Source organism: Sciurus carolinensis, chromosome 3, assembly GCF_902686445.1.
Source record: "Sciurus carolinensis chromosome 3, mSciCar1.2, whole genome shotgun sequence".
Lineage (NCBI taxonomy): Eukaryota > Metazoa > Chordata > Mammalia > Rodentia > Sciuridae > Sciurus > Sciurus carolinensis.
Genome location: NC_062215.1, coordinates 53,836,310 through 53,908,398, shown reverse-complemented (window position 1 = coordinate 53,908,398; position 72,089 = coordinate 53,836,310). Strand labels below are relative to the sequence as shown.

Sequence of the window (72,089 nt, the reverse complement as noted above, 5' to 3'; positions counted from 1 at the left end):
CACTATTCTATGGGGCCATTATTGGTCAATATTTATGTTCATCAACTAACAAATCTAATAAGGCTGTGATATGGTAACTCTCATGCTGAGCCCCTACATCTTCAGTCTGAGGAACAGAGACATGAAGGGAGCCCTGAGAAGAGTCTTTTGTAAGAAGACAATTCTATTCTCTGTATCATGGTAACCCTTGAAATATGTACAAATTTTGTCCAGTATAAACATTGAGTTTGATATTTGAATACTATTGCAGATTTTTCTTTCCATGTTTCTGATCAAGTGAAATAATTTTACAGTAAATAAAAACTGAAACAGAGGTGTGTACTGATGTAAAATATGTTCTCAATGACCTGGTGGGAAGGTTTCCTGTTAGTTATTTCTAGCTGACAATGGAAGGCATAATTTAAATAATTTAATTTGAATTTCTGTCTGAAGCTCTTAAACTACTAATTTATCATGTGTTCCTTTTTGAAAACCAAAATTTGACTTTAAATGCTTGTTCTCCTAGGTCAAAGCTAAGATTCAAACAACTCAGGTCAGGTCAATGGTCGCTCTTTTAAATTGAACTTTTCATTCTTAAATAGAAAACTGTTTTTGAGCAAGTGTTCATATCATTCTCATAACTTTTTTCCTTTTTTTTTCCTTTTCATGTATGCATTTCCATTCCTTTTTACTTGATCTATATTTAAATGCAAATTATATTTGCTTTCTTATAGCAGCTTAGCTTGTACTTGCTGGAAACAAAGTCCTCTTAGGGCCCTAAGTGTTGTTTCCTCAAGTATTTCAAGGAGGCCAGAGTCTGCTATTAACCTCTCTCTCTAAGGATCACTGTTCCCTCCTTGGTGTTTCAAATTATCAATAAACTTTACATCCATGATATTATTTAACTCCTGTGATGATTCCATGAAGAAAGGGGAATCTTATTATGGTGTCAAAGATTGAAGAATGGGGAATCCGAATATGTCTGTGCTCCACTATGTGTCAGTATTGAACCTGTTTAAGACTGCAGACCTCAGAAATAGAATTTGTAGCTTACATTTTTTTGATGTGTGCTGCTTGTGTCATTGTCTAGATTTCCATTCTTGGTCATTAGCTTCCTTGTCCCCTGCAAGTGATGAAAACCAAATTTTTCATTTCAATTTTTCCTGTCACTGACCTCCACATCTCTGCAGCACATCCTAATTTTTATCCTGATGTTTCAATACATGTTTTCACTTGATGCTTTCTTATACACACAAAGTTGACCTCTTTTATCATCTCCCACATACGCTGTTTGTCCTACTTTTCATTTCTTGATCCACATCACCTTCCAAATAGTTGCCTAATAAATTTTATGTTCGTGTAATTATGGGTATATGCTCACAAAAAGGATTATTGTTCTCAGCCACATGGAAAAGAATAACACTGGACCATCACCTTTTACCCTGTACTGAGTCACAGGATAGGGATATTGCCAAATAGAGAGCAATGTGCTTGCTGTTGTTTCCTTAGATTGGCACCACCACGTTCCACTTAGCCTTCTAAAATCATCATTTTGAAGTGCTGGTGATGAGAGACAATAGTGTTCTTAATTTGTCCCATGTCTTACCATTACCTCCAGTTCTTACTCCTCAATATTTAGGGGACACCAATGAGGCTCTGTATGCCTGCCATTTTCTCTCCATTCTTTTCAAGAAAAACAGATGCCATCAGTACATAATTTGGCCTGTGTCTTTGAACAAGAAGAGTCAAGCATATGGATGAACATTTTTGAAAGTTTCAGGACAATTTTGGATTCTCTTTAATTTGTACACCTTAGTTACTAATTTCAGGAGTAATCCTGTGATGGGGAGAAATAAATTAATTCTCAGTGTCATATATATATATATATATGTCTCTAGTATTTTTGAGATACTTTCAAATCATATACAAAGATAATAATTTTTCTTCATAACTAGCTTTACTTATAATCATGGAAACAAAAATAAATCCTTAAACAATGTACTTTTCTATAATTTTATCCAACAAATGTTTTCATTATGGTAATATGCAGCTTGAAAAGAAAACTAAGGAAATATACTTGTTTAATAAACTTTATTAAAAAGTTCTTATTTTATAAGGTTATATGTGTGAAAATTAAAAAGTGTACCTTATGAGTTTTGCATAAATTTAAATAATTTCTCAGTCCCTATGGATCTTGTGGAGGAATGAACATTGGCCACCAGTACTCAGTCTCCTCTGGGTCCTGTGGGTGAATGCACATTGCCCACAAGTGCCCAGTCTCCACGGGATCTCTGGGTGATCTTCCCCTGCCCATTATTAATCACACTCCTCTGGGCCTGTGGGTGAGCACCCCTCACCCAGCAGTGCTCAGTCTCCTCGGGGTCATTGGGGTAAATGCTCTTCACTTATCAGTGTTCAGTCTCCTCTGGGTCCTGTGGGTGAGTGCCCCTTGCCGTCCAGTGCTTAGTCTCCTCTGGGCCTTATATCACCTGGCTCATTTAAGGCTTAACTCTGTTCGTGAGTGCCTTTCCCTCCTATGCTGGGCAGTCTTTGGCCTTAGAATACTGTCCATATCCACACTACTGAGGAAACTTGGAGAAATCTGTGTAGCTCTTCTTTCTAAAAACCTTGCTTGGCCATTGGTGTAGCTATAGAGACAGGCTTCTCAACAGAGCCTGCAACCACAAGACAATTGTTAGTGGATCTCAATTCAAACAGCACTGAGGACCTAGATCAATCACTTACTAATCACCATTTCCACACCTTTTGGCTCAAGTGGCTGTGCTCTCACACATGAATGAAACATGTTCAGGATTGCTCAGGTCCCTGTGACCAGTGGGTGATAGCCAAGTTTCCAACTCTTGTCAGGATCTTCTGTGACTTGCCACTAAGCATTACCTTTTCTCCAGGGAAGAGACACCTTGGGATCTTTGGATGAGGAACAATTCTCACCTTAATAGGACAGTGTGAAATGTGGCAAAGGACAATTTCCCACCATTATGGAGGACCTCCTGAGATCTGTGAAAAAGCACCACTGTCCATCATCACTGAGGCAATTGAGACATGGTTCTGAGGAATCTGCACAAGTTTCCAAGGACTCCTGAGTCCTGTGGGTGAGCTCCCCTCTCCCACCAGTGCTCAGTCTCCATGGTTCCTTTGTCCGGCAGTTCTCAGCCTTCTGTGGGTCCTGTGGGGTGCCCCTCACCCACCAGGGCTCAGACACCCCTGAGTGTTGAGGGCGAGCACCCCTAGTCCCCGCTTGGTGCTCAGTCATCCCTAGTTGCTGTGAATGAGTGCCTCTCCCCAGCTATGTTGGGTCTGCCTGGTTCCTGTGGGTGAGTGCCACTCACCCACCATTCCCCAGTGTCCTCGCTGTCCTTTGTGTGTGTACCTCACTCCCACCAGTTTTCCTGGAGCTTCTCTTTGTGAGGGCCCCTCCCCTATTGTTTATTCTGCACTACAGCCTGCAGGTAAGAGCACCTCACCCAGTAGTGCTCAGTCTCCTCTGGGGCCTGTGGATGGTGCCCCTCCCTCACCAGTGCTCAGTCTCCTCTGGGTGCTATTGCTCAGCACCTCTGTCCCTCCACTGCTCTGGATTCTCTGAGTTCTCTGGGTGAGTGCCCCTCACCCCAGTGCTTAGTCTCCTCAGAGCCCTATGCCACCGGCCCATTTAAAGAACTATGTGAGTGAGTGCCTTCCCTCCAATGCAAGGGCAACCTCTTTGACTTTAAAAGACTCTCCACATCAACATTACTGGGGAAATTTGGAGAAATCTGGATAGTTCCAATTTCCAAATCCCTTGCTTGGCCTTTGGTGCAGCCATTCAGACAGGCTTCTCAACAGAGCCTGAATCCACAAGGAAATTATTAGTGAATTTCAATTCTGAGAGCACTGAAGACCTTGATCCATTCCCTATTATCTATCTTTTCCACACCTTTGCTCATGTGGCTGTTGTTATGGATGATTGAAACATGCCCAGGATTTCTGAGGTCCCTGCGACCAGTGGATGACAACCAGATTTCCAGCTGTTGTTTGGATCTTCTATGACTTGTCACTGCAGACTATCTTTGTTCCACATAAAGACCCTCTGAGGCCTTTGGATCAGAAGCAATTCCCCCTTTCAGAGGACAGTGGGAAAAGTGGCAAAGAACAGTTTCCCACTATCATAGAGGTACCTGAGACATTGCACTGAGGGATATTCTCCAAAATACTCCATGTACTGAAACCTAAGTTTCACCCCTTCTTCTCCAGCATACAGTCTCTTTAGTGTTCTCCAGGTGAGCGTCCATTGCTCAGCAGTGCTCAGTGTCTTTAGGTTCCTGTGGGTAAGCACCCTTTGCCCACCAGTGCTCGGCTCCTCTGGGTCCTCTGGGTGTGTGCTCCTTTTCTCAGCAGTGCTCAGGTTCTTCGAGTCCTGAAGCCTCCCCCGAGACTGTCTTCATTGCATTTCGTCCTTGGTCATCTACTGGTGAGCACCACCCTCTCTCTAGTGTTACTTCTTCATAAGAATATGGTGGGTGTTTTTCCTCCAGTTCGCTGATCTTTGTTGTTCAGTATTTCCTTTCTCAACTGTCCCTTGTAGAGCTTGTTTTGTGGTTTCTTTTGGTCTCTTAAGATGCTAGAAGTTTGAATTTATTGGCTGCCTCTGGTGTGGCACATGAGTGCTCTAAACCTGTGGTAGTCCTTCATCTCCCCAGCTTATGATCATTCATGGAGATAATTGGCTGCCCTGCCTGAAGTATTCTTTATGCTAATTCAGTGAGTAGATCTGCAACTGCTGACAGACTTTCTGCAGGGTGCCTTTCCACACTACCAGAGCTGGCTGTCCTGAGGTTCAGAAGCCCTGAGGCAGAGATTTCCTGAACCCACCCCTCCCTGAGCTTCTTCCTGCACAGGCTCCCTCCTTCCCATGGTTCTCTGAGAAATACAGAGATCAGGGGCTCTGTCCTCCTCCCAGGCTCTCTTGTCATTGCTCAGCTCTCATTCTGTCCAATGATAGCCAGTCTCAACCTAATTGTCTGCCTCCTCTGTCACCTGGACTCTTACCCAGCATGGGGATTGAGTGTGTCTTCTTCTTCCCCATTTTTAGTCCCAGCATTTTGGGGTTATATTCATCATGCTGAGTTCTGTACCCAGTGGGAGGAGCAGCATTGAGGAGATGAATGGAACTCTAGATGTAGCGTGTGTGGGTAAAGGATCTGAGTGGGATGGGCCTTGGCCCTGCTTGGGTCCTGGGCCTCACCCAGTGGTGCATCATGCCCTGTAGTCCTCTATCCCCAGTGGCCTTCACCCTGCAATCTACCTGGGGTTCCAGTCAATGGTGGTCAGCAGGCTTTCTGAAGAGCACTTGTGCACTCATTAATAACTTCACTGGTACAGAGGATGTGTGACACCTGCTTTAAAATGAACTTAAAATGAATCTCTGTCAATTGTGGATTCCACACATCAAGTGACTCTCTCCGAATGCTTTAGTTTCTGCAGGACTCTGTGTCTGTAGCCAGCTGACAGTTGCCATGGAACCTCCGTGATGTCTGGTTCAATTGAGAAATTGCTGACAGTGTTTACTGGCTGATAGTTATAGTTCTGACAAGAATGCTGATTGATAAATTTCATTTATAAGTAAGAAAAATTAAGCAAGCAGAACATGTGTATAGTGTGCTACTTTGCAGAACAATTGTGTGTTCTTTGTGGAATGGATGCTAGTCTCAAGTACTGGAAGTGTAGTTTTGTAGCTATTCACAATGGAATAGTTAAATACATAATCATTCCTGCATAAATAACTTCTCTGTCCCTTCATTAAGTTGAGACAGTGCACAAAACAACAAACCAGCTCACAAATGTGGCAGTTGCCCATTTCAGTGTTGTAGATGCCTCCTGCAACTGGAGCTGTGCATGGTCAGGAAAGGACCTGGAGTAGAGCACCGTGTTTGCAATTGAACATGACTCAGGTCATGTCAGGTGTGTCCTGAGCATGGGTGATAGCCAGAATTGGTAGAGATTCACAAAAGAGCAGGGCACAGGAGCCTCAGTTTCTGAGTCTTTGCAGCTTAGGCAGGGATGACAGGTGGAAGAGCGAGCCCTGCTCAGGACAATGCATGGCGTGTACTCACATTCCCTTCCACATGTACACATGCAAATAGCACTGAGGAGGGTGCAGCAGATATGTCAGGGTTTGGGGCCACAACCAGTCTGTCCTGTAGCCCAACTGTGGAGGCTTATCCCACCTAGCTGCCTTCCCTGCTCCCCTCCAGCATCCAGGGCTGCTCTCCTCCCCAGATTCTTCCTGGCCCTCTGTCCTCTCCAAATTACTCTTCTCCTGGAGCCTCTCCCTGCATTCCTCTTGAATAAATCAAACCTGTTGTGTGAGCTGGGCTTGGGCTCTGCACAGGTCCTCTAAACCTGAAGTCAAGAGTTTAAGGAAATCATACTTTCCTTTATTCAGAGCAATCAGTGGGACTTTCAGTAGAACAAGAATGCACTGAAAACTAAGGGGTTAGGCAAACCCACCCACCCTTGTGAGACCTTAGGACATGGCACATAGGAACGCATATAAAAGTCAAGTGGGAAGGTCAGACCTCAACCTCCTGATTGGAGAAAACCTTTCTTAAAATGAAAATACCAAGTGCCAGTGAGGATGAGTTGAAATGGACATTTCCAAATACACTACATGCCCAATAAACCAGTAGGAAGAATTTAGATATCAAAACCCAGCCTCAAGCTGGCATTCCTCAGGTTTAGTGATGCAGATGGAGCAATCATAAGAAGCTCTGCTCCCTTGTCCACTTAAAAATTGTAAAGCACTTCAAAGGGGCAGGAGCAGGGTGTTTATCCAGTAAGGCAGGTTGTGCCCATGAAATGTGCAGAGCAATATGATATGGAAATTTTCTTTCAGACTAAAGAAAACACTTGTGTGATGAAGAGCAAAGGTGAAGGAGCCCAGAAGCTGGACAGAGTGCACAGGCCTGTGGTGCAGCTGCAGAGCAGGCCACGGGGAGCAAGCAGGAACAGACCCACCTGTTGAATGGATTCAGGCCGAGGATTCCCTGGCTTCTGCACATTACTGGTTCTGAAGTATTGACTGTGATGGTGTGTGCATTTATCCACAGGTATGTGTTCGTGGAATACTGTGTGTTCATTAGCTGGGTCTTCAGGGAATGTCTATATGTTTGCTAGATGCTAGACAGCAGTCCTTCCCACAGGGGGCTTTGCTTTGACCACTTGCCCAGTACCTAGAGAGCCCTGCTCTGCTGCCTGCCACTCCCTGTGCCACTCTCCCAGCAGCCCCAAGCAGAACATGACCACAGAGCCAGCACCATCACACTCCTGGTCGGGCTGGGCCCTCCCTGAGCTATAGGGCTGGAATCTGCCCAAGGACCCACCCAAGAGTTGGGGAACTGAGGCTCTTTTGGGGGGTTCTCAAGGCAGCAGTGGGAGACAGGTCTTGGAATTTGGAAGGGGAGAGGGGGAGAAGAGGAGCAAAGAGCAAGTGATGAGTGTTGGGGCAGGAGCTGCAGGGCAGTGGAAGGGGAGGCCACTTGTGTGGGCACCAACTTGAGGGCACCTACAATAGGCAAGAGCGGGAGAAGCTCCCAGCTCTATCCTGATGCTAATTCCAGGAAGGACAGTGTTTTTGTCTGTTGAGGGCACCTTTTCTGCCCTGAGGCCGTCAGGATGCTTGACACACCTGATGTCATGGACCATCTGCCTCATGTGTGTAAAGGGGCAATGATCACCTCAGTTTCCAAATGGCACAGGATGCTCAGGGGGTTGATGTGATTTTGCCAGTGGTACCCAAGCAACCAGGGGCAGAACAGGTACCAGAACCCAGGCACATCTGCCCTTGGGTGGTACACCAGCACCCTCCAGGTGAGTATGCAGGCAGGAGAAGATCAAGGAGGATCTGGGTCCTGTCCTGTTGCCTGCAAGGCTGTTCTGCCTGGGTGTTCAAGTGAACTGACAGGCACCATCTACCAAGCAGTTGTACCCATGTATTGGTGGGCTCATTCAGAGACTTGGACATACCAAGATTTAAGTTAAATGTAGGAACATATAGAAGCATTTGTGTGTAGAGCAGGATGGGACACAAGGCCAAAGGTCTTCTCAAGTCTAAAACCAAAGCTCACGCCACGTCTAAGACTTAGCTAGGACAAGGCCAAATGCCAAGATAAAGACAATACCAACCCCATCCTAGACTCATTGAAGCTAAGCTCAGCTTATAGCTGATAGGCAGCAGGGCCAGGCATGGTGGCGTTGGATACCAACTTCCTCCCCAGGCACATCTGAGATCATACTCAGCCCTGATGCTGGCTCTTGGCACATCACTGTATGGATGTGTGCAAAGCATACATGTATTTGTTCATTGGTGGTACTGAGTATGGAACCCAGGGGTACTCTACCAGACTTTTTTTCTCTTTAATTTCTACACAGGATCTCACTGAGTCATCCAGGCTGGCCTCAAATGTGATCCTCCTGCCTCATCCTCCCAGTAGCTGGCATTATGGCTGTGACCACTGCACCGGGCCCTTTGGATGTTTTAACCCAATGATCACACTCAGCGGAAGACTTGTGCACACTGGGATGAGTTCCCAGGTCTCTTCTGGAGTGACCTTCTGGCAGTTCCTGGGAGTCTCCTGAGTCTTTTGAGGACAGTGGGGACTGGGGTAGTTTTTTACGTTGGCTGGGCATGTGGCTGCAGATTGTGGTCCTGACCAGGCCTGATGGATCCAGTCCTTTGAAGAAAGGGATAGAATGATGGAAACTGTAACTAGAAAAAAGGATCTGACCAACATGACTTGAGGAGTGACACTGACCTGAGAGGTGCTTGTGACCCTGCAGGGAAGAAGTGGTTGTAATGAAAGATAAATAGAAATATATGCCATTCTCCAGATGCAAAGGCATGGAAAATCCAGACCGCAGATGTCCCTGGCCTCTGCAACTGTGGCCTTGCACAACCCTGCCGAGTGGAGTGTAGTGGATGTGAGGGCCATGTCCAGCCCTGGTTAGAGGTGCAGTGGAGGCACCCACCAAGTGCCTTCCAGGTGAACTTCAGCAGTGGAATGCACAAGGCTTTACTGCTTCTGCTGGTTTCCCTCTCCCTGCTCACAGACTGCAGAGATGCCAGCCTGGGTCGAGGCTAAGGTCTCTGTTCAACACCATGCAGCCCACGGGTTCCTCCTGCTCTGATCTTCTCCACATTCCCCAAGGTTTCCACAGCAATGTGTGCTGTTTTGTAACACAAAAAAGAGAGAATTTAATTGCATATAGAATTTTTATCCAAAGAAACTTAGTTTGAGTTAGCAACCAGGGTCACCTGGGTACTGGGTTGATGCCTCATTTACTCCACAGCTGGAGCCCCTGGGAGACTGCCCCTAAGCACAAATGGAAACCCACCTAGAACTGCAGGATCCACACATTAGAAGAGGGACATGAAGCAGAGAAGATGCCAGAGCCCTTAGCTCTACCTTTGGAGAATATGTCCAGGTTTGGGGACAGCACTGAGGTACAGGTAGCCCAAGGGTGAAAGAGGAGACTGTGGGGGCTCAGAGCAAAGTTCTCCATGCACACAGGGTAGTCAGGATGGGGAATGAGGTGAGAGGCAGGTCTGAGCACCTGCTGTGAGACCCATGTCCTCACAGTCATCCTCAGTGACCTTCATGGTAGAGAGCCCCAGAGCCCTGGAGAGAAGCAGAGCCCTGTGAAGTGAAAAGTGATCTTGGGAACATGTTCAGGACAGTGACTGCAGCCAAGGATCCTGGAGCCTGGGCCTGGGCAGGAGAGCAGATGCTGCCCATGGCCACTCTACCACTGCAAACCCACCCAGTGGTGCACCTGGTAGACCCCAGGCAGGTACTTCAGGATTCCAGGTAAAACCATAACCTATGACCCACTCTTTCTATGCCTGCTGTGTTGCTCAAATTTGCCTAAAAAAATGGTCTTTTGACCCTGACTCTTAACAGTCTGTCACTTCTCTGACGAGACCAGACCAGAACAAGGGACAGGAGAAGTCCATCCCTGCCACATGGGCCCAGAACACTTGGTGGGCAATCAGTGGTGTCTTCAGAAAAAGTTATTCAGGGATAGGGGAATTGTCAGATGAACCTGGCCAAGTGCCAACCCTCCCCAAAATAGGCCTTGCCCAGGCTTCGGAGCAGGGTTTCCATGCCCTCCACTAGGTGAAGCTGGAGGGCATCTTTGCGGGTTGGCTCTTTTCACTCACAAGCTCTGGGTGCCCTTGAGGGAATCTCAGTACCAGCGGGCAGTAAATTGCCAGATAACAGGGAGCCCCAAGTCCCTCAAAACTGTTGGAAGGACAAGATGGGGGACCGTGATGGTGCCCAATTAAAATGAGAATCTCCAGATTGCTTTGTTCTCAGTCCCTGGCATTTCCTGCCAATGTCCCAAGTCCCTGCAGGCAAACTGCCCATGCCCAGGATGGAAGCTTTGGCCAGCCATAGTCCTGTCCCAAGAAGGAGTGCAGTGCTGGAGGGAAATGACTGAGTTCCCAGCAGGCCCCCTGGTCTACATATCTGTGACTCCAGGCTTCAGTTCTTTAAATGGCAGTGCTTCTATGGGACGGACTGAGGCAGATGAGCTTCTTCCTCCGATTTGGCCAAATTGTGATTAAATTCATTTTTCCTTTTTATTTTGTCATGTCTTAGTTCTGATGCTGGCAAACACCCCAAACCTGTCAGCAGGGACTGCGGATACTTGGGCCACAGGAATACAAAAGGTCCTCCTCCCATTCCTGCTACCCTCCTGGAACTTCTAAGAGTCCCGCTGACCCTGTGCCCTTCACTGAGGCACTGTCCATGTCCCTTGCACAGCTGGTGACCGTGAGCAGCCTGTGGTTTCTAAACTTCCAGGCTCTCCTCAGTCACCCCCTGGATTCCCCACTTTCTTCCCTTCTCCCCCTGTGCCAGACCATCACAGCAATTCTCCTAAGGGCATGGGGGCACCCACCTGCCCAGACCACCCCAAGTAAGTTTCGGGGGTGGGTCACTGGGGCACAGTCAGGGCTGGAGGGAGAGTCCAGAGAAGAGGGCCTCTGCGTTGCACCCTGGAGCCCCACCCTATGGTTAATATCCCCCTCTTCAGTTCTGCATTGCAGGAGGCAGCAGCTGGAGTCCAGCCCCCTGGAGAAATGTGAGGGACACTGGGCAAAGTCTTTTGGTGGGAAACCCCTGGCATCTGGACTAGCAGAAGAGAGGGCTCATGGCTGATGGGTAGAGGGAGCCCACAGCTCTAGGGCGTGGGGATGCTGTGTTGTGTGATGGAGCTGCTGTCCTTGGGGCACCCAGGTGTGGCCTTGGCTGATGGGCAGTAGAAGGGCTGGGTCCTGATCCCTCAGCTCGGATGGTAGTGGCTCAGCAGGGCCCAGGATTGTTATCTCCAGGAGAGTTTGAGCCCCTCTTCCAGGTCCCAAGGCCCCCCTGGCCACTCGACATGGCACAGTAACCATGATCAACAGCTACAGGACACAAGGACACATGTTCATAGATATTTCCAAACAATGACTATAGAATGCACCACAACAAAACTTCAATAGTGTTGAAAGTGTGGTGTGGGCATGCAGTGTGATGTACGTGTGTGCTGTGTGTGAAGTGTGATGTGTGCATGCCATGTGTGTGCTGTGTTTATGAATGTTGGGTGCTGTGCATGTCATGTATTTCTTCTACAACACTGTACAGGATGGAGTGTTTTGTGGCAAGTGAGTTGTATTGTGTTGAGTGCGTGTGTTGGGTTGTGCATATGCACGTGGTGTGTGGGGGGAGTTTTATCCATCAATTCCAGGGTGACTGGCTTCACAGAGCCAGGCCCTCAGGATCACAGGGAGCAGAGCTGGTTCCACCCTGCTCTCTGGTGGCGAATGGCAGTCATGGCAATGACAATAACCCTGTTTCCACTGGACTGCTTGCAGCAGAATGGAACACTCCTGAAACTGACATATAAGTCAAGGCCCTAGTGTCCACCACAGAATTTCAGTGTCAAGATGTCTGTCAGCTGGTGGGGCTGGTGCCCAGCAGGAGCATGGCTTCCAATTACCTTATGGCGGACAGGTTGAGAGGCATTCGGTCCTCCCTGTGGCAGCCCCAGGAAAGCCTCCCACAGCCCACACATGCTCATATGAGCTCATGGACCCCCAGGAGCGGAATTGTGCACTGCTGGAAAGGCAACAGGGATAAAAATCCACAGAAACCAAGATGTGTGTTCAGTGTCCACGTTTCTAATGGATTTGATTCTGCAACTGCAGCCTCAAGTGCTCAGACACAGTAGAGAAGGCAGAAGTAGGAAGCCAGGGAGTGCTCTCCACTGGCCAGTGGCTCTGACAAAGGCCCTGGACAGATGAGGGCCATTCTCCACATCCTCCCCACCCTCATTCCATTACTCAAATCATCAAGCTTGAGATAAGGGGAGCCCCTTGTCGAGGTCACAGCAGGGTAGCACCTCCAGCCTGGGAGCTTCCTCTTCAACATCTGGGGTGATACCTGCTCAAGGGAAGCCTCTTGATCAGGATAGGTCTGGAGGGCTCTTTCTCTGGGGCTCCTGGACCAGGGTGCTCTCCAATGAAAGGAGTGCTATCTTTCTGGATGTTTTGTTTTTGGTGTCCCCCTGCACACCTCCAAAAATACCTCCAGTGCTATGATTGCCCAGGTGGTTTTGTAGAACATACACGCGTTCCAGACTCTCACCACCTAACACCCCCGACAGTACCCCCTCTGCTCTGAATCCTTCTCTCTGCCCTTTCCTGCTCTTTCCAAGGCCTGGAGTCATCCTGTGGTCTTGGCTGGGAGGGTGACGTGGCTGAGGAGGGAGGCCATGCCACTGCCCAGAGGAGAGGCTAAGTCCCCATCCAGGTGGCAGAGAAGGCTCTGGCTGAGACAGCAGAGCGTCAGCCACTGGGGTAGTCATGGGAACAGCAAGTGAAGCAGGAGAAACCAGAAACCCTGGCCATGTCACAGATCCCTGTGTCCTGCCACTTAGATCCAACTCATCCATGAAGAGGTAGACCTCACACTTTCCCCACAGGATGAGGACAGGAAACCAGACAGGCCCTGGCCTTGGCTTGGCAGACTGGATGCTGGTTATATCTGGGTTTCAGAGAAACATGAATAATTGTTTTAGTCTAGGTGCGTCTCATGCAGCATGAGGAGTGAATCTCAGCAGGGCTGCCTGGAGGAAGGAGTGTCCTCCAGGCCCACTTGTTAAAGGCCTGGTCTGGGTCCTTTCCCTGCATTGCTGAAGCAATTTTGATCCTCTTTGGGTTTTCCAACTTTTGTCAGCCTCAGAGATGGCAATTTCCTCCCTCCTGCTCTGGGACCAAGCCAACAAAACAGTGGGACATGTCTTCTCCAAAAAGGAGGGTCCTTGTAACCCCTAGGTGGTGTGTGAAGCCCCAGGGTGGTCACCAAAATTGTTAGGAATACCAAGGTGCTGCAAGAAATCAAACCTGTGATCAAAAGTGGGTGGGCAAGGCCAACTTTCCTTCTATCAGGACAGCTGCTAAGGAACCTGGCCAGAAAGCAGGGCTGGGCGAACATTCAGCAGGTTTATATCTCCACGCCAAGGCAGCGTCACCCTCACTCTCTTCAGATGAGTTCCAGGTTACAATGTATATGATTGGCTAATTTTAGAATTAGGATGGGCAAAAGGGAAGGGCTGCATTTGGATCCAATAATGACTGAATACTAGCTTGTGAAAAAGAGCCACCAGACTTTTCATTTCTTACACTCAGGACATTTTTCCAAGGAACACTCTGCCTCATCCTCCTGGGGCTGGGGACAGAGGCCACACAGACTCTTTGTCCAGATTGAAAGTGTCATTCATTGTGAATTTGCACAATAACTCTGGGGAGATGGAAGGCAAAGCTCTAAGCAAGAGAAGGCTGCCAGGCAGAACCACAGGGGTATCCATGGGGCTTGATGACAGCCCTCTAGATTTGAAGGGGGCTGACAATGTCTGGCAGGGTCGGGGTAGCTAGGGTTTTCCGGCTCCCTGTGGACTGGGTAATTTGAACAATTTTGGTGGACAAAGGGGCCTAAGACTGTACGAAGGTGTGCTGCACTGGGCCCTGGGGCTATTAGGATGGAGCATAGTGGTCTGGAGGATTAGGAGGAGGAGGGAAGTGATTGGGGGCTGAACTTAACTGGCTGCTCAAGAAGGGCACTGGCCATCTCCAGGTGGAATCTCAAGATTAGACTGAGACAACATATAAAAAATAATAAAGACCAGGCTATGTCTCCCTACTCAGGCAAGGGCACAGAGTGCATTGTGAGGGCCGGGGCAGCTGACATTCAAATGCACCTGCAGCCAGTGGGGCAAGAGTCAGCTTGGAAGGCTTTGCATTCTCTCAGTCACCCAGGGTTTCCACCCCATGTTCCATCGCCCTGCAGTGCCTGCCTTGCAGCTGCATGGGGTCCTCAGGCTGGTTTGACCCCATGCTGCAAGAAATCGGCCACTGCTCAAGTTATTCAGGAAGGTAAATATTACTTCTGCAGAAGGATGTGCTTTGGAATAGTCCAGGGGGCAAGCACCCTTCCATGGACAGGCTGCCTCTTTTTATCCCTAAGGCAACACCGCCCCTTGCTCTGATAAGACACACTTGAGAGCTACAATCTGTGTGATTGGCTCACTTTAAAATGGAGGCAGAAGAATGGAAGGGCTGTAGTTAAAATGTCTGCAGTTGGCTCTTACAGGAGGCTAGCTATACACTAGATTTTGAAAATGGACCACCAGACTTTCTGTTTCTCACAGTTTCACACTCACCCTACGTGTCTAATGATCCTTGCATGGTCTCAGTGTCCCTTTAAAATATAGTGCAACTTAGCAACCACTGGCAGGCGGTTGTCTTCGTGGGCATTGCCCCTACTTTTCACGTTTTTGAACCTCTATATGGGCAAAGATGATCCCCTTGGGGACCCTTGCTGGGGTCACTGCCAATGATACCATAGTGAGCACCAATGCCTCCTGGGGGTAAGTCCCTGTTCCCATTCCTCACTGGTGTAGTCTTCCTTGTCAGGCAGTGGGGGCTGGCCAATCTCAAACCCCATTCACAGATTTTTTTTTTTTACACCACTCACTCTTGGTCGTGGGGGAAGCCTGTTCCTGGATGGAAATGTGCTGGCTGGGTGTGCCAAGGAGGCATGGAGAGCATCCCCCTACAGGGGTGCCCTACCACTGAACTGCACCCCAGCCCTTTTTACTTTGAGGCAGGGTCCCCATAAATAGCACAGGCTGGCCTCACCTTGAAATCCTTCTTCTTCAGCATCCCAGGTGGCTGGGATCAGAAGCATGGCCAGGAGGGAGAGACTCCAGAGCAGCAGGCACTTCCTCATGCTAGAGCCCTGCTGGGTCAGAAGCCTGGGGGAGGGAGCTGCAAGCTGCCCTGTCTTCTTCCCTTGCTGGGACCACCAGACTCATTGCAGCTGAGCATATATGTGAAACCTGCAAGGCCCCATCCGCGAACAGCTTTCCACTGTTCCCTGCTGCAAGCAGGGAGGTGGGCCTCCCCGTGACCTCCGCGGGGTCTGAAGTCCATGGCCTGCACGCGCACCCAAAGGTTAGAAGAAGGAAAACTCTTTTGCGCCGCCAATTCTTCAAGAAGGAAACATTGCAGACCGGAGGATGGCTAAAAAAAGAGATCTCCATGGCCAGGGGATGGTTCTAGGAAACAGTGTGGGCCAGGTCTGCGATGACAAGGCAAGTTGGGGGTTTGGCTTTACTAATATTTATTTTATACAACTTAAAATGGAAAATAATAGACGTTTAACACACCGTCGTGTTTTTTTATTTTAAAAATATATTTTTTATTTGTTCTAATTAGTTCTATGACAGTAGAATGCACTTTGATACATCATACATAGGTGGAGTATAATCCTCATTCTGGTTGTACATGATGTAGAATCCCTCCGTCCATGTAGTTTTATATGTCCACAGGGTGATACTGTCTGATTCATTCTACCAACCTTCCTACCCGCATTCCCCACCCCTCCTCATTTTTGACAAACCTTTGAGCTAGAAGTCAGGGCAAGATGCTGAGGATTCTTCAACAAGCCAGCTACAGGTGCGGTGGCACAGGACTGTAACTCCCTCACCTATGGAGGCTGAGGCAGGAGGATCACACATTTGAGGGTAGCCTCAGCAACTTCCAGACTCTGTCCCAAAGTAAAATAAAAATAGGTCTGTAACTCAGGAGTCAAGTGCATCTGGGTTCAATTCTCAGTACTAATAAATAATTAATTAAATAAATTAAATAAAAATAAAGGGAAAAATCAGGTGCTGTGAGTCGGTGGCAGTGCTGCCAAACAAAGAGGATATCGAGTCCCACCAGTGGCTGCAGGATGCTGGTGGGCTCAGAAGAACCTCAGGGGCCCCTTTGACACTAGAGGCAGGAAGCCCAGAACTTTGAGCAGGCTGGGTGGACAGAGGTCCAATTTTGAAAGCCTCACCAGAACCTGGCAATGCTAAGGGGTTACCCTGGGCTGGAGGCCAGAGGGTGCCTGGACCCATTTCAGGGTTCTGGACTGAAAGCAGCAGCCCATAAGATACCCACACATGGACTGTCCCCAATCTCTGCCTGCTGGCAGAAGTATCAGACCAGTTACACCCAAGTGTGGTCTTGTGCTAGGGATGCTCCTGGGTACCAGGGGGCAGAAGGTGAGAATGGAATTTGGGCGATGAGGAATTCCTGGGGTGACAGAAGACACCTCCATGGCTGCTTGGCAGGAAGCAGTCCCCAGGGAGCCAGATGTGACAGGCATAGAATAGCAGTGCTGGCCCACAGGACTAGGGTTAGAGTGCTGGATTGGAATGACCTGTGGACAGCCTTAGGAATCTGGAGACACACTGGTTTGGGAGTTGGGGACGGCTGTGCTTGTGGGGGCTCTGCTTGTGGGCTTCTGCAGTGGCCTTGCCCACAGTGGATCTCTGCCTGGGGCTCATAGCTTGCAGTCCAGGTGGGGGTGGCCATGTGCACACAGAGCTGAGGAAGGAGTGTGGGGATGGAGCCACCATATGAGGGGGACCTGGCAGCAGCCTGTCCTTGGGGCTCATCTCTCTTCCAGACCTGTGATGGAAGGGACAGCCCACATCTCTCCAGTGCCCTTGGGGCTGTCTTGCATTATCTCAGGGTGGATCTGTCCTAATCTCCTTGAGTAATGATTGAGCACCACACTCTCCTCCTCTCCAGAACTCACTCTCACTCCTCTGATGAGTAGACTGAGAACTTTCTGAATTTTTAAGTTATGTCTCTCTTTTTTATTTTTCTTAAAACTCTATCACCTTTAATCCCTCTTCTCCCATTTTATGGGAAGCATTCAACAGCGCCAAGCCCCTCCCTCAGCACCAAGCTTAGAAATGTCTTCAGCCAATAAGCATCTCTTTGCTCCCAGGTCCTGCCTGCTGCTGCCAGACACTGGGGCAGAGCACTTAGATCAGTTCTTGGCTGTCCTGTACCAAGGGTGGCCTTTCCTCCTGTGTCCTGTCACAATCCTCACTCCCGTCTGAGACCTACCAGAGTGGCCTCACTGCCCATATTTCATGACTACATAGGTAGCCTGCAGCAGGCTGAGGCTTTCTCTAAGTCTTTTCTTCCTGGGCGTGTACCAGAATCACCCGTAAATGTGACAAAGCTGTATTGACTGACTCCACTTCAATCTGCTTCTCCTGTGCCCAGCTGTGTGCTTCCTTTAGAGTCTGGTTTGAGGAAGGGCTCTGCTAAGTCAGTTTAGAAGAACCCCCGTCCTCAATATCTGATCACCCTAATGATTGGATGCAGTCCCTTCCCACCCCCAGGATCCCCAGGTGATAGCTGGTCACCCTGGCCTGCCTTCAGTGTGACTCCTGCTAGGTCAGTTTAGGCAGAGTCCCCTCATTCCTGTTTGTTGTGCTAGTTAGTTTCTTGTTACTCTGACCAAAATGCCTGACAGGAACGATTTAGAAGTGGAAAGGTTTATTTCGTCTCACCATTTCAGAGGTTCAGTCCATAGTTGGCTGAGCCCATTGCTCTGGGCCCAAGGTGAGAACATCGCAGCAGAAGCACATGGCAGAGGAAAGCTGCTCAGCTCATGGCAGCCAGGAAGGAGAGAGATGGGGAGAGGGGTCAGGCCAAGGGGACAAGATGTAGTCCCCAAGGGCACACTTCCAGTGATCTCCTTCCTCAAGCCACACCCCTGCCTACAGTGACACCTAGTACCCATTCACATTATTAATCCATCCATCCATCATGATCTAATCACTTCACCTCTGAAGGTTGCAGGGGTGCCCAGAATTCCATCCAGTGCTTGACAAAGATCCTCTGGAGGATCTTTACAAAGGCTCATCCTAAAAGGAATTCCCGAATGTTTTGCTCCGGAGCATGGTGTTTTTTCTGCTGTTTTTTTCTGATAATATATTACTCACTTCAGTCTGAAAAGATTGCTTAAGGGGATGAGGGGAATACAACAAAATTTCCAGAAAATATTACCTACAATCTGAAAAACAATGGGTCTTTACCACTAACAAAGTCAAAAATAATTTTGCAAACATGCAATGAGTCCCTGAAAGCCTCTGGAGAAAATAGATATAGATCTGCCTTTGTCTCCAACAGGCTGGTTAAATTCTAACGATGGTTTTGTTTATGTGTGGTGGTAAGGTAAAAGAATAAGATTTCACAACATTCCTTTCTTCCTACAAAGAATAGGTCACCCCTACAATAAACGTTGGTACACAATAACCATTGTGACTGCTGCCCTCCTGTAGCCCTTAACTCAGCAATTTAGATATTGACCAGATGGACCTAGTAGAGATGGTCACGTGAGATTACTTGTCTATCGCTTTAACTGAGAGAATAGTAAGAATAGTCTTAGGTCACATAGAGTTTAGATATTAAGGAAATAAACATTGTATTAGCTCATTGAGGTAGTTAGATATTCTTAAAACAATTGTGATTAGGTAAGGATAATCTGTAAGGTTACTATTTTCTGCCTATGCTTTGGAAAACTTCTTTAATCTCATTAACCACAAGACTGCCATTATAGCCTGAAGAAAAATGTATATAAACCCAGCCTTCCCCAGAAGAAAGTGGAAATGATTGCACCAGATCTAGAGTCTGTGTCTTTCATTCTCCATCCATCGCCGACGCTGTCTCCCCGCACCCCATTTACCTGTGTGGAACCCATGGACTCCTGCTAGGGCTGCACCCCGGCAGAAGGTTCCTTCACTCTCTTCCACATGAGCTTCAGTGGACACCTCATGTCCATACTATGGTGGTCATTTTCCATCCATGGACTCCGCCTGCCTCTTGGCTATAAATTTACCTTGTCCACACCATATTGAGGGTAGAGCCCAATCTCTTTTGCCCACTGCAAACCCTGGTGGCAGTGGTCCCACTACCTGTCATATCCTCACTAATCTGCCTTGTGACACTTAAGTATCATTGACTCTCTGCTTTTCCCTCTATTCTCCTGTTTCTCTTGGTACCAAAGTCTGAATCCAGAGGTGCTCAACAGCTAAGCCACATCCCCAGCCTTGCTTATTTTTTATTTTGAACCAGGACCTTTCTAAGTTGCTGAGATTGGCCTTAAATTTCCAATCCTCCTGCCTCAGCCTCCAGAGTTACTGCACCATTGCACCTGGCTTTTTGTTTAGCACAGGTCTGTGTGTGGCAAGGTGGGCTTTCTCCAGTACACACTTCAGACCTCCTCAGGGCTCTACCCTTCACTCAGCTCCAAAAACACCTCCACATTTTACATATTTGTTACAGCCTGTCCTCTCCCAGTACCAGTTATCTTAGTTCATTCAGGCTTCCGCAACCAAAACCAAACTGGGCAACTCATAAGGAACAGAAGTTTATGTTCAGGGTTCTGGAGGCTGGCAGTCTAAGATCAAGGCACAGAAGATTTGAAGTCTGGTCTTCCTATTGTACCTCACCTGGTGGATGGAGCAGGGAGCTCACTGGGCTCCGTGTCTAAGGGACTTTTGAAGGGGTCCATTCTCCTGACATAGTCACCTCCCAATGGCCCCCTCCTGATGGCATAGCATTGGGGTTGAGGAGTTAATGTGAATTTGGGGGCAGGCAAACATTCAGACTATAAAAGCGCAGGAGAGGGGTTCAGATTGTGTGACAACACTCCAGGCCAAACAGCTGGGTTTGTGCTGGGAAAACTCTCTAGCCTTGGGATAACTGATCCTGTGATCCAGGTCAGAGACCAGTGCCTGCCCAGCACATCCATGGACCACATTGACCCCCTGCTTCTGGAGGCTACCTTCACCCTGCTGTGGTCTAGATAAGTGTTCACCAGAGGTCCATGTGTTGAAGGTTGGTCCCCATTTGGTGGCACTATAGGGAGGCAGTGGAACCCTCAGGAGATGGACCTGGTTTGAGGACCCCCAAAGTCTGGCCTTACTCTGTCTCTTTGTGTCCCATCTGCCATGAGGTGCACAGGCCTCCTCTGCCACACACTTCCCCCTTTATGTGCTGTGCTGCAGACTCAGGCCTATTAAGTGTATTTTTGAACTTACTTTTTAAACTAAAAGACACTGGAAAGAAAGTATTTTGCATCATGACTAGTGCATATAAATCCTGCCTAGTGCATATAAATCCTACCTGTATGTGGTGTGCTCCATAGTTTTATCCTGGTCAGTGTTACCTTCTTTTGTTCTATTTCTCATTTTAAAAAATCTATCCAAGAGTCACTATCTTTTCCAAATCCAGTTAGGAAAGTAATGCAAAAGCCCTAATGTGTGATGTTTCTTTATGAGATGACTGACAGAACTTTCTGCAAGGAGTCAAGTCACATCTCTAATAATAAAAGTCATGTTGGAGAATCAAATGATCAATTGAAGTGAACTTGGTGTGAGCCATCGCAAAAGGAGCCCTGCCACCCGTGGGCCCTGGAGACCCAAGGTCTCCATTGTCCATTCAGACTGTACATGTGGGCGCATATATCCATGTGTGGCCTGAGGGTGTGTGTGTGCGTGTGTGTGTGTGTGTGTGTGTGTGTGTGTGTGAGTGTGTGTGTGTGAGGAGTGTAGCCCCTGGGGGTCCACCAGTGTCATCTGAGGAGATCCTGTAGGGAGAACTAAGCCACACCCCTTCTGAGGAGGTCATACCTAGGTGAACTGAGGCCTGGTGCCCACTTGGGGACAGCAAATGCATGGGGAAGGGGTGGGAGCAAGGCTGCCCATGGGGAGTGGGAGCGACTGTAGAGGCTCCAGGGAGGTGGAGGGCACAGGCAGGGACAGAAGAGGAGCAGGTGTGGTCTGTGCTGGGTGCCACCTGGGCCTAGGTGAGAGGACATCTGCCAGGTGAGAGGACAGCGAAGCAAGCCCTATGTATGTGGCTGTAAGGACTCAAGGGGTGGCCAGATGGTTTGTGAGGACCCATCCCACACCATTGTGTTCGGTCAGTCCTAACTAACTACTAACTATTAATTCATTCATTCATTCATTTCTCAGACCCATTTTGGGTGCCAAGGAGAAATCAGACAGACCAGCCCAGAACCTGGAGCAAGGGTCACACATTCTGGGTGACTTCAGGTATGGCGTCCCTCCCTGTCCAATCCTGGTCTTCCTCTGGTCCTAGTCCATGTGGTGCTGCTGTGACAAAATGTCACAGACTGGCTATTTATAAAGAAAGGAGATTTACTCTCATGGTTCTGTAGTCTGAAATCCAAGACCATGCAGCAGGTCCAACTCTGGTTCTGAGGTACATTCTGGATGCTGTGTTAGGTGGCTGAGGAAAGGAGGGCATCCACTCCAGGGGCCTTTTAATAGCAGTTTCCAAACTACCCAAAGGCCCACCTCCCAACTACACCCTCACCTACTGATTCAGCCTTCAATGGAAAGAGCAGGGGACCTGGGGGAGCTGAGGCCTAGCTACCCTGTGGTCAGGGTCCCCCAGGCCTTGGCTCCTCCTTACCTTCAAGATTTTTTCTGAGTTTGAAGAGAGTGAGAGGCTGAAATCCAACCTCTTCCTAAGCCCAGACCAACAATTGGAGGCTAAGGGGAGATGCCAGAAAGCTGTAGCTGCTTCTCCACATCTGGCTTGGGATGTGAGGACCTGTGCCTCCCTCCTTGACTGACACCAACAGCCCCAGGAGCCCTGCATGCCTGGAGGTTGCCTTGCCAGCTGTCCACCCTTCACATCTGCCCAGTGAGGCCAGGGGAAGGCCCTTGCTCTGCCTCCTGGCTTCTGTGTCTTTCCAGGAAGGCCTTCCTGGCAGCCTCTTTGTGGGAAAGCCCTGGCCAGGCCTTCCTTGTCAGTTTTCCCCAGAGCATGTCCAAGAGCTGCTCTGCTGTGGGGAGGCACAGCTCCCAGAACTCTCACAGTGTCCTGGAATCATTGGGGACCCACAGGTTCCTACCCCAGATGTCCCTCTGAGGTCTTGTGAGCTCTGCCTTTCTTACGGCCAGATGGCCTAAGGTTGTGTCCAAGTCCTTTGGTGGCAAAACCTTTCTCAGGTATCCATAGCAGATGGGATCCTTCTCCTATATTCCTAAAAGAGTTTGCTTACAACTGAGATGACCTTGTCCTTAAATGACAGTGGAACCCATGCACAAACCTACCTGGGCCTGGAGCATTCTTTGATAGCTATTTCAACTAAATTTTTAGATACAGGCTTACTTACTTAGATTTTCTTATGTTTTCTTTCTTTCTTTTTTTTTTTTTTCTTTGAAAAGTTTTCTTAAGTTGTGTGTTTTCAAGAATGTTGTCCTTTCCATCTAGGTGACTGAAATTGTTGACTTGGTTTGTTGGGAATATTGGGAGCTCGGCTGAGCAGGAGGGAGAGCTGATCTGGTGTTGGAGGTCAGTGTAGGTGACTGGCTCCCAGACAAGAGCACTGCTGAGGTCCCATCCAAGAAGCAGCCTGAGCAAAGCCTCCTGCAGGCTTATGATACCCTGCAGGCTCCCCCGGAAAGGCCTGCTTGTAGGACCAATGGCAGCTGACCCAAGATGCCAGGTGTGCACAGAGCACTTGTTCTGCATTTCATTTTCCTCTTTCCTTTCATCTTCTAGAGAGCAGACTCCTCCCATGGGTAGGGTATTCTTTGTTTCTGTATTTTTGCCAATTTGGAACTTAAATGATCTATTTCCCTTTAAGTGACTTTTTCTTTCTTTCTTTCTTTCTTTCTTTCTTTCTTTCTTTCTTTCTTTCTTTCTTTCTTTTTCTTTCTTTTCTTTCTTTCTTTCTTTCCTTCCTTCCTTCCTTCCTTCCTTCCTTCCTTCCTTCCTTCCTTCCTTCCTTCCTTCCTTCCTTCCTCCCTCTATCCCTCCCTTCCTTTCTCTCTCTCTCCCTCTCTCTCTTTCTTTTTCTTCTTTTTGTACCAGGGATTGAACCCATGGACACTCAACCACTGAGACACATCTCCAGCCCTTTTTATATTTTATTTATAGATAGGGTCTTACTGAGTTTCATAGGGTCTCACCAAGTTGATGAGGCTAGCTTTGAACTTGCTATTCTCCTACCTTAGCCTCCCAAGGTGCAGGGATTGTAGGTATGCCCACTGTGCATGGCTTAAGAGCCACTTTTGATGCTTCCTACATGTTTTGATACATTGGGCCTTCTGTATCACCCAATGCTACACACTGTCTGGTGGATTCTTTTCTGAACCACAGGAATTTGAGGTGTACAATATCTTAGACATTGGGGTGTTTTCCAGTTCTGAGCTCTATAGTGTGCCTGATCATGTGTGACTATTGGAAACCTCACATGTGCTTACTACACATTTAGGTACTGTTTGAGTACAAAATACCCCTGGTTTTAAAAATCATTCAGAAGAAAGAGCACAAGATATCTCAGGGCTCCGGTGTAGTTCAGAAGTCCAGCACTTGCCTAGCATGTGTGAGGCCCTGGGTTTGATCCCCAGCACTGTAAAAAGAAAGAAGAATGTTCATTACAGGGTGAAACTATAATATTTTGGATATACTGATTTAAATAAGCGTGTTACTAACACTAATTTCACTTTTTTCTTTTTCTCTTTAATTGATAAATTTATAATGCATTTATGACATATTATATTCTGACTGGACAGTGATTTCTGTGTCTTACTTTACCTGCTGCAAATCTGCTTCTGTCTTGGTCTTACTCTGAAGCAATTCCATCTTTTGAGAGGTAGTAGTGCTTTTATTGTTGGTCGGGATGGGGCTGTCTGGTGATGGTTTGGTGAATTTGACAAGAGTGTTCATTTTACAGTTACTTCACTTCGTGCATTGTAGGTATGGGGTATGGCAAGTGGCTAATTGTGTCCTTCAGGTCTCTTGTATTCTTAGGGAGTCTTTAATCCTCTTGTTCTACTGCTAAGAGAGAAGTTAGGACCTCCAGCCACGATTGGGCTTGTACTTTTCCCTTTATTTTATGTTTTATTTCTTCACATACTTTTGTCACAGGAGAGCAGGGAGCTGAAGCTCCAAACCTTGGTTCTTGTGTTCTGGTCAAAGTTCCAGGACAGACACAGGAAGTCATGCAAGAGAACTTTGTTATGAGTGAAGGTGGAGTGGAGGCCCAGTGGGAGCAGAGAGCCCTGTGGAGAGGTGGGGAGTGAGTAGGCTCCCAGCTGGGGACCACGGGCAGTGCCATCCAGGATTCTCATTGTGGACACGGGTCTCAGGAGCTGAGGTCCTTCAGCAACCTGCACCACTCAGCTCGGCTGGGGGAAGCTCTGATCCAGTTGGTCCTCTATGGAACTGGCATGGTGCCCCCCACCATTCTGGGGGCTTCATCTTCAAGTCACTCCTGTACTGGTGTGGGCACTGGGGTTAGAAGTGGTCTTAGTGCTCCTTTTCTACCAAGAAAGCCTCCCTTCTGAAATGCATGGAGATGCCTCTGGCCTAACTTCTACCTTCCCCTGGCCTCAGAGGACCTGCCAGGAGTGAGCCCCATGAATGCTTCTGTGAATCCTTCTTTCTTGCCACATCTCCCCAGTCAGCCACCAGGGAGCTCCCTGTTTCTCTCTGCTCACTCTTATGGCCTGTGCCTCTGATGTTTCTTACACTGTCTGCTGTACATTCCCCCCACTCTTCACTAACCCCATGTTTTGAAGATGTCCCTGAGGGGCAGGCATCCTAAGGGCTGTTGCATCCTACTGCTCTGTGACCTCTGGCAGTGTCCTGGCTGTGCTCTGCTCTGAAGGCCACTCCCTCTTGCATGAGCGGCACTCTATGCTGTCAGCTGGACTGTACCTATGCATGTCCACTCTCTCTCAGACCTGTGGTTGCATTCTGTCCAGGTGGGTGCACTTTCAATTCAGTTCTAACTCCAACCTCCCAGCATCAGTGTCAGGGTGTGGGCAGGTACACTCAGGGGAAAACTCCTATGTTTTCAGGGGAAGGGAGAAGCTGCTGCCCCTGTAAATGACTTAATGCTCCATCAGAGAGATTTTTTTCAGACCAAACTCTCCAGGACGACTTACAAGGAACCAGCCACTGATGACTGACTCAGTATTTTTAGGTGACCTAGAGTGAACTTTACTGAATACTCTGCACAGAGGCCTCCCCAGCTGCCTGTTTTTTTTTTTTTTTCTCTCTCTCTTTGTTTTTTTCTTTTTTTGATTATGTGCTGTGTGACCAGAAAATGAGCATGCCCAGAACTGTGCCCACCTCTGCATTTGGCCATGAGTCTCCTAGGGGAATATGCTCACATTGCCCAGTAAAAGCCCCTTGCTTTATTTTTGAGGACACACTGCTTTGAGAATTAACTCCAGTGCTTTCCTAACTGACTGTGAGTAAAAACCCTCTCTTCACTCTTATCTCCTCATTGTGTTTAGTACTCACCTCAGTATCAGACCCAGAGGGTAAAGGACAAGGACCCCAAGAAAACTGTCATTTTTTCAGGCTGCCCATACTTATGTCCAATTTGGATACAGATTTGGGGCTTACATGACACCCCCAACCCCCAGGATCAACAGTTAGCTAGAAAGGTGTACAGGTGTATCATAAAGGGTCAGCTCAGGAAGGGCCAAATGAAAGAGATGAGCACACAAGGCACAGGGGGCACAGAGCTCCTCTGGGCTCCTGTAGAAGGAGGTGCTTGGTCCCTGAGTATTGCTGGGTCCCAGGCTGGACCCTGAGTCTGAGTCCCCCCACCTACATGAGAATAAGAGAAAATCATAGAAAAAGGAAAAATGAAACTAATTGCAGCTTGGTCACCCTGGGAAGACAGCTAACCTGCCTTTTCCCAAACTACAGAGCATAGAAACTTGTGGGAGGTATCACTCAGGTACAGGAAAAGGTCAGAAACACACAGATGTAGTGTCTGCCAAGCTGGGGCCCCACATGGAAGCCCACAAACCAACGTATTGCTCGACAGTTCTCTGAGTTGTGCTGCATCATCCTGAAGCCCAGACCAGGGCAGTGGGTCAGTTTCAGTTTTCCTTCTCCACCTGGGTATTGCCTGTAGGAAGCTGGGTAGGAGGAAATGAACAGGTTATTAGGAAATGGCTGGAGACTGAAGAAAAATACTTTGGAGGCTTCTTAGAAATTTTATAACTTTAAGTGGGCCCATTACAGTGCTCCACCCAAGTCCTGTCTGTTCCTCATTCTTGAGGGCTTTGGAATGTTGTGTCATCTGGCTGGCCATTTGCTCCTGGACTGCCATGTGGACACTTTCAAGCCACCAGGTGCATAACAGATGCTTGTTCCTGAACACAGAGCATGGTCACAAACTGTAGATCAGGAGGCAAGAAGGAGCCCAGGTGCAGAGGTGCCCAGGAAGCCCAGTGACCGCACCTGGTGGAGGATGCCTCACTTAGTCTGGGCTGCCACCAGTGACTCCAGTTCACTCTGACAACTTCCTCCTCTTGGGTGGCTTTCTCTAAAGATGTTGCTAATCTTACACCAGGAGTTTTGGTCCCTAATTGCAAAGGTGGACTTGCCTCATCCTTGGTCTCATCTGGTCCCACATCATAGGAGAAGTCAGTGTCGAAAGGCTCTTTGTATCAAACTTGAGTGACTGAGAGGCTTAGAAGGAGTTGTTCTTAGGCCAAGCCTACCTGGAACCCCACATTAAGTTCAGCTCCATCGTCCTGTAGGTAATGCATATGCTGTGACAAAAGACCCGAAAGATCAACTTACAAGAGGAAGGGTTATTTTGGCTCATGGTTCCAGAGTTTTAGTCCATTGTAACTGGCTCTGTTGATTCTACGCCTGGGGCAGAGCATCATGACTGGGAGCTCATGGAAGAGGGAAGCTGCTTGCTTAATGGGGCTGGGAAGGAGTGGGTAGACCTGGGGATGAGATCGCCCTTCCTCTGCCTAGGCCCCTCCACCTCCCCCACCTTCCAGTATTCCACTGAAGATGACCGAGTTAAGGACAAATCCATTGGGGAGGTCAGAGTTGTCTTGATCCAATCACTTTCCCCAAGTCCCATCTCTGAGCTCTGCTGCATTGAGGACCAAGATTTTAACACAGGACTTTGAGGGGACAGTGCAGATTCAGACCCTCTAATGCCACCACGTGCACACTTGAGTTGGACCACTGCCATGTGCAGGTATAAAAGCTGATCACCCCCCATCACCAGCAACAACACACAACAGATTTGGGGTGTGAAAAGCTCAAAATTTTTGTAGGTCCTGGGAATTGAACCCAGGGTCACTCTACCACTGAGCTGCATCCACAGCCTTTAGTATTTTTATTTTGAGACAGGGTCTCACTAAATTACTGTTCCTGTCCTAAAACATACAATACTCCTGCCTCAGCCTCCTGAGTTGCTGGGATTACAGGTATGCACCACTGTGCCCAGCCGCCAAATTCATTTGTATGTTATTTCTAGATTACCTACTCATGAAATTTGAGATACCAGAGAAGCAAAGTCAAATCCTAAAATGTGAACCATTGCCGTAATAATTCTGAAGGGCAGACAACACCAGCCCCCAACAAACAAAAACAAAAACAAAAACAAAAAATACACTTGTGTTACAATTTTGAAGACTCTTATTTTCTCTAACAAATCTAAATTAACCCATTTGTCAGAGATCCTACTATATTAAATTTTAGCCATGAGACAAAGCACAAAGTATATGATGAAGTAAGTACCAAATCTATACAGCAACAGTTAGATCTGAGTCATGCTGTGACCTGCTGAAACAAGCTGAGGTCACTTGGTCATATGACTTAAATTGAGGAATCTGTGTGCAAGTCTTCTAGAAGTCTTCATTGCCCAGTCTGAGAGATAATTCTACTTCTTTCTTTGTTTTTGGAGAGGCAATTTATTTAGGAAAGCAGATTCACATTCAAAGGTGCAGGCAAGTTCACCTGAAGATTGGTGGACATTCCCCTAAGGAAGCTTGAATAATTGGAACTTACCAGCGAGGGAGCAGAGAGGGCCCCAGAGCCAAAAGCATCCTTTCAAACAAAACAGATATATAATTTAAGTGTGCAAAATCAAAGAGTGTGTTGACCAGAAAACACCCCCAAACCCATAAGCACAAAAGAACAAAAACGAGGCAGTCCTGGGCATTCTAGCTGAAGTTACTCTGGGATTTCCAGGCAGTCTTCTCAGGTGAGTTCTGATTTAGTGCTGTGGCTTCTGGCAGAGGCTAGTCTGGTGGCAGAGCTGTGGTCCCAGCTCTTGCAGAGCTTGGGGCAGTGAGTGTGCTGCTGAAAAGGTGCAGGGTGGGTGATGGTCATCTTGTTCCCCCTCATGACCTTCAGGTTGAGCCTACCTAGTTGATATACAGCAGCTGGACCAAACCCACATCCTGGATCTTGAACAATCTCTCTCCAGGCTTCATTTAATCAGCCTAAAAATACTTTCTGCAAAGTAAGAGAGTTTGTAGGCACTAAGTACTTGGGCTTACATGATTCTAAGATTTATAGGACCTTTAAAGATTCCAGGCCTGGAGGGAAACAGGCCTAGGGATGTAGGTGAGGGTGATCTTTTTGGTATAGAGTAGCAGTCCATTTTTCCTTCCCTGTTTGTCTCCTTTCCCCAGGTTCTTATTTATTTTATGCTACCTCACTGTGAGACTGCCATGCATCACAGTCCACTGCACTGCTGTTAGGACCTGCACTGTGGCACCCTGGAGGGAGTGTCTGTCTCTTCTCTTCAGAGTCCCAGTGAATATGTTTTCAGCAGTTGCCACCGGTCACCAATTCCCCTGGCCTCTGCCAGCCCGACAGCCAAGGTAACAGCAAACATAACTAGGCACAGGTGACCAGGGTGGGCTTTCAGATATATATGCAGCACCTGGGTTGCAACAACCAAGCTGTATTTTCCTGAGTCACATGTTCCAATGAACCAAGCACAAGTCTCTGGGGAACTGTGACCTGGAGTGGGTTTTCCACCTTCCAGCAGATGTTCGCAGAGGTCCCGGAACACACCAGTTGCTCTGCCTCCCTCCTCTCTTCCTGCAAATTGTGGCACAGTCACAAACACACACTCAAATGGCCCATTCAGAAAAAGAGTTGGAGAAGAACAGTTCAAGAAAAACCCCTCAAGGGCTAAAGGAGAGACCCAATGGAGGTGGACGGTCCCTGTCCCCACTGAGAAGGATTTCCTATGGCTAGACTCTGGATCCATAGTCATAGAATTCATCTTTCCATCTTTTCAGAAGGGGTGATGGAACCAACATTGGCTCTAAGGGACAAAAAGTCGGAGACAAGACTGACTTTTGTAGCTGCAGGGACCCCCTTTACCTGTTTCCCATCCTGTGCCAGCAACCTTGGGTGAAGCCCAGAGGACTTTACCCAGTGACTCCAGCAAAGTGCTCCCACCAGCATGGCCAAATTCTGTCCTACGGCCCAGGCCAGAGGCCTGAATCTAGGGTACCAACTAACCTCATTTGGTGGCCTGCCTACATCACGAAGGAGAGAAAAACAACATGAATAGGAAAAACAAGTTGAATCCCAGCTTGGTGTTCCTGGGAATACAGTGAATCTGCCCCCATGTTCCATGGAAGGGGTCATTGAAGGTGGAGGCTGTTGGGTGGGGGGAAGCAGAGAAGAAGAGCACAGGCTGGGGTTGTAGTCCTTGACTTCTGTTGCTTCCTCCTGGCCTCAGGGCCAGGGCTTTGGTGACAGTGATGGCTCCCATTCTCATCATGAGATCATTGGCTGTGGGAAGTCCTGGTGGAGATAATAAGGAATAGGTCAGTAGGACAATGGTTAGGGTTGGGAAAAAGCAATTTAAGGATTCTTGAAAATTCCATTTTAAGGGAACCTGTTACAAGAGGAGCTTGGACAAAATTTGTTCAAGAACAGAGTTCTTGTCAGATGTGACCTGAAAAAGCAGGAGTCTTTGGGCAAGGACTCCAGGTGCTCAGGCTTTCCTCTGAGCTGTCAGGGTCAAAAGCAGGAGTGCTCTGAGCAGTGCAGACACCTGGCAACTGAGCCCTCCCAGCAGAACCCTGAGCTTTGCTGTGCAGAGCTTGTGTGTGGAATTCTTTAGAGTAACAATGCCAAAAAGTTCTCTCTGTACCTCTAGTAAATGTTAGAGGGGAGACTTGTGGGTTGGGGGGATCTCTAAGCTTTGTTTCGAGACTCCAGAAGATAGGTCCCCATGGAGGCTGACTCGGTGTGGGAAGGAACCACGCATGGCTACCAGCACCTGCCTCTGCTGAGGGGCCTCCTCACAACAGACACCTCCAGGAAAACCAATGGAAGGCCCCATGGAGGGTCCTGGAGGGCTCCTGGGGAAGGCCATGGGAGGAAAGAGTTCCTGCTAAGGGTTCCCAAGGACAACAGAAAATCCATCAAGTTGGCAGAGCTGGGCAGAGTCCTTGGGAGTGGGTAAGCCAGCCCTGCTGGGAGACTCCAACTGGGGTACCTGATGCCAGAAACCTCGTTGGTGATGTGTGTTAGGACAGAAAGAAATGTGACAGCCGAGAACCCAGACAGGAAAGCATTTATTATCTATCTAAGTTCCTCACTGCAGATAGGGACAACTAGAGGGAGACCCTGTGGGGAACCCACTTCAGGGGAACATCTTGTTGAGACACAGTGGGCCTTCCTCCTTTCTGGAACCCAGAGATCACTTCAGGGAGTTTTGTGTGACCAGCCTGGAGCTTCCTCAGGCTGGGGACTGGAAGGTGGGGTGGCAGCCACGTGAGCATCTGGAGCCCTGTAGGATGTGGGCAGCCTCATCAGAGGCTCTGTGCTTGGCCCTACTCAAAGTGGGGACAAATGAGTTTCAACCTCATTGCAAACTAGTGAGCATAAGTGTGTGGGTCTGTCTGTGAGTGTGACTATGTGTGACTAGACCTACTGTGCTTCCTCCCTGTAGGTTTGACTCTTACAGCTTTTTCCCACACTAGGACATTATGAAGGAAGGTCTCTGTTTAACAAGAAGGAGGATGGGGCTGAGCACAGTGACCCACACCTATATTCCCAGTTGCTTAGGAGGCTGAGGCAGGAAGATCAAGCTTGAAGCCATCCTGTCTCAAAATAAAAAGCAAAGTGGGCTTGGGTATGGCTCAGTAGTAGAGTACCCTTGGGTTTTTACTCCAGTACCCCTCCCAACCCTGACAAAGGAGATGAGCAGAAGGGGAGAGGGACTCAGGGCAGCGTCCAATGGTGGATGGACCTGGGCTGAGGGGATCTTCTGAGCCAGGCTCTGAGGCTGTCCCTGTGATGTGAGCACACCATCAGTTTGGTCCTTTGAGGAGTCTGGGGATTGGGAACACTGCCCTCTGAATCATTGCCAGAACCTCTGAGGGAGGAAGAAGAGTGAAGTGGAGGAGGAGAAAGTTCCAGGGCAATTCTGCACCCATGCACCCCCATCTGGAGCTGCTGTCCTGCAGCCAAATCACTGTCCCTTTCCATCCCCAGGGAGCCCAGATGTCTCAGTCCTTGTCTAAAACACAGCCCTCTGGGAAAGTCTGTTGGGGGAGGCAAGTAGGTAATATGGATATGCCCAAGCTTAGTAGCAATGGGGAGACTGGGCTAGCCTGTTGGGGAGGAGCAGGCTCTACCTGGTCACAAGTGCCACTAGCTGAGGAGCCCTGGTGACTAGGACAGATCCTGGGCCTGTGGTGGGACTTTCTACCCACCCTTCAATGAGGATCACATAGGAGCCTATGGGACTCCTGTGAGGGTCAAAAGAAAAGGTACAGCATGGCTGGGTGGGATTCCCAGCAGGGTCAGGCACCAAGCGGTCTGCACCTGTCTGGTAAGGGCTGTAGGAGTGCAAGGAGTGCAGGAAGGAAAAGGGAGACCCAAGGGTCCCAGGGCAGAGCACAGAAGAAACAAGGTTTACAGACTAGGCCCAGGGTCCCTATTGAGGAAGCAGGGCAAAGAGGCACTGCATCTAGCAGGGGCTAGATGGGAAACTGAGGCTCCCACCCTCAAACTCCACAATCACAATGTGACCCAAATCCCTGAGGCACAGGACCACCCTCTACTGAATCATTCATAGAAATCAAGGATCAAGAGGGTCAGAAACAGAATTTGACCAAGGCTCTTCACTCGAAACAGTGGGGCAGAGGTCAATGGACCAAGGAAGATTAAACTGGGGGACAAGTCAATCATGAGGGTACCAAAACCCTCTCTAAGTAGCTGTGCCTGTCCCTCCCCCAGCCCATTGTGACATCACAAACTTCCTGGATACAAAGAGGAGGGTGGGCAGAGCCCTAGCCAACTACTTGGAGACCTTCCCAGTCTGCCAGGGGAAAGGACATGTTCACCTTTTCATGAGCAGTGAAGAACATGTGAGACCTACAGATCAGCAAAAATACCACATCAGAACCTGAGACATCTGAGAAGAGTGAATAATACATCACGTGAGTACTATAGAACATAACTGTCCTGTGAACAAGGGACACTCATCCACCAGTGCTCAGGAAACCCAGTGTCCTTTGGGTGAGCACCTGATTCCGCCGCTGCTCAGTTGACTAAAAGTTCACTTTTGTGAGGTGCTCCTTATTTATACTAGTTCCTTCTGCACTGCCATCTGATGGTGAGTGCTCCCCCCAGAAGGAATCAGTTCCCATGGTTGCAATGGGTAAGCACCAGTCCACACCCAGGGCTCAGTCATCTCTGGGTCCTGTGGATGAGCAGGACTCAGACTCCACTTGTCTGTGTGCTCTGGGTCACACCGATGACATTCTGGGGTCAGGAAAATCACTCTTATGGAGATAGTAGGTAGAATCGGGGACTACCAGTGGGTGAGGCCTGGGGGTGAGTGCCGGTCAAAGAATATTGCTCAGTCTCCTAAAAATCCTATGGGTTAGAACATATCACCCATGATGGCTCAATATGCCTAAATGTTGAGGGCGAGCACTCCTACAGCTTGGGAGAACAGTAATACCTAGTTTCTATATATGAGTGCCCCTCAAAAAACAGCAATGAGATTGATTGGTTCCTGTGGGTGGGAGGCACTCCCTCTCCATTCTAAAGGGTGAAGGGGTCCTGTGGGTGGGCAACACTCCCCAGAACACCTTGGTTTCCTCAGTTCTTGTGGATATGGGTCCCGGCTCCCCGGTGTTCTATCTATTGTACCCCTGCCCAGCAGTGCTCAGTCGCTACTGGGATTTCTCAGTGGCCCACATGGCCCAGTCTGCCTGGACTGGGTCTCCCAAGTCTGCCTGGACTCCAAGTCCTGTGGGTGAGCGCCCCACTCCCACCAGTTCTCGGTTTCCATGGTGCCTCTATGTGAGCACCCATCCTCTCCCAGTGCTCAGTCAGGACTTTCTGGGTCCTGTGGGTGAGCGCCCCTCACCTAGCAGTGCCCAGAGCAGACACCTCTGAGTGTTGAGGGTGAGGACTCCCGACCCCTTTTTGCTGAGTGTTGCCCAGTGGCTGTGAGTGAGAACCCCTCCCCTAGCAGCATGGAGTGTGGCCTGCTTCCTGGGGCTGGGCCCCACTCTCTCACTATTCCCCAGTGTGCACTGGGTCCTGAGGGTGGGCACCCCTCGCCCCACAATGCTTAGTCTCCCCAGGGTCCTGTGTGTGGTGAGTGTGGCCCATCAGTGTTAGGTGTCCTGGGTGTCCTGGGGGTGAGCACCCCTCATCCGCAGATTCCCTGGTCCCTAGGATCCTGAGGTCCCTGTGGGTGAGTGCCCCTCGTCCAGCAGTCCTCAGTCTCCTGAATTTGCTGTGGGTGTGGCCCCTGGCTCCCTGGTGCTGTGTCTTTTCTGGGTCCTGTAGATGATCGCCCCTCGCCCAGCAGGGCTCAAGTGCCTCTGGGGTTTGTGGGTGCTGCCCCTCCCTCCCCAATGCCCAGTCTGCCCAGGGTCCTATGAATGGCGCCCCTCCCTCCCATCTGCCCAGTCTGCCCTGGGTCAAGTGGGTGAGCACCCCTCGTCTACCAGTACTCAGTCTCCTAGGTGTCCTCTTGCTGTGCACCTCCTGCCCACCCCTGCTCTGGATCCTCTGAGGCACCTGGGTGAGCATCACTGACCATGCAGTGCTCAGTCTCCCCTAATCCCTATGCCACTGCCACCTGGCTCCCTGCACAACTTGTGTGGGTGAGTGCCTCTCCCTCCAAGCCTAGGACACCCTCTTTGGCCTTAGAAGGCCACCACACTCAACACTGCCTAGGACACCTGGACACCGGCACAGAGGAGGACTCCTGTCTGCCCAAGCCTTGGGTTGCCTTTGGCACAGCCACTCACACAGGCTTCTCCACAGAGCCTGCTACCAAAAGGCCTTGGCTCTTGGATCTCATCTCCAAGTGCACCAAGGACCCGGATGGATCTGCCCCTCATCAGCCACCATCTCCTCTTCACATTTCTTTGGCCTCAAGGTCCTGTGCTCCAGGGCATGAGGCAAACAGGTCCAGGATGGCCTAGGACCATGTGCACCAGGACCAGACTGGATGGAGGCCACATTTTCAACACTTGTCAGCATCATCTGTGCCTTGACACGAGGTGCTCTCTTGGTTCCTGGCAGAAACCCAATGGGACCTTTGAGTCAGGCAGGATTCCCAGCACAAATGACAGTGGATATAGGGCAAAGGGTCCTCTTGCCCCCATCGTGGAGGACCTGCTGAGATCTGTGGAAGAGCAGGGCTGGCCCGCAGTCCCTGAGGTATGTGAGACCTAGGGCTGAGGGATCCCCCCCACCACCATGAGGTTCCAAGAGCTCCGGTTCCTGTGGGTGAGCACCCCTCTCCCACCAGTGCTCGGCCTCTGTGGTGCCTGTATGTGAGCACCCTTCCTCCCCCAGTGCTCGGGCCTCTCTGGGTCCTGAGGGTGAGCACCCCTCACCTAGCAGTGCCCAGAGCAGACACCACTGAGTGTTGAGGGTGAGCACACCCCGACCCCTCCTTGCTCACTGTTGCCCAGTGGCTGTGAGTGAGTGACCCTCCCTTAGCAGCGTGGGGTTTGGCCTGGTTCCTGGGACCGGGCCCCACTCCCCATCCATTCCCCAGTGTGTTCTGGGTCCTGCGGGTGGGCACCCCTTGCCCCGGAGTGTTCAGTCTCCTCAGGGTCCTGTGTGTGGTGAGTGTGGCCCATCAGTGTTAGGTGTCCTGGGGGTTCTGTGGGTGAGTACCCCTCATCCGTTTGTCCCACAGGTCCCTAGGATCCTGAGGTCCCTGGGGGTGAGTGCCGCTAGCCCAGCAGTCCTCAGTCTCCTCAGGTTGCCCTAGGTATGGGCCCCTGGCTCCCTGGTGCTGTGTCTCTTCTGGGTCCTGTGGGTGAGCGCCCCTCGCCCAGCAGGGCTCAGTTGCCTCTGGGGTTTGTGGGTGCTGCTTCTCTTTCCCCAATACCCAGTCTGCCCTGGGTCCTGTGGATGGTACCCCTTCCTCCCCACTGCCCAGTTTTTCCTGGGTCCTGTGGGTTAGCGCCCCTCGCCTTCTAGTCTCATAAGTGTCCTCTTGCTGTGCACCTCCCACCCACACCTGCTCTGTATCCTCTGAGGCCCCTGGGGGAAAATCCCTGACCCTACATTTTCAGTCGTCCCCAATCCCTATGCTACTGCCACCTGGCTCCCTGCACAACTTGTGTGGGTGAGTGCCTCTCCCTCCAAGCCTAGGACACCCTCTTTGACCTCAGAAGGCCACCGCGCTCAACACCGCGTAGGACACCTGGACAGAGGGGCAGAGGAGTGCTCCTACCTGCTGAAGCCTTGGGTGGCCTTTGGTGCAGCCACTCACACAGGCTTCTCCACAGAGCCTGCAACCACAAGGCCTTGGCCATTGGATCTCATCTCCAAGTGCACCTAGGACCCGGATCCCTCCCTCATCAGCCACCATCTCCTCTGCACATTTCTTTGGCCTCAAGGTCCTGTGCTCCTAGTCATGATGAAAACAGGCCCAGGATGGCCTAGGACCCTGTGCACCAGGACCAAACCAAATGCAGGCCACATTTTCAATGCTTGTCACCATCATCTGTGCCTTGCCACCAGGCGCTCTCCTAGTTCCTGGCAGAAATTCACTGGGACCTTTGGGTCAGGCAGGATTCCCAGCAGAGAGGACAGTAGGATATAGGGCAAAGGGCTCTCTTGCCCCCATTCTAGAGGACCTCCTGAGAACCATGGAAGAGAACGGCTGGCTCGTGCTCACTGAGGTGAGTGAGACCTAGGGCTGAGGGGTACCCTCCCCCCACCATAAGGTTCCAAGGACTCTGGGTCCTGTGGGTGAGCGCCCCTCTTCCACCAGTGCTCAGCCTCCATGGTGCCTGTATGTGAGCACCCTTCCTGGCCAGTGCTCAGTCTGTCTTCTCTGGGTCCCTGTGGGTGAGCACCCCTCACCTAGCAGTGCCCAGAGCAGACACCCCTGAATGTTAAGAGTGAACAACTCCTACCCCTCCTTGCTCAGAGCTGCCCAGTGGCTGTGAGTGAGCACCCCTCCCTTAGCAGTGTGGGGTGTGACCTGATTCCTGGAGCTGGGCCCCACTCCCCCTCTATGCCCCAGGGCGCACTGGGTCCTAAGGGTAGGCGACTCTTGCCCACAGTGCTCAGTCTCCTCAGGGTCCTGTGCGTGGTGAGGTTGGATAGGGTGGCCCCGCAATTTTGGGTGTCCTGGTGGTTCTGAGGGAGAGCGCCCCTCACCCGCAGTTCCCCAGATCCCAGGTCCCCAGATCCCCAGGTTCCTGTGGTCCCTGAGGGGGAGTGCCCCTCACCCACAAGTGCCCAGGCTCCTCGGTCACATGGGTGAGCACCCTTGGCCCTCTCTCCATCAGCCTACCCTGGGGCCTGCGGGTGAGCACTCCTCGTCCACCAGTCCTCAGTTCCCTGATTTTCCCCTGGGTGTGGGCCCCTGGCTCCCTGATGTTTGGTCATTTCTGGGTCCTGTGGGTGGGCACCCCTTGCCCAGCAGTGCTCAGGGGCCCCTGGGGTCTGTGGCTGGCACCCCTCCCTCCCCACTGCCCAGTCTCCCCTGGGTACTGTGGGGGCCGAGGGCCAATTGCCCCCAAGTACCCAGGCTCCTTGTGTCTGTGGTGAGCGCCCCTCACCCCCTGGTCCTCAGGTGCACATATTAAAGCACTCCTTATTTGCCAGAGTCCCTCTCCCACAAGTGTCCTGTCTCCTTCGGTCCTCTGGGTTGAGCACCACTTTCCCTCTCTCCATTAGTCTCCCCTGAGCCCTGAGTGTGAGTGCCAATCACCCGGAATTCCTCAGTGTCCTTCGTTTCCCCTGGGTGTGAGACAGCGAGAGGAGGATGTTTATCCAGTAAGACAGGATGTGCCCATGAAATGTGGGATCCAATATGACAGAGAAATTTGTTTTCAGATAAAGTATGGAAATACTTGTTTGATGAAGAATTTTGGTGAATAAGTTGAGAAGCTGGATAATGTGTAGCACAGAGGTGCATCTGCAGAAAAGATCACAGGGAGCAGGAGCAGACCTGCCTGTCGGATGGACTCAGGCTAAGGCACCCCAGGCTCTGCACATTTCTGATTTTGAAGTCTTCACCATGGAGTTGCGTGCATTTGTCCACAGGTACTTGCTCATGGACACTGTGCATTCATTAGCTGGGTTTTTGGGGAACCTTTCTGTAGATGCTAGATAGCAGTCCTTCCCACAGGGGGCTTTGCTTTGGCTACTTGTCCTGTGCCTGGAGAGCCCTGCACTGCTGCCTGCCACTCACTGTGCCCCTCTCCCAGAAGACCTGGAGCATTCTTCTACAAAGCTCCATCCTTCTGCAGTGCCCTGGCCAGGCCTCTCTGCCAACTTCAAGCAGAGCATGGCCACAGAGGTGGCACCATCTCCTCCAGACCATGCTGGGTCCTCCCTGAGCTGCAGGATTGGCTTCTGCCCTAGCACCCAGCCTGAGGATTGGGACTGAAACATCTTTGGGGGTTTCTGGTGAGTATAGGGGAATCCAGGCAGTAGAAGTTGTTGGGAGAAAAGGAGAGAATGTGAGCAAAGAGGAAGTGATGGGTGCTGGGAGACAAAGATCTCAGTATAAGAGGACAGAAGGAACTCCAGGCTGCATCCTGCTGGTAAGTCCAGGAGGGCAGAGATTTCACTTGTTGAGAGCACCTTTACTGCCCTGAATCTGACAGGATGCAAGACACACCTGATGTCATGGACCTTCTGCCTCATGTCTGTAAGGAAGCAGTGATCACCTCACTTTCCAAATGGCACAGGATGCTCAGGGGGTTGAAGCAACTTTTCCAGTGGTACCCTAGCAGCCAGGGGCAGAGCAGGAACCAGAACCCAGGCCCGTCTGTCCCAGAGGCCATGTTTTTTTAATGGCACTACCAGCACCCTCCAGGTTAGGATGCAGAGAAGAGCAGGTCAAGGAGGAGCTGGGTCCTGTCCTGCTGCCTGCAAGGTTGTTCTGCCTGGGTGTTCCAGTGAAATGACAGGCACCATCTACCAAGGAGTTGTCCATGAGGGAGCTGCTTAAGTTGGTGGGCTCATTCATAGACTTGGACATACGTAGATTTAACTTAAATCTAGGAGCACATAGAAGCATGTGTGTATAGAGCAGGATAGGACTCAAGACCAAAGGTCCACTCAAGACTAAAACCAAAGCCCAGACCAAGTCCAGGTCTGAGGTGAGCCAGGTTAAGGCAAGATGATGAGGCCAAATGCCAAAATAAAGACAAGGGCACCCCTGTCCTAGACACGCCGTAGCCAAGCTCAGCTCACAGATGTAATAGGCAGCAGGGCCAGGTATGCTGAGGCAAGGCCACTCATGGTTGTGCTGGGTACTCCCGTCCTCCCCAGGCCGGTCTGTGGTCATCCAGGCTCTTGCAACATCAGTGTATGGATGTTTGAAAAGCATACATGTATTTGTTGATTTTTGGTACTGCGTATGGAACCCAGGGGCACTCTGCCAGTCTTTTTCTTCTCATTTTCAACACAGGATGTCACAAAATCATCCAAGCTGGCCTCAAATGTGTGATCCTCTTGCCTCATCCTCCCAGTAGCTGGTATTAAAGCTGTGGCCACTGCACCAGGCTCTAGGTACATTTTAACCCAGTGATGACACTCAGTATAATACTCACGCACACTGCAGGGTGAGTTCCAAGGTCTCTTCTGGAGTGACCTTCTGACAGGTTCTGGAAGTCTCCTGAGAATTTTGAAACCAGTGGGTGCTGGGGTAGTTTTTGACTTTGATGGGGAATGTGATTGCAGATGATGGTAATGACCAGGCCTGAGATGATGGGTCCAGTCCACAGATGAAAGGGGACAGAATGATAGGGACCATAACTACAAAAAGGAACTGACCCATGTTGTTTGAGGAATGAAACTAGCCTGAGAGGTGCTTCTTCCCCTGCAGGGAAGAAGTGGTTGTAATGAAATGTGAATGAAAATATATGCCATCCTCCAGATATGAAGGCAGTGTGGGCTCTTTTGGAAAACTCTGACTGCAGATGTGCCTGGCCACAATGTCCTCACTCAGTTCTGCAGAGTGGAGTTGAGAGGAGGCATAGGCCATGTACAGCCCTGGTCAGATGTGGAGTGGAGGCATCTAACAAGTGCCTTCCAGGTCAGCTTCAGCAGCAGAATGCACAGGGCTTTGCTGCTTCTGCTCGCTTCATTTTCCCTGCTCCTAGATCACAGAGAATCAGCCATGCTTTGGGGGCTAGGTCTCAGTTGCTCCTCCATGAACCCATTGGTTTCTCCTACTCTGATCTTCTCCACCTTCCCCAAGGTTTCCACAGCAATGTGTACTGCTTTTAATACAATAAGGAATTTAATTGCAGATAGAATTTTTATCCAAAGACACTTAGTTTGAGTTAGCAGCCAGGGTCACCTGGTCACTGTGCTGATACCTCATTTACTCCACAGCGGGGGCCCCTGGGAGCCTGCCACCTATCACAGACAGACTCCCAGCTAGAACTACAGGGCCCCCCTTTTGAAGGGGGAGGATGAGGCAGAGGAGAATCGGGAGTTCTTAGCTCTACCATTAGAGAAAGGGTCTGGGTTTTGGGATCTCTCTCAGATGCATGTACCCCAAGGGTTTATGGGGAGATGGTGGGGACTCAGATGGTAAATTTCTCCATGCACACAGAGTAGGGAGGATAGGGAATGAGGTGGGCGGTAGGTCTGAGCATCTGCTATGAGATCCATGACCTCACACACATCCCCAGTGAACTTCATGGTGGAGAACCCCAGAGCTCTGGAGAGAAGTGGAGCCCCGTGAGGTGAAAGAGGTTCCTGAGAATGTGTACAGGACAGTGACTGCAGCCAGGGAACCTGGAGTCTGGGCCTGGGCAGAAGAGCAGATGCTGCTGATGGCCACTCCACCACTGCAAGCCCACCCAGTGGTGCACCTGATGTTCCTCAGGGATGTACTTCAGGACTCCAGGTTAAAGCTTAGCCTAGGAATCACTTTTGTAAGCCTGTTTTGTTGCTCAAATTTCACTCGTGAAGGGTCTTTTGACCCTGACTCTTAACAGTCTGTCACTTCCCTTCTGACAAGGGACCAGATCAGACCAAAACTGGGACAAGTGTATCCTGGCGACCTGGGCCCAGATCACTTGGTGGACAATCAGTAATGCCTTCAGAAAAAGTTACTCAGAGACAGGGGAATTATCAGAATGAACCTGGCTAAGTGCCAAACCTACCCAAAGCAGGTGTTGCCCAGGGTTTGAAGCAGGATTCCTAAGTCTTCAGCTGGGTGGAGCCAGTGAGCATCTTTGCAGATTGTCTCTTTTCACTCAGAAGCTCTTGGTGCCCTTGAGGGGTTATCAGCAACAACCCTCAAGACTGAAGGATGGACAAGATGGGGCCCTTGGTGGGCTTCAATTAAAATCAGAAAATTTCAAAGAAACTCCAAACTGCTTTGTTCTCAGTCCCTGTCGTTTCTTGCCAATGTTTCCACTTCCCTGGAGGCAATTGTCCCATGCCCAGGTTGAAAGTTTTGGCCAGGCCAAAGCCCTGTTCCAGGAAGGAATGCGAAGCTGAAGGGAACTGGGCTCCCTAACACAAACCTCCTCATATCTTTATCCCTCAGATACCTTCCTGTGGATGGTAGTGCTTTCTGGGAGACAGCAGAGGCAGATCAGCTTCTCCATCCTGTCTCCTGGCTTTATACCTGTAGATTGAAGTGCTGCTATGGGACAGACTGAGACAGGTCAACTTCTTCCTCCGTTTTTGCCAAATTGTGATTAAATTTATTTTTCCTTTTTATATTGTTTTCTCTTATTTGTGATGCTGATGAATTCCCCAATCCTGGCAGAAGGGACTCCAGATTCTTGGGCCCCAGGAATACTAAAGGTCCTTACCAATGCCTGTCCCCTCCTGGGGGCCCAAGGATCCCCAACCTGTTGATCCTGGTCCCCTCAATGAGGCACTATCCATGTTCCCTGCACAGCCAGTGGCCATGAACAGCCTGGGCATATGGTGTCCCAGCTCCCAGGGTCTCCTCACTCCCCTCCTGGACTGCCTATCTCTCTCCTCTCTCTCTCTCTCCCAGACCCCCACAGCAAGTCCCCCTAAGGCATGGGGCACCCATAAGCCCAGACCACCTCAAGCTCATCCTGGGCTACAGGTTGGTCTCTGGGGGCACAGTCCTGGCTGGAGGGAAGTCCAGAGTTGAGGGTCTCTGAGCCCCATGCTGGAGGCTCATCCTATGGTTAATACCCATCTCCAGTTCTGCATTCTGGGAGGCAGTGACTGGAGTCCAGTCCCCTGAAGAAATGTGAAGGACTCAGGGTAATTCCTAGGGTGGGAAGCCCTGGCATCTTGTCCAGCAGATAGAAGGGCTTCTTTGGTGGTGGTGGTGGAGGGAGCTCTAGGCGGTGGGGACTATTGGAAATTTGAAAGGACACACCCCAAGATAGTGTGGTTTGGGAAAGGGAATGAAGAAGAAAGCAATACATTGATATCTTTCCTCTCTTTCAAGATAAATCCTTTTCAGATGCTATCCACTGGTGGGGAGAAGGTGTTTCATCAAACATAGAATGACAGTCTCTAGGAAACACTAATCATTTCCAAGATAACTCCTCTCCAGGTGCTGGCCGCTGACACCCAACCCAAAAACTCAGCTTCCTGAGTGCCTAATCTGACAGGCTCACTAAATCTCCTCTCAGTATAAGATATATAAGTCTAGTTCCTTTCTTTGTTCAGTGACTCATTTTCCACCAGGAGAGTGGGTCCATCAGAACCATGACTCCATTCCTGAATAAGAGAGCTGAGCTGATTTTCAAAATTTGTATTGGACTGTGTCTTTCTGTGCTAACAGGGGTGCTGAATTGCACGGTATGGCTGCTGTCCTGTGGGTGCCAGCAGATTGACTGGGTCCTGATCCCTCAGTGTATCCCCAGAGGCAGCTGTGGCTCGAGGGACTCAGTAGGTCCCAGGAGGCTGAGCCCCAGGGAAGCATGAGTCCCTTCTTCAGGGCCCAAGGCCCCCCATGGCCATCCCACATGGCACAGGATTGGTGATCTGCAGTTGCAGGGCACATATGCACAGACCTTTCCAAACACTGACCCATATTCTGTGCCACAGAAAATCTTCAATAGTGACCACAGAATGGTGTGGGTGTGTAGTGTAATGTATATGTATGTGGTAGGTGTGAAGTGTGTGTGTGTGTGTGTGATGTGTGTGTGTCATGTGTTGTTTACACAGCACAGTTTGTACAGTGTGTTGTGCTTCATGGTGTATGAATTGGAGTACTGTGTTCAGTGTGTTGGGTTGTGTGTGTGTGTTGTGTGATGTGTTAGGAAGTGTGTGTGCACATGGGGTGTACGTGTATGCTTTTTCCCTCAATTCCAGAGTGACTATGCTTTTGCAGAGCCAGGCCCTCAAATTCAAGGGCAGCAGTGCTGGTGCCACCCTGTCTTTTGGTGGTGAATGGTAGTTATGGTGATGACAGTGATCCCTAGGTCCACAGTATGGCCTGTGGCAGACTAGGAACCACCTGAGAGTCACATATAAGTCAAGGCGCAACATCCACCACAGAATTCCACTGTCAAGATGGCAGTCAGTTGGTAGGGCCTGTGCCCAACAGGAGCATGGCTTCCTGTCACCTCATGGTGGACGGGTTGAAAGCTCCCCTACCCTCCCTGTGGTAGCCCTGGGAAAGCTTCCCACAACTGTGCTCATGCTCATGCTCACAGACCCTAGAAACAGACTTATGTGCTCCTGGAAAGGCCACAGGAATGAAAATCCATGAAAACAAAGATCTGTGTGTTCAGTGGCCATGATTCTAATGAATGTGACTCTGTGGCTGCAGCCTCGAGTATTTACACACAGTAATCCCAGTAGAGAAGGGTGTAAGTAGGAAGCCAGGGCATCCTGGCACTTGCCGGTGGCTCTGACAAAGGCCAGGGACAGACAAGAGGCTGCTCTTCACACCCTCCCCAGTCTTATTCCACCACTCAAAACTTCAAGCCTGAGATCAGAGAAGAGTATTCCCAGGGGCACCTTCCAACCTGGGAGCTTCCTCCTCATGTCTGGGGTGATACCTACTCAAAGGAAGGGTCTTAACTAGGACAGGGTTGTAGGGTCTCTTCTTTGGGAATCCTGGACCTGGGTGCTCTCTTATGAAAGAAATGCCATCTTTCTGGATGTTTATTTTTGGTGTCCCCCTGCACACCTCCAAAAAACACTACAGTTCTATGATTGCCCAGGTGGCTTTGTAGAACATACATGGGGTCAAGATTCCCCCAATGACACCCCAACAGCACCCCATCCTTCTCTGTGCCCTTTCCTGCTGTTTCCATGGCCTGGAGTCATCCTGTGGCCTTGGCCAGATGGGTGAAGTGGCTGAGGGAGGGAGGTTGGGCCAATGCCCCCAGGAGAGGTTAAGCCCCAATCCAGGCTCTGGCTGAGACAGTAGGTCATCAGTTACTGGGGTAACCATGGGGAGGGCAAGTGAAGCAGGAGAAGTCAGAGGTCCTGGCCATGTTCCAGATGCCTCTGACCTGCCCCTTAGATTCAAGTTACCCCTGAGGAGGCAAACCTCATGCTTTCCCCACAGGATGAAGTCAGGGAACCCAAGAGCCCCTGGGCCTGCCTAGGCAGACAGCACTAGTTGCATCTGAGTTTCAGAGAATCATGAATAATTGTTTTAGCATTGGCGTGTCTCATGCAGCATGAGGAGTGAATCCAGCAGGACTACCTGGAGGAAGGAGTGCCCTCCAGGCCCATGTGTGAAAGGCAGTTCCTAGATAGTGCTTCTGGGAGGTGGTAGAACTTAGGAGGTTTAAGATTATTGAGATGGAACTGGGTCTCCTCCTTGTTTCTCTCTTGCATCGTAGACATGAATTGTGAGGTTTTCTCTGCCATGATATGCCACCTCACCACAGGCCCCAAGGCAGCTCTGGACTGAAAGTTTTAAAACTGTGAGCCAAAATAAACTCTTCCTCTTTGTAGGTCTCAGGTATTTTGTTACAGCACTGGGAATCTGACTGTTCCACTCCACATCAGCCTGCCCATGACCCAGCAGTTGCTTTCCCAGTCACACAGTCAGGAGGCATGAAAGTAAGTGTCCTCAGAGATTTGTTTGTGTTCATCCCAGACTGTCCATCACAGAAGAAAGGAGGAGCCTCTGTGAGATGCTCATCAACAGCACATCACTCATCAGCACAGAGCAGAGTGTGGACAGGCCCATTGCACAGATGTATGGCACTGAGCTCACACTGAGTTCAGAGCAGCACCCCCCCCACATCTGTGTCTGATTCTACTTATGGAAGTTTCCAGAATAGAAAAGACTGAGAGTTGGCAATAGAATTAAGAACAGTGGTTACTGGGCAGGGGCAGCACAGGAGACTTCAGGAGAGCAGTTGCAGGGATCTCTCCCTGTGTAAAATTTCATGGGGTGCATATAAAGGGAGAGTTTTTGTGTGTTTCCCAGTTCATGGTCATTCTTTGTCTTCAGTGGTGAGAAACACAATTATCAGCAGCAGCAAAGCATTCAGAAAAACATCCAAAGATGGAGTGAAGTGGGCCTTGGGTCTCAGAGGACTTCGGAGCTTCAATGGGGACCCAGGAGTTTTGGATCATTCTGGTGGAAGGGATGAGCACTCCCTGGGGGAAGAGACCCTGTAGCAGAACAGGCAGTGATCTGGTCAGAGATGCCCTGCAGCCAGGATGAGAGGATAGAGGGCAGGACAGAGGGGAAGAGGCTGGAGCCTTGGCCAGGACAGCTGGGATGGAGGGCAGGACAGGTGGGAAATTGTGGGGTGGGGTTTGGCAGCTTGTGGGACTGGGGACCAAAAGGTTGCCAAGATGTCAGGTGCATAGTTAACTGACAAGTGAAACGGGGGCAGGGGATGGGAAGGAGCAGGCTTGGAACAGGAGAAAATCACAACCGTTTGGAAGAAGGTGATTGGGCAACAACCAGGAGGGGATGATCCCAGGACACAGCTGGGAGGGACAGTGGAGGACAAGTGGGCAGAAGGAAGGAGCAAGATGGGATGGGGAGAGAGCAGGGATACTGATGGGGGTGCTGTAGGGCCAAGACCAAGAGGGACAGTGGAAAGAGAGAGGGAGAGGTGGTGAGGAGGGAAGAGACAGAGCAGGGAGGTGGGAGAAGGGAAGAGAGGGGGAGCCTACTTGGGCAGCTCTTTGTATCCAGGAAATAACAATAGCAAGAACAGCACACATGGCATGGCTTGAGCCAGTCACACTCCATACATTACTCTATGCTTCTCAAGCTACCTGGCCTCACAGATGTTGCTATTACCTCCAATTTGCAGAGGAGAAGAGAAAGACATCAAGCAGGGGAACAGGTTTCTGGCTAGGATGGGGACATTGAGTGTCAGAGTCGGTGTCCCCAGTCTCTGAGCTGTCCTCCTCCCTCCAGGCAGTGGAGCAGGGTTGTGGATGGTTAGGCAGAGGACCTGGGCAGGGGAGTCTGAGGGGTTCATCAGTTTGGGCAGGAGTCATGGTGTGGGCCATGCAGTTGCAGTTTCATGGCCTTTGGTAGCCTGGGGGCCACTTCTTTCACCTTACAACTCATCCACAGGGAGAGGGGGGATTTTCCTCCACCCATATGGATAGCCCCAATGCCTGACATTTCCTGGGCAGACACCCTGTCCTGAGTCTCCTAGGGCATTATAGGGACCAGAGTCCCCTGGGTGTGTACTCACACAGTGTGGGTGGGAGGAGTGTCTAGGAGTCATGGTTCCTGGGGGCTGCTGACCTGGAGTCCTGCCTCTGGAGCTATGGAGAGGCCATGACTCACTGGAACTTCAGAGTGACTCGGAGGACCAAGGCTGCTCATGGCGATTACTACCATGGAAACTTTGATGCTAGTGGGCATGCAGGTTGGCAGACTGTAGTGTAGCATGTTGCAGGCATTCCCCAACACCCCTGGGGAGGGCAGTGCTGGGCCTGGAGCCTCAGGTGGGCCAGTCCAGAGTCTGTGTTCATCACAGTGCTCTAATCCAGGTGTCAGAGCCACAGGAGAGCATCTGGCCTGCACACCCTGGAGAGCAAGAGGTCCAGAAGGACACTCCCATCCCTATTGAATGGTCAGTCCAGAGCAGACAGATGCAACTTGGTAGGTAAGAATGATGTGAACTATGTGGGAACTGTAGACAAGTTTGAGGGAGCACCAGGGCACAAGTTATAACTTATGAAGATTTGTGTGTATCACACCTACCCCTCCAAATGATAGGAAGTAGGTGCTGTCATGAGACCCATTTGACACATAAGACAATTGACATGCAGAGACCTTAACTAACTGACTTGAGTTCACACAGCAAGTCAGTGGCAGAGCCCAGTTTGGGTTTCCATCTTCTCATCGTGACCAAAGATTGATGACAACCAAGTACACAGAACGATAGGGGTTGACCCCGTGCTGGAATGGGGCACAGGGAGACTGAGCCAGTGTGACTTAGGGCATGTGTCTGCAGTGGAGAAGTGAGTGGTGGCACAGAGACAAAAGCAGAAGGGGCCACTCTGACAGACAAGTGCTTCTGTGAGGAAGACACAGCAGCAACAGAGTAGAGGTGTGAATCTGGGAGGAACTTGGACCAATTAAACATAGCAAGAGGGAGACACAGGGATGTCTGGCTTGTGGGGATTTCCTGTTTTCATGTGGCATGTGGACACAGGTTTGGGAGAACAGTCTTGGTGAGAGAAGAGCAGCTAAGTGGTCATATGTGAAAGGCATGAAGGGGCATGGAGAGCCTTTAGAAAGAATGGGCAAAGGTGAGCATAATAAATAGAACCCATCTGATCCTCACCAGTCTTTGGGGCAAAGTGTAGGAACTTGTGGCAAACCACATTTTGTTCCCAGAAGCCACACAGAAGAAGGTGATCAGAGTGACAGAGAAATGCCCCTACACTGGGGTAGAAGAGAGATTATTTATTTACTTCAGGGTAGGGGATTGAACCCAGGGCTTTGCACATTCAAGGCAAGTGCTTTACCTCTGTGCTCACCCACAGCCAAAGCAAGTGTATTTACGGGCAAATGGGTGGGTTGTGTGAGGTCACCAGAGCTGAACAGAGTCAGAAACAAATGGAAATCTGGAGACAGTAGATTCAGTAGGGCTGGGTGTCTGATATGGTGTTTGTAAACACATGATCTTGGGGAAGGCATTCATGGCATTCCTGGGCTAAGTTCATTGTGATATTTATTCATTTACTCTCCAGTCACCTTAGTCGAGTTCCATGATCCCAGCACACTGAGTAAGTGAGGAAGACTGAAATGACTAATGTGGTATGAACATGCAGAGAATAAGAGTTGGAACTGGGATTGAAGTCCAAGTGTTAAGGATACTGAAGACTGAGCTTTAACCACCACCTAGGTTTGACTCATGTCAACTACAGTTGAAACCATAATACACTCCTTCACCTCCTTCACTATCACTGCTCTTAGCAAAATCACCACAACTGCCTGTCTCCACCATCCTCATCATCCCCATCATTCCCACTATCTCCACTCCCATTAATATCATACCACCATTACTGCCTCCATCACTATCACCTTCACCTTCATTAGTAACTCCAGCACTGCCACCTTCACTACCATCACCATCACCACCACTACCACCAGCACCACCACCTTCACCTCCACCATCACTATCACCAACTCCATCCCCATCAGCAACACCAACTTCAATAACCATCATCATCATCTCCACCATCATTTCCTTAATTAATACAATCACCATCATTAAAACCATCTCTGTCATTATCACCATCACCATCACTATCACCACCACCATTAAAGCCATCACCACCATCATAACCACAACCACCATCACTACTACCACCACCTCCACCATAAAAGAATCAGTGCTACCATCATCACCATCAACACCATTACCACTCTCTGGAACATAGCAACAGCCACCACTTCACAGTGTTTTTATCAGAATCAGATAAGTTAATACATATAAGGTCCTTAGGTAGAGTTAGCTCTCATGCTCATATTTGTGCATGTCCGTGCTGAAATGGTTTCCCTTATCTGCAGTTTCTTCCTCTCTCCTTTCCATTCTCCTAAATTCACCTATTTTGGAATTCTGTTTTTTCCAGAGGAAGGTACATTATGTTAATTTTGGTCAATTTTAGCTCCTAGCATGGGAGCAGATACCCATCACCAACTTCCACTTCTGGAGCAGACAACCATGCATATCTTCCCAGGGCATCTTGTGCAAAGCTTGTGGGGACCAGAGTGGACCAGAGGAACCATTTTCTCTATAAATTGTGGATCTGCATTCTGATATGATAACTGCTGCTTTTAATCTTTGAGGTTCAAGCATAGTTGGGCAACCACGGCTTTATCCTTCTTCTGACTATTGCAAGAACACAATCTCATTTGAAGGAACTTCTAGAATATTTAAAGGGCCAAGACCCCTTTTTCCCTTCTTTCACTCTCTCTTTCATTTTTCTCTTTTGCTCCCTTTTGTATCCAATCACTTAAATTCTAGGATGTTCAAAAGCAACCACACAAACAGGGAAACGTAGAAAGTCACCACTTATACTCAAGGAAAGTATAGCCTCAAAAAAGGTTGACAAGATCTTAAATTTATACCTTAGGCTGCTCCTTAGCACAGAGATAGTCTACAACAGTAACAGCAAATTGAAAACAGGTGAACCCTGGGGAAAGCAGGGGAAATATGATTTCCAGAATTACTATGTTATTAGATTCAATTTTTAACAAAAAATTCACAAGACATCTAAAGGAACAGGTTATATACCATACCCATTTATAGGAAATAAAAGACAAATCAACAGAAACCTTTCCTGAGAAAGACAAGATGGCACAATGCTTGACATTTAAAGACAAAATAATTGTGGGAAGAGATAAAGGAAGATGTGTAGAGAGTTTAGAAAATGACATATGAACAAAATGGAATTATCAATGAAGAGATAGAGAACCTAAATGAAATCAGAGAAATTCTGAAGCTGAAAAGTAAAATAATTGAAATTTTAAAGTTTATTGGAGAGAAGTAAAGGCAGATTTAAGCAGTCAGAGGAAAGAATCAGTCAAAGTCAAGAAAGGATCATTGAAACTTTTGAGTCTGAGGGACAGAAAGAAAACAGATGGGAGGAAAGTGAAACCTTGAGGTCCTACGGGACACCATCAAGCAGACCAGCACATGTATGGAACGAATCCAGGAGGAAGAGAGAAAGAAAGTGTCAGAGGGATTATTTGAAGAACAATGGCTAAAGACTCCCCAAATTTGATAGAAGATATGAATATAAACATCCAAGAAGCTCAGTGAACTCTTACATGAACTCAAAGAGACCCTTGCTGAGGTATCATTGTCAAACAAAGCTAAAGACAAAGAGAGACAAATCATTAGAGAACTGAGTCATCACATACAAGGGAGTCTCAATGAGATCCTCAGCAGATTTCCTATATGTACGTTAGGAGGACAGAAGGTAGTGGGCTCTACACAGACAAAGCCCTCAAAGAAAAAAATACTGTCAACCAGGAATCCTGTATCCTGAAAAACTACCTGTCCAAAGTATGGGCAAATTTAAGACATTCACAGATAAACAAAACTAAGGAAGCTTGTTACCATTAGATCTGCTGAAGACATGCTCAGTGGAGTACTGCAGGTCAAATGGAAGGCACTAGAAAATAACCCAAGCTGTCTGAAGAAATAAGGATCTCAGTACATAAATGCATGGAGAGAGAGGATGTGGTGTTATTGTAACAGTGTGTCACCCAATTTGTTTTCCACATGACTTAAAAGAAATGCCCTTGAGATGCACATGCACTTGAGAGAAAGCATTCCAAGAGTTACTATTACTGTATCCTTGGTTTGTAAATTCACATTTTATTTTCTACATGATTTAAGAGATTAACAAATAAAAAAAAATAATGACGGTTTTGTACATACTATGATCAGAGATGTAATTTTGTGACAGTAACTGGAAGAGGGTGAGGGCAGAGCTTTAAAGGAGCAGAGATTTTGTGTGTTATTGAAGTTGAGCTGGTATAAATTCAATTTAGAGTAATATAACATCAGGATATTAAATTCAATACCCACAGTAATCACAAAGGAAAAAAGAGACTATACTCAAAAGCAAATGAAATCACTGCAAAAAAATATCAACCCCAAGAAGACATTAGTGCATGAATCGAGGGACTTAAAGTTAGAAGGCCTACAGAAAACAAATAGCAAATGACATAAATAAATACTTCTTTATCAGTAATTACTTTAAATGTAAATGAATTAAACTTTCCAATCCAAACATGGGGATTGGCAGAATGGAAAAAATATATGCCCCCTGATCCAATTATATGCTGTTTGCAAGAGACTTACTTTATTTTAATTACTTAATTTTTTTTATTTGCCAGAATGGGGCTCAAACCAGGGCCAGGTGAATGCCAAGAATGCACTCTACCCATGTGCCACATCTTCAGTCTTAGACTCACTTTAGATCCAGAGACACAAACAGGTAGAAAGCAAAGGGATAGAAAAAAATCCAGTAAGCAGTGACCCACAGGGAATAGGTGTGCCTATACTAATAGGAGACACAATGGACCTCAGATCAAAAAAGGTTACAGTTATCTCATACTAGACAAAGGTGCCAGAAACAATCACTGGAGGAAAGATAACCTATTCAATAATGGTGTTGGGAATATTGGAAATCCACATGTATCATAATGAAATAAAATCCCTATCTCTCACCCTGCATGAAACTCAGAGTGGATCAAAGACCTGGGCACTAGACCAGATACCCTAATAGAAGAAATAGTGGGCACAAATTTTCATCATGAAGGCTTAGGATCTGATTTCCTTAGAAGGACTCCTAAAGCAGAAGAAGTAAAATCAAGAATCAATGAATGGGATGGGTTCAAACTTAAAAGCTTCTTCTCAGGAAAGGAAACAATTGATAACATAAAGAGAGAGCCTCCAGAATGGGAGAAAATCTTTACAACATGCATCTCAGATGAGCATTAATCCCCAGAATATATGAAGAACTCAAAAAAATTAACACACAAAAAAAAAACCCAGTCAATATATGGGATAAGGAACTGGACAGACACGTCACAGAAGAAGAAATACAATTGATCAAGAAATATAAGAAAAAATATTAAATGTCTGTAGCAATTAGAGAAATGCAAATAAAAACTACTCTAGGTTTTTCAAGATGGCGGACTAGAGGGCGGCTGCATTTCATGTTGCTCCAGGATGCAGGATTCAAAAGAGGACATAGTGAGAGACTGGGACCAACTCAAAGCCGCCGGGTGAGTCTCTCCCATTGGGGAGGCGTCCCGGATGGGGCGGTAGCCCCGGAACGCAGGGAACTTTGTGAAGTAGAGTGGCTCTGCGAGAGGACCCCCCCCCCCACTGGAGTGGTAAACACAGACAACTGGGATCATTGTAGAGGAGGCGGCTCAGTACAGCGCTTGGACTCGGAGCAACCACTGGGGCTCCGGGCAGCTGCCTGAGAAGGAGCTGCGTGGCGAGCTGTCTGGACTCAGATCAACAGCTTCTGAACACCGGTGGCCTGCCTGGAGGAGGAGCACGTTGGATCACTTGGTCTCCCAGCGACTGCTCCTGAACACCCAGGGGCTACCCAGAGGAGGAGGAGAAGGAACAGGGCGGGTCACTTGGACTCCGAGTGACTGCCTAGGGCTACGGGGGGTTGGCGGGAGGAGGAGACTCGAAGTGAGCTGCTTGGTCTCCTAGTGACTGCGTCAGAACACTGGGCGGCTGTCCAGAGGAAGAGGTGTGTGGCGGGTCTCTGGGTCTCGGAGCTACTGTAGGGGGCTCCAGGTGGCGGCTCAGAGGAGGGGCCGCATAGCCAGGCTATTAGGTGCGGAGCAGGGTCCCAGGACCAGCTTCTTGGTGGAAGAACCGCACAGAGACACGCCTAGGGGCGGAGCGAAGTTTCCAGGACTGCGGGAGATTCTCTGAGGAGAGGCAGTCTAAGGAGACTCGTCTGTGAAGGGTGAGGGTCCCAGGCTCGGGATGTGGGTCCGGGCCCCTAGGAACATTGCAGAGGAAGACAGCCCAGCCCAAGCGGTAGTTGTAGATTGAGGGGAACCTCTAGGAGGGGAACTGACCAGGGAGACCTCCCCACCAGGTAAGTCTTCCCTGCCAGTTGAGGTTTTCCCACAAGGACAGTAAAACCAGATACACAGGCTCAAACAGGCCTTGCCTCAGCCCGCAGCCTAGTTCCCCTTTGGATGACCATTGGTCAACAAGTGGAGGCACCTCTGCCCACTATCAGGGAATAAACACCACCTGAAGGTCACCAACCCTAGGGAGGCAGCTTCCTTGTGGAGCACCGCATTATCAACTTCCTCCAAGACTGCAGACTACTGAAGGATAAGAGGGGATATACTAGCAATCTTCAGGGATATTATAAGTCAAAAGAGGAAATCTGCAATATCTTAATGACCCATTGATTCCTGAACAATATGAGAAAACAAGGGAAGAAAATGCCCCAAACAAATCTAGATGTTACATAAATAAAATCCAATGACAGCATGGCAGAAGAAATGACAGAAAGGGAGTTCAGAATGTACATAATTAAAATGATCAGGGAAGCAAACGATGAGATGAAAGAGCCAATGCAGACATTGAATGATGAGATAAAAGAGCAAATGGAGGCATTGAATGATAGCACCAATCGACAGTTAAAAGAGCAAATACAGGAAGCAAGATCATTTCAATAAAGAGTTAGAGATATTGAAAAAAAAAAAACAGAAATGCCTGAAGTGAAGGAAACAAAAAACCAAATTAAGAACTCCATAGAAAGCATAACCAATAGGATAGAACACCTGGAAGACAGAACCTCAGACACTGAAGAAAAAATATTTAACCTTGAAAGCAAAGTTGAACAAATAGAGAAGATGGTAAGAAATCATGAACAGAATCTCTGAGAACTATGGGATATCATGAAAAGGCAAAATTTAAGAATTATTGGGATTGAGGAAGGCTTAGAGAAACAAACCAAAGGAATGAACAATCTATTTGAAGAAATAATATCAGAAAATCTCCCAAATCTGAAGAATGCAATGGAAAATCAAGTTCAAGAGGCATAAAGGACTCCAAATACACAAAATTACAACAGACCCACACTAAGGCACATTATAATGAAAATACCTAACATATAAAATAAAGACAGAATTTTAAAGTCTGTGAGAGAAAAGAACCAAATTACATTCAGGGCGAAACCAATACGGATATCAGTAGATTTTTCAATCCAGACCCTAAAAGCTAGAAGGGCCTGGAACATTTTTCAAGCTCTGAAAGAAAATGGATGCCAACCAAGAATCTTATACCCAGCAAAACTTACCTTCAAATTTGACGATGAATTAAAATCATTCCATGATAAACAAAAGCTAAAAGAATTTGCAAAAAGAAAGCCAGCATTACAGAACATTCTCAGCAAAATATTCCATGAGGAAGAGATAAAAAACAAAGAAGCAAATCAGCAAAGGGAAGAATTATCCTAAAGGAACTGTCAAATAAAGGAGGAAGCAAGGTGTGTCAAAAAATAAATACATAAATAAATAAAATTTTAAAAATGAACCAAATGACCGGGAATACAAATCATATCTCAATAATAACCCTGAATGTTAATGGCCTGAATTCATCAATCAAAAGACATAGACTGGCAGATTGGATTAAAAAGAAAGATCCAACAATATGTTGCCTGCAAGAGACTCACCTCACAGAAAGAGATACCCATAGACTAAAGGTGAAAGGATGGGAAAAACATACCATGCACATGGACTCAGCAAAAAAGCTGGAGTATCCATCCGCATTTCAGATAATGTGGACTTCAAGCGAAAGTTAGTCAGAAGGGATAAAGAAGGACATTTCATACTGCTTAAGGGAAGCATATCAGCAAGATATAACAATGATAAACATCTATGCCCCAAACAGTGGCTCATCCATGTATGTCAAACAAATCCTTCTCAATTTTAGAAACCAAGTAGACCGTAACACAATAATACTAGGTGATTTTAACACACCTCTCTAACCACTATACAGGTTTTCCAAACAAAAATTAAACAAAGAAACCATAGATCTCAATAACACAATCAATAATTTAGACTTAACGGACATTTATGGAATATACCATCGAACCAAGAGCGAATACACTTTCTTCTCAGCAGCACATGGATCCTTCTCTAAAATAGACCATATATTATGCCACAAAGCTAATGTTCGCAAAACGAGAAGATAGAGACACTACCTTGTATTCTATCTGATCATAATGGATTGAAGTTAGAAATAAATGAAAGAGTAAAAAACAGAAACTAAAAAACTCCAACATCTGGAGATTAAGCAATATGCTATTTTATGATGAATGGATAACAGAAGATATTAGGAAGGAAATTTAAAAATTCTTAGAGGTAAATGAGAACAAAGAAACATCATATCAAAATCTCTGAGACACTATGAAAGCAGTACTTAGAGGAAAATTTATTTCATGGAGCGCATTTAATAAAAGAAGTAAAACTCAACAAATAAATGACCTAACACTACAGCTCAAAGCCCTAGAAAAAGAAGAACAGAACAACACCAAAAGTAGTAGAAGACAGGAAATAGTTAAACTCAGAGCTGAAATCAACAAAATTGAATCAAAAGAAACAATACAAAAAATTTACAAAATAAATAGTTGGTTCTTCGAAAAAATAAACAAAATTGATAAACCTTTAGCCACACTAACAAAGAGAAGACGAGAGAAAACCCAAGTCACTAAAATTCAGAATGAACAAGGAAATATCACAACAGACACGACTGAAATACAAAACATAATTAGAAGCTATTTTGAAAATCTACACTCCAACAAGATAGAAAATTTTGAAGACATCAACAGGTTTCTAGAGACATATGAATTGTCTAAACTGAATGAGGAGGACATACACAATTTAAACAAACCAATTTCAAGTAATGGAATAGAAGAAGTCATCGAAAGTCTACCAACAAAGAAAAGTCCAGGACCAGATGGTTTCTCAGCCGAGTTCTACAAAACCTTTAAAGAAGAGCTCATTCCAATACTTCTCAAAGTATTCCATAAAATAGAAGAGGTGGGAACCGTCCCAAACTCATTCTATGAAGCCAATATTACCCGGATACCTAAATGAGACAGAGACACATCGAGTAAAGAAAATTTCAGACCAATATCCTTAATGAACATCGACACAAAAATTCTAAAAAAAATTTTAGCAAATCGCATACAAAAACATTAAAAAGATAGTGCACCATGATCATGTGGGTTTCATCCCAGGGATGCAAGGTTGGTCCAACATCAGGAAATCAATAAATCTGATTCACCATATCAAAAGGCTTAAAGTCAAGAATCACATGATTATTTCAATAGATGCAGAAAAAGCATTTGATAAAATACAGCACCCATTCATGCTCAAAACACTAGAAAAAATAGGGATAGTGGGAACATTCGTTAACAATGTAAAGGCCATCTATGCTAAGCCCATGGCTAATATCATTCTAAATGGTGAAAAACTGAAAGCATTCCCCCTAAAAACTGGAACAATGCAGGGATGCCCTCTTTCACCACTTCTTTTCAATATCGTCCTTGAAACTCTAGTCAGAGCAATTAGACAGACCAAAGAAATTAAAGGGATACAAATAGGAAAAGAAGAACTCAAACTATCCCAATTTGCTGATGATATGATTATATACTTAGAGGAACCAGGAAATTCCACTAGAAAACTTTTAGATCTCATAAGTGAATTCAGTAAAGTAGCGGGATATAAGATCAATCCACATAAATCTTATGCATTTTTATACATAAGTGATGAATCTTCAGAAAGAGAAATTAGGAAAACTACCAAATTCACAATAGCATCGAAAAAAATAAAATACTTGGAAATCAATCTCACAAAAGAGGTGAAAGACCTCTACAACAAGAACTACAGAACACTAAAGAAAGAAATTAAAGAAAACCTTAGAAGATGGAAAGATCTCCCATATTCTTGTATAGGAAGAATTAATATTGTGAAAATGGCCATACTACCAAAAGTGCTATACAGATTCAATGCAATTCCAATTAAAATCCGAATGATGTACCTTACAGAAATAGAGCAAGCAATTATGAAATTCATCAGGAAGAATAAAAAACCCTGAATAGCTAACGCAATTCTTGGCAGAAAGAGTGAAGCAGGCGGTATCGCAATACCAGATCTTCAACTCTACTACAAAGCAATAGTAACAAAAACGGCATGGTATTGGTACCAAAATAGAAAGGTGAATCAATGGTACAGAATAGAGGACACAGACACAAAACCAAATAAATACAATTTTCTCATACTAGACAAAGGGGCCAAAAATATGCAATGGAGAAAAGATAGCCTCTTCAACAAATGGTGTTGGGAGAATTGGAAATCCATATGCAACAGAATGAAACTAAATCCATATCTCTCACCATGCACGAAACTAAACTCAAAATGGATTAAGGACCTCGGAATCAGACCAGAGACCTTGCATCTTATAGAAGAAAATTAGTTCCAGAGCTTCAACATTTCGGCTTAGGACCAGACTTCCTCAACTGGACTCCCATAGCACAAGAAATAAAAGCAAGAATCAACAACTGGGATAGATTCAAACTAAAAAGCTTTCTCTCAGCAAAGGAAACTATCAGCAATGTGAAGAAAGAGCCTACAGAGTGGGAAAAAATCTTTGCCAATCATGCTTCAGATAGAGCACTAATCTCCAGAAACTATAAAGTACTCAAAAAACTCTACACCAAGAATGCAAATAATCCAATCGACAAATGGGCTAAGGAAATGAATAGACACTTCACAGAAGAAGATCTACAAGCAATCAACAAACATATGGAAAAATGTTCAACATCTCTAGTAATAAGAGAAATGCAAATCAAAACCACCCTAAAATTCCATCTCACCCCAAATAGAATGGTAATTATCAAGAATACAGGCAACAACAGGTGTTGGCGAGGATGTGGGGAGAAAGGTACACTCATACATTGCTGGTGGTGCTGCAAATTAGTGCAGCCACTCTGGAAAGCAGTGTGGAGACTCCTTAGAAAACTTGGAAGGGAACCACCATTTGACCCAGCTGTCCCACTCCTTGGCCTATACCCAAAGGACTTAAAATCAGCATTTTACAGAATACAGACACATCAATGTTCATAGCTGCTCAGTTCACAATAGCCAGGTTGTGGAACCAACCTAGATGTTCTTCAATTGATGAATGGATAAAGAAACTGTGGTATTTATATACAATGGAATATTACTCAGCCATAAAGAATGATAAAATTATGGCATTTGGAGGCAAATGGATGAAACTGGAGAATATCACGCTAATTGAGATAAGTCAATCTCAAAAAACCAAAGGATGAATGATATGGTTAATAAGTGGATGATGACACATAATGGGGGGTGGGAGGGGTTAGTGGTAGGGTTAGAGTTAGGGTTCGGGAGGGGGGCAAGAATGGAGTAATGAAGGACTGTATAGAGGGAAAATAGGTGTGGGAGGGGTGGGGGGAAGGGAAAAAATAACAGAATGAATCAAACAACATTACCCTATGTAAATTTACGATTACACAAATGGTATGCCTTTATGCCATGTATAAACAGAGAAAAAACACGTATCCCATTTGTTTACAATAAAAAAAATCTACTCTAAGACTTCATCTCACTCTAATCAGGATGGCAATTATACAAGAATACAAGAATCAATAATGTTGATAAGGATGTGGGGAATAAGGTACACTCATACATTGCTGGTAGAAATGCAAATTCGTGCAGCCATTATGGAAAGCATCATGGATATTCTTCAGAGAACTTGGAATGGAACCACCATTTATCCCAGCTATCCCACTCCATGGATTATACCCAAAGGACTTAAAATCAGCATACTACAGTAATGCAGTCACATCAATGTTTATAGTAGCTCAATTCACAATAGCCAAACTATGGAACCAACCAAGCTGCCCTTCAACAGATGAATGGATTAAAAAATGTGATATATATATATATATATATATATATATTCAATAAAGGTGCTGGGAATACTGGAAATTCACATGTAACAAAATGAAATTAAACCCCTATCTATGTGTGAATACACACACACACATATACATATTTATATATATGCAAAGAAATATTACTCAGTCTTAAAGAAGAATAAATGATGGCATTTGCCAGTAAATGGATAGTGCTGGAGAATATCATGCTAAGCAAAATAAGACAATCCCACAAAACCAAAATCAGAATGTTTTCTCTGATATGTGGATGCTAATTCACAAAGGGGCAGGGAGACTAGGGAAGAATATAGTTACTTTAGATGAGGTAGAGGAAATTGAAAGGATGCTAGGGAATAGGAAAGATAGTAGAATAAATCAGACATCATTACTCTATGTACATAGGTAACTATTCAACAGATGGGATTCTACATCACATATAATCAGAAGAATGAGAAATTATACTCCATTGTATATGATGTATCAAAGTGCATTCTACTGTTATGTTTAATTAATTAAAACAAATACAAAACTTTGGAAAAATATTACTTGGGACAAAGAAGGACAGTGTTTACCAATAAAGCTTCAGTCAGCTAGAAGTCATGTATAAACATTTACATGTATTTTCATACATGTGAAAAGGGACAAAATTCTGATCCACAGCACAACATGGAAGAACCATGAGGAAACTGCACTAAATGAGAGGAGTCAGGAATTCCACTCCTCTGAGATCCTTAGGAGCCACATCCATGGGTAAAGACAGTGGGTAGTGAGTGCTAGGGCCAGAGGCAGGGAGGGTTTAGTGTTAGTGGGATGGAGCTTCAGTCTGGGAAAATAAGGAGGTCCTGAGAATTGGCTGCTTTATGCCACTAATGGTACACTCAAGAGTGACCAAGATGGTAAATGAGATGGGACATACATTCTACCACAGTAACCAAGTCCTATTAAAAACAATCAAACTGGAGATTGGGTCCTGAAAAGAGTCTCCGTTTGGGGTCAGAGGGACACTGAGCCTGCTGCATGGACATTTGCTGCCCAAGCTCTCACAGGTGGCACTTTCTGCCTCTGCCACAGAGGTCCCCTGTCTCAGGAATGCAGCCTTCCTAGGACCAGGGATAGAGCAGGCAACAAGGATTTTTCACACAGGGCAGCCATGTCTTACTCCTCTATCACCTCTTCCTGAATATGGAGGAAAAGTTTGTCCTGGGCTGATCCCTGGTGAATTCTCCTACTATATTTATCCTATAACTCATGTGACAGGACCCTACCTCTTGGAACTGAGCTTATTTTGTATTTTCTATCCAAAGAAATGTATGTGATTACCCTGGAGACCTTCTCTAGTACATCAATATACGGTTACTTGTCTACATAATTAAAAAATATGGTGCCTCACTGATAATCTCAATGAGTAATAAATTGCCCAAGTAGAAGAGATTTTAAAGCAGGCTTCTATCAAACAAATCCAGAATACAATTCAGTTGGAAAATCACAGCAGGTGCTGGTTCAGAAGTGCCACTATCTCTTTGATGTCCAAAGGAATAACACTGCTATGGCCTTGGAAGTTACTTACCAGAAATGGCTACATAAAGTATATAAGGAGGTAAAGAATTGCCTGGATTATCATATCTCTGTGCAGAATATGATGCAATGAAAGGAACAAAAGCACATGATAAACTGGGTGGAGAAGCATGTGGTACGGAGCATGTCTGCGCAGCAGGAAAAGGGGAAGATGGCCAAGTGCATTGCAGATCTCAAGGTGCTCACAAGGAAGGCTCCAATGCAGCCAGTTACAAAAATGTATCCATCCCAGTTGAGACAGCTATACACAGTTGACTGAGTAAATGAAAATAAGTCTTTCTGTATGATTATCTACTGAAATTACTGAATTCAACTATAGCAAGGGAAATGAACCTCACCATGGGTCCCAAGGGTCCTGCACCGTGATCCGCTTACAGAACCAGTCAAAATTCAACAGGCCTTGTGTTTGCTCAGCTTCACCAGCATGAGGTGCCCCAGGTGTAAGGGAACATGAATCTCCTACTATTTTCTGTGGACCACAACATACCTCAGAGGCAAGTACCATGTCCTCAGGGAGGACAGTGGGTCTGCATGTCTTCAAGGAAGGTTGGCTCCTTTTACCCTTTGGAGAACACCCAGAGAGAGACCTGAACAGGCAGTGGTGCGGATGAACAGGGGCTCCAGTCTAGTGCTTCCAGTCACATCTTACCCATTCCTTACACCCAAGCAAATACTACTCGTTTTTTTTTTTTTTCTTTTTTTCCTCTCTTTTTTCACTTTCCTTTTTCCTGTCAGGCAACCCACCTGCGTACAATCTCATTCCCAAGTTCAGCTTCCCTTGCTTCTTCTTTCCACCAAGTAACATAACTTCCTTGTTTATGTGTTGTCACTTCCTTGTTCTATTACCCAGCACTCCAATCATTCACATACTAAACTTCATTCCACCTAACATCCACCATTATCCAAGATTTTGATATATCTATATCTATCTATATATATTGATATAAAATATATATATATGTAGATATACATTTATACATTTATTTACTTATATATTTATATAGAGATATCTACATATCTATATGCTACAAGCTTAGACCCTGGGCCTCCAAGGCCAAGGCTAAGATTGTGAAAGATGAACAACAATTGAGTGCAGAATGACAGAGATGCTGAAATACCTCATAGATAGGATGCAGACTGGGCAAACTCCTCATCGTGGCCACAGAAATGACCTCAGCCATCAGATATTCCCTTATCAGGTGTGACTGTAACTGGTGAACCTTGAAATTAGAGCTATGGACCCATGTCTTGGCTAGGAGCCAGGCCATGGGAAGATCTGAGGGCAGGAAGAGCAGAGGTGGAGGGCATCCATGTCGAGGTGGCTGGAGCTAGAGAAGGAGGGAGAATGGGAGCTAAGGACTGTGTGTCTAAGACCCTAAATGAATCATTGTCTAGGAGAAAAACACCTGGCTCCTCTTACCTGGATAACCATGGGTTAGAGTCTGCCATTAGGCTGTAACTTCAGCATAACCAAAGGGGTTGCCACATATCATTGCTTAAAAATGATGACATTTGGCTTGACCCCATCCAGCAGGGAATAATCAGCTTTAAACAGAGATCCAATGTAGGGTGAGGGTCAAGGACAGATAAAGGGATTGGAGTCAATCTGGACCTGCCCTTCTCTCATTTCTCAAGGTGGATCCTTCCTCTACCCATCCAGTCTTTTACTGTAAACACAAATCACTTTCTCCAGAACCAAAGCCCTGAATGAAAGTTTTTATGTCCAGTGTCTTCCATCATACTCTGAATCCTGTGAATTGATGTTACTGGCTTTCCACTATGTGCCACATTCCCAACCATTCCTGTTTGTAGCCATTATTCAAATGGAGCGCAAAATATTTCCTTTATCTCCTCTTTCAAAAAATAAGTCTAGTTCTCCAAGGCTTTGATCAGTCTTTTTGCTTTTCTCTCCAGAACCTTGAGCTCCTCTTGAGACTGAGGCTGAGGTCCATCTAATGAAGAAGTAAGTCAGGAAGGTGGAGGTGGAAGAGTAGAAAGGAAAGGAGACACAGGAGGAGATCAAACAGATGATGGTTTTGATAAAGAAATAATGTCCTCCTCCCCTCAGAACATTTGGCAATGTCTAAGGCCATTTTCAGTTGTCACAACTACCAGAACAGAGGATGGAACTTGGCTTCTAGAAGGTAAAAGTCAAGGATTGCTACTAGAATCCAACAATGCACAGGTGGTCCTCCACAGCAAATAATTCTCTGGTTTATAATTTTAATGGTGCCAAAGTTGAGAAACCCTAACTAAGTGTAGATGAAAGAAGGTACAGATAATGGAGGTGTATGTGAAGGAGATAAGGGGAGGAAGAGATGGGAGGAGCAGGAGGCAAAATGGTAGGCGGGTGTCTGGGGTGGTGAATGAACCGAGGGAGCACAGCAACTGAAGTTCCTTGTCCAGTTGTGTTTGCAAATCTTCTGTCCCTGGAGGCAGCACCAGCTGGGCTGGGAGGCTCATAGAATGCCTCAGGAGCATGGGCTTTGTGCCATTGAGGAACTGGTACCCAAAGAGTTCATCATCCTTCCAGGAATCACAGAACCACAGAACCACTCTGGGGACATCAGTTGACATATCATGAGCTCCTCATTGCACTGACATCAGTCTCCTATCCTCTCTCACCCCTCTTTTTCCAATCCCTGAGCTGGAAATCTATACATAGGTTTCAGCAGGTTGTGATAACTGACCAGCCAGGGCAGTCTTTCCATGTGGGAATATTTTTTTTTTGTAATCTTCCAGTCTTTGGACACAATTTGCAAGATCCAATATCCCCTTAATGGCCAAGTCCTTCAAACTTTGCAAAGAATGACAAGCAAGATCAATAAAAATCTCACCTTGCAACTGGGAAAGGAAGTGCCCAAACTCAATCCAGCACTCCCTTTTGAGATACTGGGGATTGAATTCATCTTGGTGCTCTACCAATGAATTATATCAGGAGACCTTTTTATTTTTTGGGACAGAGTCTTGCTCAGTTGCTGAGACTGGACTCAAGCTTGTGATCCTCCTGCCTTAGCCTCCAGAGTAGTTGGATTACTCGTGTGGGTCACCACGCAGACCCCACACTCACTGTTGTCAGAGAAGGGTGAAATCCAAATCCTTATCCTCTGGGAATCGCTCATTTCTGGGAAGGTCCCACTGTGTCTTCCCTGCTACTGGCAGGATTAACCTATCCTTCCAGGAGCCCCACCTGGAGGAAGAACACGGAGTTGGGAGTAAGCAGAGCAAGGGTTTTTCTAACTATAGTAGGGATTAGAAGCTTTCTGGGACTCACCAGTAAACCTTCCTTCTGTCCTCCAGTTCCTGTTCCCGATATTCCTTAAACAGGTTCTGAGGGTCATCACTCATAGACCATTCTGGGGGAGGGGGACACAAAGACAGGCATCCTCACTGAAACCGCTCATGACCAACCCCACAGCAGGGCCTTTCCATCATCCCTCTTCCTCAGTCCCACTCTTGCACTGTTCCCCTCTTCTTCCCTCTCATATCACAATACCCCCACCCTGTGTGACCCCACACAGTCACACCTGTGTCCCCAGAGTCTTCGTCTGTGCCTTTGGGTAGACAGTGAATTCCTTCATCCTGAATTCAACTATAGCAAGGGAAATGAACCTCACCACGGGTCCCAAGGGTCCGCACCGTGATCCGCTTACAGAACCAGTCAAAATTCAACAGGCCTTTGTGTTTGCTCAGCTTCACCAGCATGAGGTGCCCCAGGTGTAAGGGAACATCAATCTCCTACTATTTTCTGTGGACCACAACATACCTAAGAGGCAAGTACCGTGTCCTCAGGGAGGACAGTAGAGTCTGCATGCCTTCAAAGAAGGTTGGCTCCTTTTGCCCTTTGGAGAACACCCAGAGAGAGACCTGAACAGGCAGTAGTGCGGATGAACAGGGGCTCCAGTCTAGTGCCTCCAGTCACATCTTACCCATTCCTTACACCCAAGCAAATACTACTCGTTTTTTTTTTTTTTCTTTTTTTCCTCTCTTTTTTCACTTTCCTTTTTCCTGTCAGGCAACCCACCTGCGTACAATCTCATTCCCAAGTTCAGCTTCCCTTCGCTTCTGGCCTAAAGACTCCAAAGCCTGCGGGCTGCTCCTCCTCGCCTTGGCTCCCAGGGGCACCCATGGAGTCCCAAGTCTCTGTACAGCCGGTCACTGTCTGCACTGACCCTTCCCGGCAATGGCTGCAGCAGCTTCCCAAGGTCCGCCTCCTCGTGCTCGCCCACTAGCCACAGCTGCACCAGGTTGGTGGAGCCCGTCAAGAGAGAGTCTCCGGTGGTGATGTGGATCATGTACTTGCCCATCTAGCTTGAACTTGGGAGACAGTCAGCCCTTAAGAGGATCTGAGACCCAGCCCCCAGGGCACCACACCCAGACTAAATCCCCTGTTGTGTCTGGGTTGAAAGGGCCCCTCCTCTGACCTACAGGTTCCTTTCCCACTCTGATTCACTATATATGGTCTCTGCACCCAAGGTTTCCCCCAGCTACCCCAGAAGGGAAGCACTTGGCAATCACTTGGCAAGCCCAGTCATGCAGAAGATGACAGCTACAATACTAGGGTCACCCCCACCCAATTTTGGTGTGAAAATCAATGAGAAAACAATAGACTGCACATAAGGGGGATAGAATGTCTTGAAGTGTGGGAGTGTTTTTCCGTGGAAAGTGAGTAAGTCATCTTGGCAAAGATGCAGAGCTTTGTGCTGAGGACAAAGACAGGTAATACTGGACAGGTGAAGTCGATGTGTTTGTTGTCCACTCAGGAGCCAGGAGGGGGAGTTTGGAATTCCCTTCAGGTTCAGTCATGAAGATTCCCTTGGGTCATCCTGAAACAGGGTTTCCTGAGTCCTGCACCCCAGGCCGAGCACCCTTAATGTGCCCATGGGCATGTTCCCTTCAGAACTAATTCTTTCCTACCCCACCTCCAGGGTTTTCACTCTCCTCTCCTCCTGGCAAGTGCTGCCCAGGTACCCATCTTATCCATTCCATCTTTGCCTGTCTATGTCTATTCTCCCAGCCCTGAGCACTGCCACTTACCCTGGGCTTGCCTCTTTCCTGGACCTCCTGCTCTATAGTGCGCAAAACCCCTTGAATCCATGCCTTTTTGCATAAATGCTCCATCTCCACATATTGAAATAGTCCCTCAAAATAGGTGACTAAAGTGGGAATCTCAAAATATTTGTTTTAACCCTGACATCCTAAATGTAGAGTCATTCATGAATTCTTTTCTATAGGGCCAAAGCATTTTATTTGAGCATGGGTCCACAGAGAGCTCCCACAGTTCCTCCCTACATAAACCAGGTGAGTTGACATTTCTTTAAAATGAAGCTAAGCCCAAAAGGTTATTGTGGGGAAAATCACCAAATGCAGCATCTGTCTAGACCTTTAGAGTTTTCCCTAAACCTTTTACTCTTGTCTTGCCTACTCCTAGTCAGTAACTTGATAGTGATTTTTTAATGATTCCTGTTTATATAGTCATAAAGTATTCAATTTGACTTTAATAAAAACAATACCTATAAGTTTATACTGTTATTCCATCATTATTTTGTCTTTAAGTTGCATAATAGCAATAAGCAATATAACTGACATAAACAGTTTTGAGAGCTTACACAACTGTTCTTGATAAACAAATTTCAACTGATAGCGTTCAAAGTGATGAGGTTGTCATAAATTACCCTCCTTGCTGTGTGCATTTGGCATGCTGTGGGCATGCCTGTCTTTCTGGAGCTAATAAACAGTGTCAGTTACCTGATAAGTTGGCCAAGTGCATCTAAGATTCAGAAACTTTTACCTAAAGTCTAGTTTTTCTCTGATGCTTCCCTGTTCACTCCCATATCTCCCAATACTCAAGAATCCTGGGAAAGTAGTGGTCACAACCCTTCCTTCTTCCTCAGTAGTTATCTGTCAGTTACCCTGTTGTGAAGTTCATACCACTCACCACAAAAAGACCCTCTTTCCTTCCTCCTCACAATGAGAAACTCTCCTATGCACTCGTTGACTCCAATCTCTCACAACCTTTGACCTGTCAACTTCTTTCAGATCCTTCATTTCTATTTGGAAAAGTCCCTTCTTACACTATGGCAACATATTCCCTCCAGTGATCCTGCCTCTGAAACCCCTTTTTTTTCCAGATTTCAGATGCTCACAATCTAATCACAACTCACAATTCATCTCTTACCACTTAAAACTCACCTGTAGTGCATTACACATACCGAGATTTACCTAATCAACCCGTAAGTCATTTTCCCATGCCTGAAGATGTGACTAAAACAAGAAAAGTGAGTTCCTGAGGATTTACCAGGTCCTATGAGACACAACTCACTTGTTCTGCATGGGTTCTATGAGACACCCAAGTGTCCTTCCAATAAATCCCCCATTGTTGCTTAAGTTAGCTTGAAGGGGTTTCTAGAAAAATTGATTCTGTCACATATAAGACCAAAAATATCCTATCAGGGGTAGGATACTAACAGCAGTAGCTCATTCAATGTGTAAGATTACTTCTCTCATAACTCCCATCTCAAAATTCATTCTTTTGTTTTTTGGTCCCCCAAGGACTTGATACTTTATTTAGTACAATGTACTTATATTAAATATATATAATACAGGTAAAATATAATATTCAACACTTAAGTCTTTGTCCTTGGGCCCAGCACTATTTTAAGTATATACCTTTTTCAAAAAAGTATGTTATTGATTCTTTTTAGTTATACATAACATTAGGATTCATTTTGACATATTATAAAAACATGGGATATACGTTGCTCTAATTCATTCCCAGTACTTCCCTTTTCCTCCCCTCCTCGCTCCACCTGTTCCATTCCCTCTACTCTACAGAGCCTTCTGTATAATTTTTTTTAAAAATAAGTGTCTTCAAAATGTCACATGATGGTGAAATTCACTCTGGCATATTCATATACATACATAGAAAAGAAGGTCAGATTCATCCCATTCTTCTTCCTTTATCCCATCTTTTCTCCTTCCCCTTTAATTCCCTTCATCTAGTCCACCAGTTTTCTATTTTGATGGAATCCTCATACCTCTTCCCTTTCCCCTCCTTCTTTTCCTCCTTATTTTGGAATAACTTCCACATATCATAGAAAACATTCAACCTTTGGTTTTCTGAGTCTAACTTATTTCACTTAGCATGATAGTCTCCAGTTTTATTCCTTTACCAGCAAATGCCATGATTTCATTCTTGTTTACAGCCTAGTATTACTCCATCCTGTATATATACCAAATTTTTTTTATCCATTCATCTGCTGAAGGGCACCTAGGTTCATTTCATAGCTCAGCTAAATTGGAAAATCATATGTGGAAGAACAAAACTTGATCCCTATCTCCCACCCTGCACAAATGCCAAATCAAAGTGGATCAAAGACCTAGGAATTAGACCAGAAACTTTGCAACTGTTAGAAGAAAATATAGGCCCAACGCTGGAACATGTTGGCACAGGAACAAACTTACTTGTCAAGATTCCTAAAGTACAAAAAATAAAATCAAAACTCAGTAAGTCGGATAGCATCAAATTTAAAAACTCCCGCATTGCAAAGAAAACAATTAAGAGCATGAAGAGAGAGCCCATAGAATATGCGAGCTCTTTGCTACATCCTCCTCAAATATGTCATTAATATCCAGAATATATAAAGAACTCAAAAAACAAACAACCCAACTAATAATTGGGCAAAAGAACCAAACATATACTTCTAAAAAGAAGAAATACAATTGGCCAACAAATATATTAAAAATTGTCCAACATCTCTAGCAATCAGGGAAATACAAATCAAAACTACATTAAGATTTCCTTTCATTCCAGTCAGAACAGCAATTATTGGGAATACATAATGATAATAAGTGTTATTGAGGATGTGGGGAAAAAAAGCACACTCCTACATTGGCAGGCCTGTAAATCAGTACAACCACTCTGGAAAACAGTGTGAATATTTCTCAAAAACCTAGAAATAGAACCACTGTATGACCCAGCTACCCTACTCTTCGGTATATATGCAAAAGATCTAAACATCAGCCTACTACAGGGATGCAGCTGCATCAATGTTCATAGCAGCACAGTTCTTGATAGTCAAAGTCCATTCTTGTCACTTCTCCTGACCTCCATCCTCTTGTGCCACACTGTGCTCCTTCCCATCTGGCCTAAACTAAGCTACACCCATTTTTGGACCTAGAGCCTTAGCATAAATAAGAGAGCTGATTTTCTCCTCATACATTTCCCTCCTTTCTCTCCCTCCTTCTCTCTTCAGTATGCATTTATTTTTGTTTTTAACTGATACACAAAACACAAAAAATGTACATAATGTCATTAGGAAATTTTAACTTAAGACTAATGAGAATCACTATATATTTATTAGCATGTCTAAAATAAAAATAATTTTCAATATCAAATGCTGACAAGATTAGGAGCAACCAGAATTTTCATTCATGGCTTCTGGGAATGCAAAATAGAACAGTCACTTTGGAAGATAGTTTGAAAGTTTCTTACAAAACTAAATATAATTTGGCCACATGATCCAGCAATTGTATTCATAGGAACTTAACCCATTATGTCAACACAAAAATCTGCATGAGTGTTTATAAAGGTTTCATTCATAATTGTCAAAAATTTGAAGCTACCAAAATATCCTTCAATAGGTGAATGAGTAAAAAACTGTGGTACACCATACAATGAAATATTACATAGCAATAAAAATAAATGAGCTATCAAGCAGTGAAAAGACACAGGAACCTTAAATGCATAAGACTTTATGATTCCAACAATATGACATTCTGGGCAAGACAAAGCTATGAAGACAGTAAAATGAAAAGTGATTGTCAAGGGCGAGAGGGGAGGTGAGATGGGAGGAATAAGTAGGGTAAAGTGGAATTTTAGGATTGTGAATCTCTGTACACCAGGAGTGAAACTTACTGTAAACCATGGTCTTTAGTTAATAGTAATGTACCAATATTGGTTCATTAATTGTAATAAATGTACAACACTAATGCAGATGCTAATAATAAAAGGGGAAACTGTGTCAGGAGTGGGTAGGTAGGGATTCTCTGTACTATCTATGGGGAGATGGTATATGGGAACTCTGTACTATCTACTCAATTTTACTGTAGATAAAATTCTGTTCCAAAATAATAAAGTCTATTAATTTTCTTAAAGTCTGATGGGAAGGATATCAATTAGTCCAAGACATTTGGGTCATAAACACACTAATGAAGTCAATTGTTTTTAGTTTCTGTCACTTAATACCATCCTCAATTCAATACCCCAACACTAATCACTTCACCATTGTTGACTTATGTTCCCACCTTCTTCAGTCTATCCCTCCACCCTGAGTCCCAGCACCCAGAGGCCTTCACCTGAGACAATCAGGAGTACTCAGATGGTTATTACTCATGGGTTTATGTCCTATTTTCCCATAGATTCTACATGTAAATGTAAAAATTTGGTTTCACCTCATAATTGAACCCTCATTCAGTATGTAGATCACCCCCTTCTTTGCTCCAGTATTTGCTGCTAATTCATTGAAACATACCCAAAATTTATTAGAAGATTTGACCCAGAAGGACATAAATTTGAGAGACAAAATATATTTTGCTGTCTTTAGCTCCATTATCTAGGACAGGACATGTCCCCTGAGGGTCAAAAAATCTATCCCCAGATTTATCAAGACCATCCTCAACCATGCTTTATATAAAACAAAGAGACAGTGCCAGGTGTGGTGGCATTCTTGTAATCTTAGGGGTTCAGGAGTCTGAGACAGGAGGATCACAATTTCACAAATCCAGCCTCAGCAACATAGAGAAGGCCCAAGAAACTTAGGTGTTCCTGTCTCAAAATAAAAAATTAAAAAGGGCTGGGAATGGGGCTCAGTGGTTAAGCACCTCTGGGTTTAAGTCCTGGTACCAATAAATAAAAAACTAACAAACAAGCAAACAAACAAAAAACAACCCCTGACCTTTTGGTTACTGATTGGTTCCTGTAGAATGTGGTGGATTCCTAATTTCTCTGCTGAAGTGTTCTTCTTTACAGAATGTGACTAAGAATGTCTAGACCCACGTGGACTTTATCTTCTTTAACCCTGTTGGATCATTGAGAAACATCCTTTCCTCTGCCCCCATCTTCAGGCTCCCAAACTGTTCCTTGCCCTGTTCCTATTCACTTTTGAGAGAGAAGGATATACTTTAGATGTTCTATTGTGGGCACAAAGGAACCAAGGCCTACTGGGCATGCTACCCTCACTGTAGAGAAGGCTGAAGCCTTCCCTCCTTGTCCTGAGCCGACATGGTGACAGCAAGCCCCAGCTGATTTTGTGCTGAGTCACACTTCTTTTAAACCTTTGATCTTAGCTTTTATGAGAACCTTTTATTTTCTTCTTACATTACTATTCACCATTATCAAAATCCTGATTCTCTTTCCATTTCTCTTCCAACTAAAACAAAACCACACATCTACGTTACAATCACCTGAGCTGCAACTCCTCCCTGACCTAACATGGCTGAAGTTTCTCTTATAGATGCACATCTTGAGGTAGGATGGAAGAAATTAAAAAAAAAAAAAGTAAAAAGAGACAGAAAGAAATGTCAAGGAAACAAATTTTAATTCAGAAGTTCCACATAATTTCCCATTCCTGACACTCCCTAAAGCCATTCATTCTCCCAGCACTGTCACTCCCACATTTCTGGGGAATCTGTAAATCTACCTCATGTATTGTTCATTAACCCACCTGTAATGGATTAAGCAAAGAGAGATACAATATTTTGACAAACCCATAACTTTGGGGACTTTCCAGTGTTATCTACTGTTCAGATAATGGAGACCATGTCAGCCTAAGGATCCTGAGAAAGAACAGACCACCATTAATCATCCTGAGATCACCAGATTGATGTCATCCCTACATATCTTCCAGATCACACCTCAACAAGTTTCCTTTAAAAGAAGAGCTGAGAAACCCACCCTCAAGATGGTCTGCATTCTCCCTTGAATATGTATTCTTTTACTTTCCTAAATAAATCTCTACTCAGTGTTCCTACTGACTTGCTGAAATTCTTTTCTGTCACATATGTCAGGCATCCCACTTGTCTTCAGTTGAGTGCCCTCCCCTGGGAACTCCTGGACACCCTCCTCTGGAGATATCTCTTCCCCCATGATGATTTCACCTTTTTGGTTGATGTTTTACATTTCTGACCCTCAGAAGGGTCATCCAGGAAGGATGTGCCATTATAAATCTCCACAGCCACAGAGTATGTGATGCTTGATCCTGTACCTAATGTACAGTCTTCTCAGATAGTACTTATGACTCTTGCAACAACCTCCACTTCAGCTAAGAACAGAAGAATTAACATCCACAGAGATAGCAGATGAGTTTCCTGGGTACTAAATGACTTTGGTGTGTCATGGAAGCCCAGGGATTTATGGCTGTAGCTGAGATACCAGTTAAAATAGGAAGCTGGTGGCTGACCTTCTACAGGCTTGGTCCTTATCACAGGAGCTCTCCATGCTCAAACTAGAAACTAGAAGCTGATACAGGAAACAAGGTCCCTGGGGCAAACGGGGCACCATGGCCTAAGACTGTAATCCCAACTACTCTGAGGCCAAGACAGGAGGATTGGGAGTTCAATGCCAGCCTAGAAAATTTAACAAAATTTGTCTCATAAAAAGTGGTGGGGACAGGGTGGGCTTGAGGAAGGAGAAACTTACTAGTTGATAAATATGATAAGTCAGCAGTTTAAAAATCTGTCCCAATCCCACTGCAATAAGAACAGATACTAAATCTATTCAGTCTACCACATGATCTTGTAATTGAGGAAATTTTAACAATTAAAATATTAGTCATAAAGAAGAATTACTTTATGACATTTGCTGGTAAATGGAAGGATCTGGAGACTATCATGC

The 72,089-nt window shown here is 46.7% G+C and overlaps 2 pseudogenes; one reads left to right on the top strand and one right to left on the bottom strand.

Moving 5' to 3' along the window:
* The first annotated feature begins 36,363 nt into the window (after window positions 1–36,363).
* On the top strand, window positions 36,364–60,455 carry LOC124979361 (ATP synthase F(0) complex subunit B1, mitochondrial-like; annotated as a pseudogene).
* A 298-nt stretch (window positions 60,456–60,753) lies between these two features.
* Window positions 60,754–64,503, bottom strand: LOC124979360 (polyunsaturated fatty acid (12S)/(13S)-lipoxygenase, epidermal-type-like; annotated as a pseudogene).
* Window positions 64,504–72,089: the final 7,586 nt, after the last annotated feature.